This window comes from Triturus cristatus, chromosome 6 (assembly GCF_964204655.1).
Source record: "Triturus cristatus chromosome 6, aTriCri1.1, whole genome shotgun sequence".
In the NCBI taxonomy this organism is placed as follows: Eukaryota; Metazoa; Chordata; class Amphibia; order Caudata; family Salamandridae; genus Triturus; species Triturus cristatus.
The window spans coordinates 529,737,204-529,809,292 of NC_140589.1; the positions used below are offsets into that span (position 1 = coordinate 529,737,204).

General features: G+C 44.7%; 1 protein-coding gene across 1 annotated transcript; it reads right to left on the reverse strand.

Moving 5' to 3' along the window:
* Nucleotides 1-7,282: 7,282 nt before the first annotated feature.
* Nucleotides 7,283-54,133, reverse strand: COX7A2 (cytochrome c oxidase subunit 7A2). Its single transcript, XM_085610960.1, has 4 exons — nt 53,982-54,133; nt 50,305-50,394; nt 8,177-8,261; nt 7,283-7,503 (listed from the first exon to the last, which is right to left on the reverse strand). Exons 1-4 carry the CDS (start codon nt 53,997-53,999, stop codon nt 7,445-7,447), a joined length of 252 nt encoding a protein of 83 aa, XP_085467086.1. The 5' UTR covers nt 54,000-54,133; the 3' UTR covers nt 7,283-7,444.
* Between the last annotated feature and the right edge of the window lie 17,956 nt (nt 54,134-72,089).

Below are 72,089 nucleotides of genomic sequence, written 5' to 3' on the forward strand. Positions count from 1 at the left end.
TTGCAGGGCCTGGTTTGCGCTGCTGTGGGCTACTCATGTTGCTAACATTACTGACTTTGGTGTAGGAAGACTTAATGCCCAACTAAACAGAGCATGTTACCCTGATGGAGAGCCACAAGCTAAAGGAACTGTATGGGAAATGGAGTATCGCCAAGGAAATTCCTCCACACACTGTTTTCCCTAACACTCAAACTGCCAAGGGTAATGGACCTCCTGTTATAGCTGTTACTAGAGCTCAAGCAGACAACTGTGGGGAAAAAGTGATTGTACTCTGGTGTTGAATATTACTGGAGTGAACAATACCAGTTTTGTCATCACACTTCAATTTTTTTTTTGTGGGAATGAGGGTTAGTATCATTTACCCATTGGTTGGTCAGTAACACGCTTTGTGTCCTTTTTGCTACTACCTTTGTTCTTAGCACCTGCATCCTACCATAAAGACTATAAACTGTGTAATGACATTTCTAAAAACCAATTCAAATGGGCAATAAATCATGTGGTGGCTCAAACTGATACTGCACTGCAGCAATACGTTGACTTGAATTTGGGACTGTGGTTTGTTGGTGCGGCCTTAAACAGCAGAAAGATAAGGTGCTTGACACGTGTTGTAGTGGCTGTAACCAATCAGACCGCTATGGCCCTTGGAAATCTCACGGAAGAACTGCAAATTGCAAGGACAGTGGCGCTCCAAAACAGGATGGTCCTCGACATGGTCCTGGCCGACCGTGGTGGAGCATGCCGCATCATCGGAAGCAGTTTCTGCGTCTATATCCCGGACCATGCCCCTTCAGTTGGAGGCAATTTCCAAGCTGGATAAAATAGCCACTGAAATCCATCACGATTCAGGGACATGAACTTTGACTGGATGGTTGTGGACTTTGTTAATATTTTCCAGCCCCAGGTAGTGAACAGTCCTATGTATATTTTTTGCGATCCATTTTACCTATTGCTTATGTATACAATGTGGCCCGATGCGCTGTTCCCTCTGTATTTCTACCTGCACCTCATGTATACCAGCTAAACAAAATGCCAAGAATGTAAATGCCAGACTAGTAACAGACCAAGAAATTATTGAGTTAATGATGATTGACATCCACGATATCTTCCATGCTCCTTCTAAATCATAGAGATTTCTTCCGCTAATGCTAAAAGGGCCGTCTGTGGAAATCGAAAATAATTGCTGTTAGCATGAGCTGAAGTCATCTTGGTTGTGGCATCCATTTTGTTAGCCATGTGATTCTTCCATGTTCACTGTTGCTTGCCTTTCTATTCTGCTTGAGTGGTCAGCTTTAGTTAACTCCTTGCATTCTAAGCTCAAGCAATGTATGAGCTCAGAAAGGCCTGTAGCTGCTAGAATGCACCTGTCTGAAAATGAAACTGTCCATCATGTCTTACTGATGTAAGCAGTTCTGTTTCCCCTCCCACTTTGCTGACGAAGTGATTTCCTATTTTCCCACGTTTGTCAGTATTTATTCTTGTGTAGGCATGTACGTTCGATTTGTAACTACATGCTTACCAGTGCAGAAAACTCAGTATAAAGGCCCATGGTCTGTGTATTCAAGGCACTGCCTACTGGAACACTTGAGGGTGTTGTATGGACGTAGTCTTACTCATGAGTGAATAAACTTGTTCTTTGAATTCCAGCTTCAGTGCCAATCTTTGTTGGTTTAAGGACCCGTGGACAAATAAGGGTGAACCCCTGCACCGGTGGGCCCCTATAAAAGGCTCATTTGCACAAAACTACATTCCACGTGGTCTGATATTAATATCTAGCTAGTTTGAAATTATCTGCCCATCCCTTGCCACAAAATATAATCAGCAAAGCCCCATATTGTGGTGATCCATTATTGAATAGGTTTCAGTGGCCATGGCTGCACGGCTCATAGAAACTGAAACCAGAGTACAACATGCCATGGTTTGCTTTCGTCAAATTCCTATTTTAGGGAGCTTGGATGCTATTTTACTAATCCAAAATCTGCACCAATTCATAAGGCTCGGCACATGCTAATATTGTATTCTTTGTATTGATTGTGTGTATTCAGTGTTCAATGTGTGGACTGCAGAGGACTAGCATAGCAGTGAGGGCTGGACTATTCTTATAGGACCATGAACAAGACTGATTTGCATATGGCCGGCCTCGGTTTAGTGCGACACAAAGGGTGAAAAACCTATGACCTGGGATGCATTCCGACAGATTGCCAGAAGCTGAGATTCAGTTAGGGTGATCATAGGGCAGCGGTTCTGATTAGACATCGGTCCCATGCTCACTCTGCCACAGCACTCGTACTAGATGGATGAGGCCTAGCAAGGTCGAAACCATTCTCAGGCTGTTTATATCCTCGCATGGACCAGGCCTGGCAGCTGACACTGTATGGTTCTTATTGAGGGGACACTGATTTGCATATGCCTGCTCTCTGAAGTAGCATACTGGGTGTTAGAACTGGGGGGGGGGGGGGGGTCTCTAGTTGGCAGAGGTAGGTACCTTTGACCAAATAGGGAACCTTGCTTCTAGTCAGGGTAAGGGGTAAACACACTGTAGATAACCCCTGCTCACCCCCTTGGAAGCTTGGCAAGAGCAGACAGGCTTATCCCCAAGGTAATGTGTAAAGTATTTGTACCAACACTCACAGTAACCACGAAACACCACAAATGGGTGAAACACCACAAATGGACACCACACAGGTTGTTATAAAAATATAGATATCTTATCTAATTTAGGCAAGACTAAAATGACAAATCCAACATACATAATTAGCTCTTCTTTAGAAAGGTCTTTGATAGGGTTTCTTTTGGTAGGTAAAAGAAAATAAGCTTGTAGATTCGGTATTCAGACTTATAGTTAGTTCAATTGTCACAACACAGTACACGTTCCCGCTGACACTAGGTGCGCTCATCACGCTCGTAACTGACCTACGCGTCAGTTACAAGCGTGATGGAAAAAGGAATCAAAAGGCACCAAGGCGGCCCCAGTACTGCAGTCATGTTCCTCGGCAAGTACAGGCCGTCCGAAGGACTCAGAATAGAGGCGCAATGAAGCGGGGAGGACCGGAGCAGATTCTCCGATTACCAGCTCGCCCCCAGGTGACACACACAGCGGCTCGGGACTGGAGTCCAAGCCTTACCTGGGGGGTGCTCCACACTCCTCTTACTGCACGTCGGCCGTCCTGCTGGCCAGCTCCGATATTAGCAGCGGCTCTGCGGCTGAAGCACTGTAGCCAGACTGGTTACGCGCTTCCTCTTCTTCTTTCACAATCTCAGGCAAGATTCGAGGCAGCGGAGGTGACGTTCACTCTCAGCTCTTCAAGTCCTCGGCTCGCAGAAATCCTTTTGCGCGTTGCGGGTCAGGTCGTTGACGGGCACTTGCAGTTCCGTTACAGATGACTGGCTGGGGCAGTGAATCAGAAGCGATACAACGATTTACGTTGCAGGGGCAATGCAGTTACACTGCGCTTCAAGTGCAGGCACCAGAGACCCCCCTAGAGTCTCAGGCTGCAATAGCACACGCACACAGCACCGCAGAGACAGGGATGGAAACTTTGATGTTCCTGAGGTTCCACAACAGGAGGCCAGCTCTGGTCAGGCCCTTGGAGACTTGTTCCTTCAGGACACAGCACACCGTAAAGTCCTTCAAGCAGGGGGGACACAGCAAAATCCCTTGCCCTCTTCAGTTAAATCAGAAAACTGCAGGCCAGTCCCAGAACACTCAGCAAGGGCAGTACTTCTCCTCAGTCTCTTCAGCTGTTTTTTGGCAGAGGTTCCTCTTGATCACAAAGTAGTCAAAGTTTCAAGGGTTTCAGCTCTCATATTTATACCCCAAAAGTCTTTGTTCTCTATGTGTTAGGCACCCTGGACCCAGTCCAAACCAGTTCTGGGTGCCCTCTGCAAGTGCACAACTTCTTCCTTTGTCAGTGTAGGCCAGGGTCTTCAGACGCACCGCAGGAGGTGGAGCCAGCATTGTGGAAGGCAGGCACAGCCCTATTCAGGCCCAAGTGCTACTCCTCCCACCACTAAATGCAGATCCGCCTATTCAGCCTAGTGCTGACTCACCCAGACTCCTGAAGCCACCCCAGCCCCTGTCACTCTCAAACCAGACAGTCAATCCACAAACAGGCAGAGGCACACAGAAAGGTCAAACAAGAAAACAGCCTTTTTCTAAAAGTGCTATTTTCAAACACAGAATTTAAAAACCATCCTTCCTAAAAGATGTGTTATTAAATTCTGAGTTCAGGGATACCAGACTCCTATTTTCCATCTCACTCCTATGGGAAGATATGCAGGTAAACATGTTACTCTGAGCACTCTTTTCAGGGCTACTTATGTGGGTGGCAAAATCAGTGCTGCAAGCCCACTAGTAGCATTTGAATTACCAGCCCTGGCACAATTAGTGCACTTTACTAGGGACCTACTGGTAAAACATATCACATATCACAATAACATATCACAATAACAATTTACATGGAGAGCATATGCACTTTAGCATTGATCAGCAGTGGTAAAGGGCCCAGAGTCCTATAGTCAACAGCCACAGGTCAGGAAAAACAAAGGAGGAAGAGGCAAAACGTTTTGGGTAAACCTTGCAAAAAAGGGCCATTTCCAACACTGGGTGAAAATGATTGACAGGAATCCGGCTCCATGTGATTGCTAGTGGCCAGGATTAATACAAGCATTTTTCTCATCACTTTGAAGGTTGTTGAATCTTGTAAACAGCCATCATCTACTCTCGCTTAGGCAAAAGGCAGGGAAACAACCATCTCCCCATGGAGGATCTCACAAGAGCAAATCCGTGTCCTGCTCATTAGAGCAGGAAGAACGACATTCGTAAATAATAGCAATTATTTACATATGTGCTACTTAAAAATAGTGTAAGTTTACATAACACACCTGTCAGGGATTTCTAAGGGTAACTAGTGAATCATATGGGATCGCACACTTCCAACTAAGGAATAGCTCAGCTGCAGACCTACTTAGTCAACAATCAAGAAAATGCTAAAGGCATCAGAAGGCTTATGGGAAAATCGTTTTAAAGACCACTACAATGCAACAAAGTTTGAGAGACAGCTATGCTACCCCCAGATGGAGAAGCCATTCGTGTACTCTACAGTGCTCTGCTGCCTAGTATTAGAGATATATAAACAGGCACATAATGCTAACCAACAGCCAGCGGAGTACCACACATAAAAGGTGAAACATTAATAAATTAGGAACATGTTAAGATGAGTAGGTTTATTTGGGTCTCCTCAGCTGCCCTTAACTCCTCTGCAGGGAAAGCTGGCCCCCACCCGGAACACGGCAAAACGGGTCACCTACATACACTGTGTGCTGGGGCAGGGTCCCTGGAGGAGTCAGTGTTACTGTTAGTCAACAGAGGTGCACCTTGGTGGTTCAAAGGTCACGCGTTGCAGGTACCCCCCCAAAAGTAACAAACACGAGAAAGCCTGGGCAGTAAAGTGTGAGGGGTACCGCGGATCTTCCCTCAGTGCATGGGCGCACTTTTTAAAACAGTGGATAGCTTTTGACCTGTTCTGCAAGTCCATTAGCTTTTTTTTTCCCCCTCTCTCCGCAGAATTCGTCGCTGTGTATCTGTAGTTTTGAAGCGTAGAACTTAACTGCTTAGTGGTTCAAGAAGTCTGTACCTACGGGCTGGGGTGGGATTGAGGAGTGGGGGCTCAGGGGGGCACGGTTTACAGCCTGTGTGCTTAGTTTGGCTGTTACACCATCAGCCTGTAACAGAACGAATTTCAAAAAGACAAACTTAACGTTCCCCTTTCTTTCTAGAAACGGCCCTATATGTGCTCCCTTAAGGTCGAAAAGTTGCATGGTAGAGTGTCGTGTCGGAACTGTCAAATATCTCGGAATATTGTCTTCATTTTGCAATTGGAAAAAAAAATATTATATTATCTAATTTCTTTACATTCTGGCATTTCCAATTTTCCAAAACATTATACCGTAGAAGTGTTCTGGGGAGGGAAGCTTGCGCTTCAGAAGCGATTGCCTTATATTAATTTGCGTGGTGTTTTTTTTTTTGTTAAACATTCCTTGTATTTGCAATTCAGAAATACAAACAGCAATTAACAAGTCGCAGCTCACAACAATAAATCAAAGCTCCCTGTGCGGGGGGGGTGGTGTGGAGGGGGGGGGGGGGGGGTGGACAGCACCGAGCCCTGTTCATGAAGGGCGGGCTTATAGTATTAAAAATGTAGCATTAACACATTTGTAGATTACACTGTACTTGCAAACAAAAATAGAAACTGGCACATGTCTACGAGATTGGTTTGTTGTAAAATAAATATAACCAGTGCCCATGTTGTGTAGAGGCTAGAATTTTCACTTGTTTTGGCGTTATGTGCTTTTTGAAGATTGATCACAGAGGACAAGAGGAAAAGTCGGAATACAACTGGAAACGAGCAGGAAAAGCAAATAGAAAAATATCAAACACTTTAGCCGCTCTAAACTATTTGCTTTGAAAACTACTTATGTGGAACCTGAGAGAGCCCCATGACTGACTGGAAGGGAGGGGGAGGGACAGCAGAGAGTGGGGTGGAGGAGTGCGGGAAGACACATGAGAGGGAAAGCCAAACCAGGGATGTGCTTGTGAAAGGGCACTGCACTGATAGGAGCCTGCCTGCCAGAAGATAAATACAATACAAAGTACCTACCTAGAGCAGTGCCCCCAGCTCTGAAGCGTACGTCTGGCTCCACTGCTCTGCTATGAGGCAGGTCTGACCGAAGCCTGCTGACTGATTGAGAGGGGTACATTGCTGATGGATAATGTCCACAATTATTAACAAGCAACCCAGGAGAGGCAGGGCAGCAGTAACACAACTGTGGTGTTAAGAGGCAGGAAGAATGCTACATTTAAATGTAAACAGCTAGGGCACTGAACCTAGAAACAATAACAGAGCAGGAAACCAAGAGAGGGGGGGGGGGGGGGGGGCAAATAAATAAATTAAAAAATAGGAGTCCCCCAGAGAACAGATAAAGAGACATAGCGGAATGAGACAGTGCTAAGTCCCTGCTCTGAGGGAGGTACAGAGGAGCTAAAGGAGGTACAAAGAGACAGGGCTGACCTCTAGCAAGCAAGGGTTTTTAAAGGACAATGACAGACAAATGAAAAGCAATGGCAAAAAAGGGGATGACTTGATGCACAGACAGCACAGCTGTCTCTCCGAGACCTGCAGTAATCTGTCTTGCTCGACCTAAAAAGGACTCTGTTGAAGGTCAACAATATTTACGCTGCACCCAGACAAATAGGCAAAATAGGAAAGACATAACAAATAAGAAGCAATGTCGGACTGTTTTATTTGTCAGTCTGTGTAATACATTTTAATAAATATTGATCCCTAAAGAGAATCCAGCTTTTAGGAGGAGTCGGTCCCTGAAGAATTGCACTCAGATGGGCAAACAGGTACTGGCAAACGTTAAGTTGACAAACTGTAGACTGGAATCAATTCCGTTTTTTGGGCATAGCAGCGCTGAAGAGTTCAAATAAAGCATACCCTGTTCCTGTAATAAGAACAACAGTGTTAGTAAGAGAATGTTGATTGCATTCCCAACATTCCAATTAAATACATGAATATCTGTGGCTTGAAAAACACAAGCAAGGCTAAACAGGAATAAAATGGTAATAGCTGTCATGCCCACTTATACATATGAATCACTACCATAGGGCATTGACAGCCCAATCCTTAGGTCCATGCTTTTTGCCTGGAAACTGACACAAATCTGAAGATGCAAAAATGGCACTAGGCAGGTATAAAGGCGGTCAGTCGTAAACGCAAATACCATATGGGAATTTTTGTATATAAGAGGAAGGGAAAAAGTCATCCCTGGGTCATGGAGATTGGGATTAAATCCAAAACATATATAAAACATTTTACTTAATTACATACGACAAATACATTGGCTACAGTCACTTAACCAATAGGCGGCGACAAATATTGGGAAAGCTGTGCAACTAAGACATGCTAAATATACGAGTAGCAATGCAGAAGAATTTGAATGTTTCGAAATGTACAAATCAGTCAGAACCTGTATGGCTCTACAGAACATGTGGCAATTACATGTTAATTTCAAAAGTCTTGGCAGGTAGTACACTTGCAAGGTATAGCATGCTATACATGGACTATTAGTAAACTACTAAATAGGAATTAGAAATAAAAAAGTCTGGCAAACGTACCTGCAAGTGAGAGAACCATTGTGAGTCTGTAGAGTAATGCATCACTTAATCCTCCCTTTAGATACACTGGCCTGCCATTATCCTCCTGAACAAAGGTTTTGGAAATAATGGAAAAAATAAAAGCATATTATTTATATCCATGCAATTTTAATTTCTATGCCAAAACATTTCTTAAAACCAGTAAAGAAAGGAAAAGTTACTTCCCCGAAACAGACAGTTTCTAGTTCCCTTGCACAGTTTTATTCTGTTGATGAGGAACTTTAAAAGTAAAGTCCTAGTTTAGTTTACTTCATCTTCTACAAAGAGAGCACCGTCCACCCTGCAGTAAATGACTACTTGGTGCAAAACATTGCGGCAATGGTATTCTGACAGCCCCCAAGGCATGAACAGATGCTTTCTAGTCCATCATATACCTCTTGCATGAAGACCAACTCTTGCCCTGTAAGCTACAGCTGGCACTTTCCTACTGCCAAAGTGCTCAGGTTATCCTTCCATCTCCTAACGGATACCTCACCCCACATTGAATAGAGGCTACTGGCTACCTAGGACTGGCATTGAAACTGCGGCCTGGTAGGCTAGTGTGACCCTTGCTGTACAGAGTCTCGCACTGGATCCACAATGGACTGTGCATCCACTACGTGCTACAACCCTGCAAGATAACGCCGCCACTCTGCTGTATCCAATCTACTCTGCCTAGAATGCCCCACTGAAGGCATTGTTAGTACAGGAAGGCCAGAGGACCACTAGCTGTGCATCTGCAGGGCTCGAAAAAAATCCACTCATCCACTGGCATCTGCGAGTCAGATTCCAAAAAGGAGGAGCTATTTTTAAGGTCCTACTCGCCCCTACACTTCCGGGGGGTTAAGACATTCAACTGGGACGTGGCAAATGCATAAGGGGGGCTTATGGCTCGCTTGTAACCTCACAGCTTTCCAAGGACAGGCAACAGAAGGACGTTATTGGCGCCGGGGCTCGTCTCTACCATCACCACTTTTTAGAAGAGACTTACTACAGAAGGACGGTACAGGCGTCCTTTTTTCAGGGAACATACATGGCAATTACATGAAACTACGCCTATAAGCCACTTCCCTTTACTAAGATTACTACTACAAAAGGGCTTCACACATATTACAAAGGTCTCTTCGGAAACCTAGATCGTATCAGCCATTACTTAGTCTAGACTACTCAACCTGAGTGCCATACAGGATCAGTGGCTTTGTACCACTGCTTTAGCCTTATAAATGTCACTGGCCTGACGAAACGTGTCGGCTGTACTTACCTGACTGGCTGTTTTCCACCAATTGAAAATACAAGCTTCTGTGACAAAAACACTTGGCCGCGGTTCTCAAATTATTGAATGTACGGAACACAGGGAGCCCCATCCGCTCTGCCATTTTCAGCAAAGGAAAGCTTTCCCGAGGAGCCGGAGTCGAGTGAGAGTGCCGGACCCTCCTCTTGCTCCAGACAACAGGCTGGGCGGGAGGGGAGCAGGCGGTGCTTGACTGCACCGCGGCGTCGGCTGGAGGAGGCGCGGTGGCCCCGGGACTTTGACTGGCCGCCCAGGGAGTGTGGGGGCCGCTGGAGAGAGACGACCTCCGTCTGTGTGAGGCGCTGTGGAACCGGAGATCGCCGATCCGGGTCTGCGACTTCTTGGGGGCGCCGAGATCCGTGCGGTGGCAGGAGGACGGGACTTTGTGCGCCTCCCGCCTGGCGTTCCCGGCCCTGTCTGGTCGTTGTTCACCCGCAGAGCTGCCCCCCACCACCAGGGAGAAGGGACTGTAAAGCGGAGGGAGGTGAGTGATCGAGGCTCAGCCCCCTCCTGAAGACCAGGGGGTAGAGATCCAAGTGTTGGGGCGGGGAAGGATGCAGCATTGTAGGGACTTTGGATGCTTTCATCATAAGAGCAGAATCCCTGGTGCCACATCACATCCAGCTGACGGAAAGCAGGGTGTCGACTGAACTGGCGCAGGCACAGACGCTCATCGCTCGGGCATATTGCCCTGTCAAAATCACCAATCGCGAGTAGGCGGAGCCAGTCTGTGATCCCAGAGGGGGATCCGTGTTGTACTATAGAATCACAGTCACGCCCTTCAAGTCCATCACAGTGTCCGCCACAGTGTCCAGGGAGGGTCAAGGATGGTACTGGTATTAGTCACAATCAAGGGTCAAAGGGGGAGGAGGGTAAAGAGGCCCATAATTCAGTTAAGGCGGGCAAGAGTGCGATTGTTAAGATCCATGAGGAAATGGATGACAGTATGATTGAGGGTGTTAATGAAAATGCTGCGGTCCCGATTTTAGCCAGGGGAAATAGGTCAGTTACGACACGGTCTCAGAAAAAAGCAAGTCCAGCAGTTTGTGAGCCGGTGGCGAAAGGGGGTGGGAATAAAAATCGAAATTAACCAAACAGCCCAGGCAAAAAAACAAAGGGGGCACCCCCAAGAAACATAAGTAAGCACTCGACTGGTGCAGCTGGGGCGAGGGAGGAGGGGGCAGATGATTTAAACAAAGTAGCTCAATGTCCCAATGTGGTGCACGAGGAGATTGGTTTAGAACTTGGTTTAGAACTTGTCAGGAACAGCGCACTTGGGGCAAAATCGAGCATCTCCTTATCCTTGCCTTAAAACCCTTATTATCTAAATTAGACCAGATTGAGTCTCACTTGATGGAGATGGGAAATTGGAGAAAGGGTCCCGAGTTGCACCAGGAGAGTTTGACAAGTGGGAAAAGTGTGGATATTACAGGGAGGACCGTTAGTGATCATGTGGAGGCAGAGATAAGGCCTTCTGATGGGAAGAATGGACTAGGAGCACAGAGGGTCAAACAAGTGCACGGTACTGGAAAAAACCAGGACCAAGGAAATGCAATTAATGAGGGTGAGACAGAGGCAAGAACCTACTCCGGATCAGGCTACTAGGGGGATCACGAGTAAGGAATATAACAGGGACTCAGAGGGCGAAGGCTGTGTGCAGGGATCGAAGGGATTGATACACCTAGATCTCCCTCCTGCATGCAGCCCATACACATTGGTTCTCGTGGGCGTGCCGGCACCCAAAGGGAACACCCGGGAAACGACAAACATTAATAAACAAGACGGCACACTGGCTAAGTCAGAATGCAAGGTTTAATGGTATAGACCTTAGGCATATTTTAATGGCGAGGCGAGTAGCATGGGTAGGGAAGTCAAAAAATATACCCAGGGGACTGTGTTGTAGTAACCCTCAGGCACCCTAACCTGGTGGACAAAGCACTTCGCTGCTTCAGAGATCGAGCGTGGGAGGAACGATTAGCGATCGGCTTGTTGCCCCTGGAATTTTTTTTATAGAAAGCCGGCAAGATTAGCATTGGAGGCTAGCATTGAGCAGGGAGAGTGAGATATCCCCTTACGCAACAGGTTCGAGCCACTGCTTAGAGGGAGAGTTTTAAGTGAGGTGGATTGACGGTGGGCGAAAAATGGAAGGGCACAGCAGCTAGACCAAACAAAAGAATAAGGTAGGGTCCCACAGGGTGTTGACGCGGGGTATGGGAAGAACATGGACCTGTTAATGGAAAATGTAGGGATGGCAGGGAGGATTGCCACTACGGTAGCACTGGAAGAGGGAATCACACTAGAAAGAGTAGCACAGGACCCCATAAACTTGTCACAGTTGGAATTACACAAGGTTAAAAATTCCAATATAATAAAAATAACATCTTGGAATATTGCAGGGCTTGCGTCCAAAATAGAGGACCCCGATTGGCTGCAATATATTCAGGGTTTCCAGATATGTTTACAGGAAACCTGGATAATAGATTGTAGTAATATTCACTTAGTAGGTTACAAGCGCTTTGCTGTCCCGGCACGAAAGTCCAGCTCAGGGAGAGCCATGGGGGATGGTGTATTTTTGTGGACCTACAATTGGGAAGCACTTGGACCGATCTAAAATGGTCCTCTGCTTGTATGCAGGCCCTTAGGTTCTCCAATTATGGGGACTGTATTCTCTTGGTTAATTTTTATAACCCAACATCACAAAAAAAGACAGGGTCTGGTGTGGAAGAGTTAGATGCTAGGCTCACTGCAGGGATTTGGGTCTACAAGGGGGCGGTGGCCCCGTTGGTAGCCGTTGTGGGTGATTTTAACTGTCATCTTTGCCCTGTCTTGAGACTGGCTCAAGGAAATTGGTCTTCGTGCCCGGTTAGGATCGGACCACACTTTGAGCACTCAATTGAGGGCAATGAGCTGGGAAGGGTGTTAAGCAAACACGCCCTTGAGCACACTGTGGATTTGATAACCAAAGAGAGATTAATCCCACTTTTAAGGGGAGGGGGTGCTCCTCTTTCATTGATTTTATAGTAGTCTCTAAATTTTTTAAAAGACCGGGTTAGTGGGGCTGATATTGACCCAAGTGCTTTTAGTGACCACAACCCTCCAACATTGGTGGTTGAGGGTGTGGTCACTAAAAAAAAAAAAAAAAAAAAAAAAAAAAATAATCTAAAAAGAAGGGAAGAGGTGGCAGCTTAGAGAAAATAACAGACCAGGGGAGAAGGTTAAAATGGGCCAAAGTGGATGGATGTACCTTTTATAAAAAAACTCATAAGAGAAGGCAAGAGAGAGCTAGAAAGGTGCCTGGACCCCGTGGTTGAGGGTCCAGAAGTAGGTAAATGCTTTGAGGCAGTTGCCCATCTAGTGGACAAGTTGTTGTGCTCCACCCACCATGGTCCAGTTATGGATAATCCAAGATGGTTCGACAAATCCTGCACTTTAGCCCTTAAAAATTTTAAAAGTTGTTTACAAATCTCACCAAGGGATAAGTTGAAAGTAAAAGAGTCGAGGCTGATTTATAATCAGGCCGTTAAATGCAGGAAAGAGCCATTCAAACACAGGCCTGGGAAGACCTAAGGGAGGCTGCCTTAAGGAGGGACACATCCGCTTTCTGGAAAATAATTAATAATCCATGCTTCCAGGATGCTAGTGTTCCCGCACTCGGCACCAATATCTTGCCGGAAGATTGGGTAGCTCATTGCAAAGGCCTTTATAATTATGTAGCGGATAGCACAATCCCCTCTGAGGTGGAGGCAGGGGAGGTACCTGCAATTATGTTTACGTTGGAGGAGATCATTGGGGGAAGACAGGGTCTATCCCCTAATAAAGCGCCAGGACCGGATGGCATTCCCCCGGATCTTTTTCTAAGTAATATTGAGTTGTGGGCGCCCATAATGACAAGAGTGATTAATGCTGCAGTAATGTTTGGCTGTCCCAGTTCGTGGTCCACAGCGATAAATTGTCCCTATTGTCAAAAAAGGGCGTAGGGACAATCCTCAATGTTATCACCCAATCTCTCTGATCTACGTCACAGCGAAAGTTATGAGACGTGTGATTTTTAGCACGATTGATGGATTGGTCGGAGGAGAATCGGATCTCATTACTGATGTTCAATATGGTTTTAGACCGGGGAAATCTACATCCGACCAGTGTATAAATCTATATTTACTAGTGGCTAAATATACTCTAGCAAGTGAGGGGGTCGGTCTATTTAGGCTTTATGGACCCAACGGCCGCATTTGACCATGTAAACAGGGAAAAAATATGGGCCCTTTTAAGTAGGTTGGGGCTGGATGGGGGACTTATAAATATACTTGGGGACCTACATTGTAATACATCTGCTAGAGTCCGATATAACGCGAGGGGAACCTATCAGCATTGTTCTCATGCACCAGTGGGGTTAGACAAGGGTGCATTTTGGCCCCCTTTCTGTTCTACCTATATATTAATGGATTGGAGCAAGCATTACTTGATCTAAAGGTGGATTCCCCCAGGGTAGGATCTAGGCCAATCCCGGTTCTGCTCTACGCAGACGACGCGGTACTTCTAGCACGCACACCCAGGGGCTTGCAGCGTCTAATAGACGGTTTTGTTAATTTCATGGACACGCTGGATTTGTCGGGCAATCTTTCTAAATCTTTGTTATGGAGGTTGGACGCAAACCCATTAAGAAATTTGCTTATAAAATGGGTGACAATAGTATAGGGAAAGTACAATATTTCTCATATCTAGGCATTTTATTTGATGGGCGTTTAAATTTTAAAATTTTACTGGAGGAACGATGCATAAAGTTAGTCTCGGCCACAGGATCCATTATGAATTATGGACGCAGGCTGGGACGGTGGTCCCCGGAGCAGATAGCAAGATTGTACACCTCAATTTGCTGTGCTAAGGTGTTATATGGAGCTGAACTTTGGGGCTGTAAAGAAGTCCATCAGCTTCAGACAGAGGAGAATAAATACCAGAGATCCCTACTAAACATTCCCCAAAGTTACTCGTCTTAGGTCACCCATGAGGAATTAGGATTGGCTTATATAGAGGATGTGGTTCATTTGAAGCAGATTATGGCCTGGATTAGGATATGGGTAAACCCAGAGGCTGAACTAAACCGGCAAATAATTATGGACAGCATCAGTAGGGATAAAGGGTTGTCCATTCCTTGGTTGAGACATGTAAAGTCCTCTCTTGAGTCCATTGGATGTAAAAACCTCTTTAGTACCCCCATGGTAATTACCCGTTTGGACAGGAAATTGGTGATGAAAATATATTTTATATATGTCCAATTGCAGAGAGAAACGAAAGAAGGGGGAAAGAACTCTGTGATAGCTTACAATATGTTGAAAACGGTGGTGGGGATGGAACCGTATTTGATCCATGTGTAATGCTCAGGATAGGTTTTTAATCACCCGTTTTAGGCTCAATCTTTTACATCACTTGTTATCTGTACCTCACGGTTTTACTGTTTCGGTTGAGCAGAAGGGTCCCTGTGGCTGCGATCTACGATCTCCTCAGGATACCCTTCATTTTGTATTGTTATGCCCATTTTATTCAGTGCCGAGACGTCGATTTTTAGTTGGTATTTTAAAACAGGCTAAATTCTAGCAGGCCAGGGTCACCTTGTTACACCTACAAATGGTAAATGACTCTCAGACTCAGTTTTGTGTGGTGAATTTCCTGAAGATGGCCTTAAGAATAAGGAAAACAAGACGGGTTTGCAGAAGCAAAAATTAGTACTGTATTTGATGTATAACAGCATGGATTTTAATTGCTATGTGCTTTTATGGTGTTTTCTAGATGCCGAATAAAGATTTGATTGATTGAATGTACTAATTACTAAAGAACAGTGGAAACACTTTGTGGATTGTTTTTTAAAAATGTATTTTGAGTTTAAGAACATTCAACTGCGAGACAGCAATACAGTATTACGTGCACTTAATACACTTTGTGAGCAGGCGGTTAATAATTCCAATTTCAAACGGAACAGATAACCAATACAGACCCCCATATGTACAGCTCTACATCAGAACACACTTAGTACTTGTAGAATCTGTTTAAATTGTGGAAGAGTAGGTCGCACACTGCTCGTCACACCAGCAAGTTGCCCCAAAGGACTGTGGGAAGTGTAGTGGCGACGGCGGGTACGCCTACGCCTATGCCACGAAATGTAAATAGAACAGTATGTGTAGCGTTAGCCATCCCTAGACACGTGTTTCGAGGCAGTTGCCTCTCGTCAGCAGGGAGCAGGTCAATGTAAGGGGTGCCGTGTGGACTGCCAAAATGTAATTAAAAGCAGGTCAAGTACCTCTACAGTCCTTTGGGGCAACTTGCTGGTGTGACGAGCAGTGCGCGACCAACCTTTGCACAATTTATTATGGCTCCCTTGAGCCAACGGGCTGACGAGCCTTGGATCTGCACCTGCGCGCCATGAGAGGTACTTGACCTGTTTTAATTACATTTTGGCAGTCCACACGGCACCCCTTTACACTGACCTGCTCCCTGCTGACGAGAGGCAACTACCTCGAAACACGTGTCCAGGGATGGCTAACGCAACACATACTGTTCTTTATACATCGTGGCATAGGCGTACCCGCCGTCGCCACTACATTTACCACAGTCCTTTGGGGCAACTTGCTGGTGTGACGAGCAGTGTGCGACCAACCTTTGCACAATTTATTATGGCTCCCTTGAGCCAACGGGCTGACGAGCCTTGGATCTGCACCTGCGCGCCATGAGAGGTACTTGACCTGTTTTAATTACATTTTGGCAGTCCACACGGCACCCCTTTACACGGACCTGCTCCCTGCTGACGAGAGGCAACTACCTCGAAACACGTGTCCAGGGATGGCTAACGCAACACATACTGTTCTTTATACATCGTGGCATAGGCGTACCCGCCGTCGCCACTACATTTACCACAGTCCTTTGGGGCAACTTGCTGGTGTGACGAGCAGTGTGCGACCAACCTTTGCACAATTTATTATGGCTCACTTGTAGAATCTATTGGCAGGCATACCTTCTAGGGCATTACTTCATGCTGAATTAAACCTATACATTCTAAGTGCATGAACTGCAGACCTCATCTCGATCCCACGTACTGCATGATATCAACTGGTGAATCGTCACTGTTGTCAGAGTATGTCGGTAAATATTATACAATTTCCTAAAGTTTGTTGGCCTATTGCATGGGGGGGGGGGGGGGGGGGGGGGGGGAGATGAGGATGCTGAAGAGTTCTGTCTGCGTGCTGCAATATGTCATGTCTTTTTTCCACTGCTGGATCGTGGGTAGTGGGCCACAAGACCAATTAATCGCCACCCTGTGCTTGGCCAGCAGCATTCCCATTTCAATCACGTGTCGAACCCCTTTTGGTATTGATTTAGAATAGCCCAATAATGCCAGGGTTGGGTCAGGGTCCAGCGTTATCTTAGTGATGTGACTTAATTCTTAAAATAGAGATACCCAGTATGCCGCAATGCCAGGACACACCCAGGAGAGGTGGAGGAAGTCGGCCGACTGTCCATGACGACGGTCGCAGGCGTCTATATCTCTTAACCCGCATCTATGCAGCTTCTCAGGGTTGTAATATACCCGATTTAAATATTTAAAGTGAACCAGCCGGTGTGTACCATTAAGAGACACACTGGGTACTAGTGCAGCAGTAGGTCCACATAGCATCGTCTATTTCTATGGTTAAATCGCGCTGCCATGCCAAGCGGGCCTTTGTATAATGATTGGCTCTATAGGACATGGATATGGTATAAAGTTTAGATACTATACGCTTTGGGGAAGTAGAACGTATAATGTATGTGAATGCCAGTAGCTCCGGAGGTTTAAGGTAATCATCCTCAAGTAAGTCTCTCAGCGCAGTGCGAGTTCTATAAAATTGAAATTGCGTCAAGGTGTTAAGCGCCGGTTCGGCAGTACTAAAATCGTCCCATCTTTTGGAGACCCCATCCTCAAACAGATCCCCAACTGTGTGTACGCCCATAGTGTTTAGTGCGCATATGACTCCTTTTTATTTACAAGGTGCAAGCCACCGCACCATTCTAGTCGGGGCTTATGGCCAAGAAAGAATCACTCCAGCCTGCTGCTGCAATAGGTAGTCCCAGGCATGCGTTGTGGAATTTATAGAATCTAAAATACATGTTCTCCAGTCAGCTGACTGATACAGCATAGATGGGAGTGGTGTTGCCACCTATGTTTCAATTCTAAGATGCAGTATGGCAGGGGAACCATGTATCCAATAATGAGCGTGTGTGCATTGTGCCATTCTGTAATATAAATCAAAATCTGGTGCACTCAGAGCTCCCAAAGAATATGGTAAAACCAGTATTTTCCACATGACATGCGGTTGCTTACCTGCCCATGCCAATCTAACCAACGTTGTGAGGCAGTCAAAGAAAGCCCGGGCTATCACCATGGGAATATTGGTGAATAAAAATAATAGACGTGGCAAAACCACCATTTTCCTAATGGATATTCTACCCAGCAGGGATAGAGGAAGTTTAATCCATATTTCAATATAGTCTTCAAGTTTGCTAAAGGTCACCCCATAATTTTCCCTGAACACTGTCCGAGTCGGTGTGTATTTTGATGCCCAAATAACGTACCGCTTCAGTTGTCCATAAGAGAGGGTAATCTAGGTCAAATTAAGGAATGCATGGTGTAAGTGGGAAGATAATGGATTTCGGCCAGTTAACGTGAAGGCCAGACAATGCTCCGAAGCGCACTACCTTACGGAGTACTGCCGAGAGATTGGATTCAGGGTGTCTGACGTAAAGGAGTGTTTCATCCACGTACGTAGAAACTAATTTTATAGTGCGGAAAGCATATACCCCGGTTTTGATAGTATTCCCGTAGCGCACATGCCAATGGCTCTGCCACCAAGGCATAAAGCAATGGAGACAACGGGCAGCCTTGCCGCGTGTCCCTGGAGATATGTATTGGGTCTGTGACAATGTTGCCTATTTTGATCCTGTCGTGGGTTTACTATAAAGAATGCCTAATAGCTGTAGGAATACAGGTCCCACTCCCATCCTAGTCAGCACCTGTGACATGAACGGCCATTCAACCACAGTACCAGTGACGCACATATCATCAAAAAGCGTAGCCAGGTGTGGGAGCAATAAATCAATGAATGTCTTATAGAACGTAACAGTAAGGCCAGCAGAACCAGGAGCACTAACTGTTCGCATGCTGGCTTAGGCTAGCAATATTTTGTCTCTATGGGTCTCATAAGGAATTCCCTGTGCGTGTTAGTCAGCCGCGGTAACTTGATATGTGCCAAGTAATCAATAATATCTTCTTCTGAGGCTGTGTCCCTTGCGGTATATAGCTCAGTATAATATTGCCGGAATCTGGCCGCTATCTTTTTCATCCGATAAGCACGTGCCCTCAGCCGACCTAATACCCACCATTTGCGTAGCCTCCCTTCTTTTTTTGAGTAACTGTGCTAATATCGCTCCGGGTCTCTCATTCACCATATGCTGTAGCTGTGGCATATTTGCCCAGATGTTTAATTTCGTCATCCGCCACAGTATTGTATTCTTCCAGTAATTCTGCCAGTTCCCTATCTGCCGTATCATCCATCACCCAACAAGAGGCGACGCTCAGTAACCTTAATCTTCCCCTCTAAATCAGTTAGACGGTTGCGTATGGATCTAAGGATCCCCGAATGCTTTGATATGGTGATCCCCCTAATATAGACTTTAAAGGATTCCCAAACAATTTGATAGTCGTTGACTTAGCCTACATTCTTGTCAAAAAATCTCTGTAGCCTCGGCCAGTTCTTCTTTAAAAACAGTGTCCAGTAGGGAGGAAACCTCCAGGTGAATGGGGGAATGCTCCTGCGGGGCATGTCCAACACCAGAGGATCGGGGAGTGATCAGAGAGTGTACGAGGCAACACTTGGCAAGTATGGACCCTATCGCAGAGTGAACTAGCTGCGAGCAAATAATCTATACGTGTGTATATTATGATAAGCAGAATAATGTGTATAGCCCCCCTGTTGTGGGTGCGTCCTTCGCCATACATCGTGTAAATCAAACCTAACTAACAGACATTCAATGTCCCTGGCAGCAGCAGAGGTGCGTCTCATGGGGCCTCTCGATCTGTCTAATCTGGGGTCCCGGATCAAATTAAGGTTCCCCCCCATAGTTGTGGATCCCACAGTGACAGCTCACTCTTCCGGCCAACTCAGTAAAAAAATTATAATAATTCCGGGTTGTCAAAGTTCGGGCCACAAATATTGACCAGAAGTATATCCATGCCCTTCCCACCACACTTAGTGAGCACATACCTGCCTTCAGTGTCAGTCGCCAGCAGAGTGAAAGTTAGGGCTGACTTGGTATTAACCCATGTAAGGACCCCTCGCGCGTGCGTGGTGAAGCCTGCAGCATGGACGTTGCCAAGTAGGCCTCCATAACTTAACATAGGGGAATTGAGTAGTAGATGCGTTTCTTGCAATAATGCCACATCAATGGAGTGCCTCTTCAAATGCCAGGACTTTGCGGATTTTCCTGTGATCATTCAGGCCTCTGACGTTCCATGTGAGTATTCTAAGTGTGCCTACATCGGAGTCATGCCCGCTCTCCGTCGTTAGTGTCATCCAGTGTAACCATAGCTCAGTTTTATGCAGTACAATAGTCTTGCAGTGAACAGAAAAGCTTATTGTTTGCTTATAACATTGGCTGAGTCCCAACTCCCTCCCGCCCCCCACCTCGAGGCCCCCCAAACCAGGACCCGACGAAAAAAAGACCCAACATGCCCCACAAATCCAAACAGTCATACTTTTGATCCAAACCAATTTGAACCCACCTCCTGCTGTCCCTCCCAACAAGAGATGTCAAAAACAATCTCCCCAGTGTGTGATTCACACACAGGCAGAGGTTGCCAACAGTATGATATTGATCCGACCGTTCGAAATGAATGGTCCCCTCCGCACTTCAACTAAACAATATTATGCATCAACGTGTAGCATACATATCCTACAGACCGCAGTGATATTATCAATCAGGTGGCCGTGCCTGCCCAACTATCGTACCTTAGCACCACCAACACCCTGAGGGAATAGGTATATACAGAGAAGCTGTGTTACTTCAAAATCATATATGGACCTCAAGGAGCCCCCAGAATACACCAATATACAGTGTAAGTCGGTCAATAACAATCGTCAGACCCAACAAGCACACATGGCTTATCTGAATCATGGTCGATCTTGTTTTCAGTCCTGCCCTTCCAAAGAGCCTCCCACCGCTCCAGACCAATCGCCCTTATCCGGGCTTTTTGTAGAAGTTTCGGGTCCGTGAAAATTAGCGATCTTACTTGACGTTTGACACTGAGACGAGGCGGAAAAAGCAGCGCATAGTCAATATTCTGGTCCTTTAACTGTTTCTTCAGGGGGGCAAATTGACGACGTGCCAACCTTAATGGTGAAATCAGGAAACAAGGCAAGTGTAGATCCCTCGTAGTGCAAAGTCTGTTTTTCTCTAGTGACTCCACGCCGCATCCCTGTCGCGATAGTGGAGTAATTTTGATATTATTGGTCGTGGAGGGGCACCTGAAGCCGGCCTCAGGCCCAAGGATCGATGCGCCTTCCTGACCACAAACATGGACGAGAAGGGGTCTGTGCCCAGCAGTATGATCAGCAATTTCTCCACAAACTGTTCCATATTGCCAGTGATCCGCAGGTTACTTATCCGGGACCTCGCCTCCAAATCTTCAGTCTTGTCCTGCAGCCTCTGAAGCGACTTTTCCATACTTTTGCGGCCTTCTTCCATGTCCGTCTGCACCTCCTCCACCTCCGTGACACGACGTTCAGACATGTCGATGCGTTCCACGTGTTTGTCTATTCTTTCAGACATCCTATCCATGCGGTAAGAGAGGGAGTCTATGTTCGTGCCCAAGACTGTTAGCGAGTTTTGAAGGCCCTTCTCCATCGAGGCTAGCATGGTCTTGATGTCGCCATCTTGCTGACCCAGCTCCCTCTCCCCACCTGTGTCTCTATCGTCCCGAGTGCGCATGGTCCCTTGGCTTGCGCTGTTCGAAGGACAATTTTTGTTGTGTTTTTTCCATTCTGCCCATATCGATTGTTCGTTATCACACTCACCAGGAAGCTGGAGGTCATACGCGGAACCCACCAGTAGCAATACAGAGCGTGGTAGGTATGGGCACCGCAAGGAGGAGGAGGGGGGGGGGGGGGGGGGGGTAAGGGGGAGAAGGGAGTATCAATACAGATCGTCTCGCTTCCCTCAGATGTACTGTTCAGCTTAGGCAGCCACCCTCAGAGGACCAGCTCCACCAGCGGAGGCAACGTTGTGACAGTGAGCACCTCAGTTCGTGCCACGCAAGTTTCCGCGCCGGCCAGTACACAGCAACGGTGGTTGAGCGGTCTCCCAGCAGGGAAGATAGCAGAAGCTGCGCAGTAAGGGCAACAAAACACTGTGTGCGCGAGCCACTGAGAGTGCACAAGTGGCAGCCGGTACCAACGGCGAGAATGACCTCGCCCTGCCAGTTCACACAAGGATGTCTGGGCACTCAGGGCTCCTGGGTAGATGCAGATCAAGCCAGGCTAAACTGTATTGGGGAAAAAGGAATCTCAGCCAGTGTTAATCCCAAGGGGGTGGGGGGTAGGAGGAGGATTATACCACACTCCTCCACAGCCCCACAAGCTCCGTCATGACTCCATAAGGGAGAGGCCACACAGCAGGGATCTCCGCTCACAGGGCACAGGCCAGACTGTAGTGTCCGCCCCATGCTTGTACAGATCCCCAGATGCCAACCCCGGCGGGCCACCGCAGCAATCTTCATGTCACTCCCGTATACCTGAGAGTCTACTATGCGTCCCGAATGCACCGCCAAACCATACAATGGGGCGCTATGTGCTTATCCTCCTCCGCCACCGACAGCTGTAAGCAGAGCGTGTCTGCGACGCTCCAACATCTGGGCCGACTCGTGTGGGCTCGCACACCCAGCAGAGTCCCACTTCCGGTCAGCTATGGACGTACCCGGGCATGTGCGGCCTAGTCGGCACGACGCTGCCAGCTGATGTGCACCGCACTCATGCACCTCCCAGGAGGGAGCTGAAGGGCTTTGCTGAAAGAAGACCGGTTCCACACTGCAGGGTTGTGATCAGCGGGGTTTATGTCCCACACTAATGCCGGATTATTTCAGGATATTATGTTGTAAGTGCGGAGCCCTTCCCTCAAGCGGCCATCTTCGGTGCTGACAAGCTCCGCCCCCCACCCCCACTTTGTGGATTGTTATAAGGAGTGCTATGGTACTGGTCTTTCATGTTGGTACGGAGGCCCAAGGCTAAAGTATGTTATGCATTTGGGGTAGTCTGATGCATACGTCAACGGCGGCCTACCTCTTTCCGGGTAGCAGCATCACTATTTGACCCTGAAGCGCCCAGGGCCCCCCTACCACTGGGATCCTGCTCAAATGCCCAACACTCACTACTGTTGCTGAAAATGGGGAAGATCTGCGGACTCGGGAATGGTTCCTTCCACCTCTCCTCTCACCACTCTTGACCTGGGGGCGAGCTGGAGGATGAGGCGGATGGTGTTTGCCAGCAGCACTGTAAGCGATGCTCTTGATGAAACTTTGACGATGCCCCATGGGCGGAAACCATAAGGGTCTGTACCTACCGCGGTGCCCAAGCAACCTTGGCTGATACTCGGTGGAGCTGTCCTATGCAGCTATAGAGGAATTTGTCTCTGGTTCACCCCTCAGCCGGCACCTACCCAGCCGGACATCGGACTTTGTTTCTCACCTTCCCGTTGTGTTTCCTACCTGCATTCCTCACCCCTTTACCATTCCCCCTCTACCGTTTCACTCCCCATAAGACGTGTGAACGCGCTAAATCAATCACATTATTGTGTAATCTCATGTTTTTTTTCTCCTATGTCTATACTTGGCTAAGTAATTATGTAACCTGCAACTCGCTGATCCTCATGTAAAGCGCTCCGATACCTCCGGGTCTAGCTAGCGCTATAAAAAACATTGCAAATAAATAAATATGTACCACACAGCACTATATTGAAAGAAATTTTGTGTGACAATATTGTTTAACGGCACAACTGCACATTACGAGAGGTGCAATCTGATTTCGATCACTACTCGTTTCAAGTTATTGTAAAATGTGACAAGATAACAAAATTTAAAGGCATCTTTATTGCTCACAAAAAGTGAATGAGCAACAAAACCGCTTTTAAATCTTGTTAACTTGTCACATTTGCTCAGCTTTCAGAGACCGAGGTCAAGTGCATTTTAGTTAGGTCAAGTAGATGTTTCACCATACTAGACCTGCAGGTCTAGTGAAATGTTCATGATTTTTCGAGCCCGGATCTCAGCCAGAATAATCAGACACAGACCGAAGCCTTTCGATTCACTGGAAATCACTTGTTCATACATTCCTTAGATACAAACAAGACCACCTCCCTCTTCTTATGAGGCTCTATATTGCTCAAAATTAATGAAACTGCACAATAATAAGAGTCATTTCTCTGACCACAGTGGGGCCCCACTTTGTCACTGGAACGTATGGACTTGCTTGAAGGCAAAATGTCTAAAGAAGAAATTGTCAAAGTCATCCCTTCACGCAAATACCCTTGGGAGACTGGCTTACATAAGGAATTCTATCATACTAGTAGCCATCTAGTGACACCCCGGCTGTATGATGCATGGAAGGAGGCAGAATGGGCTGCTCCCTTGCCCCCACCTCGGATTCCGCTACATCTCTCCCAAATATGGCAAGGATCTCCTCAGCTGTTCCAGCTACCACACCATATCCTTAAAAGCGGACACAAAAATATTGACAATTTCTTACCATCCAGCTGTGCAAGGTTATCTGATCCCCTCACAAGTGGGAGATTGGATCATTTAATCCAGTCACTGAAGAATAACTGAATGAGTCTCTTGTGACTTCAAAAACAAAGTTTTGTTGGAAAAAATAAATAAACACACACAATTGGCATAGGACTCCACTGGAGTTAGAGAGCTACTCAATTATCCACTAACTTTTGCTGATGGTCAGGGAGACTGGCTTGATCCATGTACTTTTAGGGATGGCTTACTGGTTACAGGTGTGGAAAAGACTGTCACAGGATATCAAGATTATCTTACCCATCTCAGGACACATGGATCTACTGCAAGATGTCACTTAGGTAGAGGAAAGGTCAGTTCATAGACTGCAATGGATAAACATTTCACTATCACCTGCAAAATTATGCATCCTATGGCACTGACGTAAAGGCACTTTACCTACAGTGGATGAACAGTAATTAGAGCTTTGTAGCACATCTTGTAAGTACATGGTTTATAAATTCAGAGAATAACTAGGAGTATTCGACAAATGTATACAACCACCCCATGATGCATCTGGGGTATTTCTGATAATACTACTGGGTTGATCAACTGATCCATTAACAACCGGATGTTTAGAGACAAAAAAAAAAACAAACGGACCAGAAATCAGAAGTACTAGATTTTACCTATGAGGTAGCTACACCACATACACTGCAGACGCCACATAAACCCCCACCACCTGCAAAGCTTGCACCACAAGCAGTGGGATGGATCAGATCGGAGGCAAAGCCTCCCTGCGAAGCCATCCCATGGCATGCAACATGGTTGGCCCACGTGGCATGCCTAAACGGTTTAAACCAAGGGACGTAATTGGAATTACATAACTGGGCGACATCTGGGAGGGTAAATAAATGAAATCCTTCAATCTAGTGGCATTAGAATTCTCCCTTCGCTAGTCCATAATATTCTGAAACTAACAGCTACATCACGCATTGAAGGTACGCATGACAAACCCAACAGCTGTTCCCAACTTCAATGCACCAGAGCCAAAAGGGACAATGGAACAGATAGGCAAAAAAGGAGTCTCTAGAATTTACAAGAGCCTGGCATTAAACATGCCTGACCCACTGGAAGAGATAGGAGCTAGATGAGATATCTACTTTGGTGGCACCGAATACAAAGAATGGACAAAGGCTTCATTCACTCATCATTCCACCTTGGCCTCACAGTTTAAATGCTTCTATGGTGTTTACTACAGAAAAGCTATGCATAATGAACAGAAGCCATGATCCTCACTCCTAGAGATGTAGAATGGTCAAAGGATAATACAGACAATATGGTGAATATTGGTCACAAATAAATAATAGGTCTCGAGAAATCTAGTCGCCCGCTCGCTATGGGGAGTCAGATTTTATTTGGTCAAGCATTTTTAGGACCTACTGTCCCCATCTGGCGAGCTGGTAAAGAACTTGTGTTCTGTTAATTCCGAAAGTGAATTAGCACACTACATTTTATTAGCTTGTAAATGAACAGTACAAATGTTTCAAAATACATAGGAGTAGTTTGGAAAGCACTTTGTTATTCTGACCCGAGTTGGAAACAAAGATTAGAATTTGATAAAACTAATAAGAATACTTTGCTTGATAATGTGCAAAATATAAAATACTTGCTGAAACACGATTTCAACACATTGTATCATTATAGCTTTTATCAGTAAAACTGCATGTCAGTGGGAAAGTTTGTGGTAATTTCAATTAAAAAATTTTTTGTCTGTAAATGACAGTGTGCTACCAAATCATGCTTTAGTGATCTATTTATTAAAATAGAGAGTTTTTAAATATGACCTGAGAAACATTTCTGCCCCTGCCCCGATGACAATGCTATTAGTAAACTAAGAGGGAGGTCAGGCCTCATATGTACTGTATATGTTGAATACTTTGATTTAATAAGCTAACCTTTTGTTCCATGTTTAATATTTTTCCATACATGTTAAACTCGCATATTTGAAAGTGGTCTTGAATGTGGTAATAAAGTGAAATGTGATTTGGTGAAACAATATTTGCCCAGGAACAGATGAGTTTATGGGTCAAGAACATTACAGTTAGGTCAAGTAGATTATTCAAGTCACTAGACCTAGAGGTCTGATATTGTTTTTCTGATTTTGAGGGTCCCGAATTCCCTTGGGAGATTGGAGAGGAATGCCTGCAGCACTTTACCCATGTTAAAGCGTTTAAAAAAATGCTAATATCGTGTGAAAATTATTTTTGGGATTTTAGATTTGACGCATAGGTTTGTAACCGATGAGACTGCACCTGAAACAAGTTAAATAGATCATGTAGAGGCTATGAACTTATACCACACTCATGTAAAACGCCATTATTATAAAATGGATGCATATTTTAGTGTTCATTTCAACTTCTCCTGCTCATTTCCCCTCCCAATCAGTGTTGCACTGCAAAGCCATCTCTCCCACAGAGCATCAACCAAATGACGTCAATATAATAGCGATGAACAACATTTGTTAGGAAGTGAATATTGTGAATGAAGTTTCCATGAGTAACCCAAAGTATATCCAAGGACTTCTGTTGGAGACTTGCAGGGGTTAGTGGTTTGCATTATTGTTTAAAGAAATGTTCGGAGTGCAGTTGCTGAGGAAGCAAATGGAAGATCTTTTACCTTTGGAAATGGGTTAGGGCTAAATAATTCCCTGGTTTGAATTGTGTTGCTTCTGATTTGCCAAATGTGACCCAAACTATTATCATACCATGCTGATTTTGTATAATCTATTACTAGCTGGTGTGATTTTTCCATAAAATCTCTGGAATTTATGCAGAATTACTTTGCTTTTTTCATTGTAGGTGACCTGCTATGCTGTCTGTACTCTTTATGAGACAACATTTAGAATATGCTTAACTAGGGTGTTACATTCTCACATTTACCTTTTGCCATACTGGTTCTTTTGTTCTACATTCTAAGTCCATTTAGAACCAACCTTTAGAACTTCAGCTTAGTCTGAGCCAGTTGCACTGGGTCTGCCTGAGCATCTGAATGTTGCTGTGCTGCATTTATCTACAATAAACCTTTTTAATCACTTTTGGATATCAGTTTCTTTCAATGGCGACGAGAGGAGGAACACTATTCTCATCATCAAGAAGTAGCACAGAAGATTAGTGTTCCAGAACCCTATTGGATTATTTAAGAAAATAACAAAAGAAGAAAAAAAAAATTTAACTAAAAAGAAGACGAAACTTTAAAGGAAAAGAGGCTCGGTAATTATTCATTTTGTAGTAAGAGACTGGCCTTCACCTAGATTACAAGGAAAAAGAATAAAGAAGAAAAAAGAATTAAAAAGATATATGTCTAGAGAGATCGGAAACCATCTTGACAGACGAACCGAATCAAAAATAAAAAGAAAGAAGAGGATGAAAATAATTAAGAGTTCCGATTGACGGAAGTTACACGGAATTGAAACAACAGCGTGTAACTGGGATCGTTAAGTACCTGCGGAATTTAAAGCCATCAACGGATCGGGCATCTTTTGAAATTTCTCCATGGTTTTTGCGAGCTGCCTCGGGAGTTAACATCGTCATTGTTGCCTAGCGTTCAACATGCGCAATGCATTCTGGGAGCCGCAATGAATGCTGGGAACGTGCACGGATGACGTAAACGACGTGGGGGGGCATTTTGTTATCCCTAGTTACACCCTTAGCTACAAATACGATCGAAAAACCGGAATCTCACCAGTAAGCTGGGTTTAATTTGGATCTGGTTTTTTTTGGTTGGTGCATCATAGTTTTCCTAGTATACTTATCAGAATTAACACCAACATATGGAAAAGACTGGACCTTCAGTAAGCGGAAAACTTTGAATACTTTAAAAATGAAGAAATACCGTTAGCTCTTTTTTTTCCACGGTATTTACATTACACGTAACACGGAGAATAATTCATTTTCCATCAGTTTAAAAAAAAAAAAGTATTTCTTTTTGCCTGCTGAATAATATATATCCAGGTTTATCATTAAAAAAAAAAAAAATTATAAGAAGAGAAGGTTGACTATCCAAAGTTAGTGGACAAATTGTTTTTAGGGTGTGTTTGGCACATTTACAAGAAAGAATATAGTAGTTGTACAGTAAACTGACAATATGCAGTTTGAACCGCCAGCCAAGTTTTTGCAATCGAAAAGGTGATCCACCACTTCCATGGGCTAGGTGGAAGGAAGAATTCATTAATTACATGAAAGCTATCGATGGGGAAAGAATGGGAGTTACACTGTTTAGGTTCAGAAGGACAAACGGTGTTTAGAGCTTTACCATAAATAACTATTACAGAAAATGGAGAAGCAACTAATGTTTACACTGAAGCCTTGCTTAGGATGGAAAAGAGGTTTAAACCCAGAACTAATATAGCCTTGAATAGGTTTAAATTTTATACTAGGGTACAAGAAGAAGGGGAGTCGTTTGATAATTTTTTTAACAGGTTTACGCACTTCAAGTTTACATTGCAATTTTGGTAACATCTCAGATGAAATGATAAGAGACCAAATCATAGTTCATGTAAGATGTAAAGTAACACAAAAAACAACTATGGGTGATCCCAAATTATCAGAAGCCATTTCTACAGCAAAAGCTTTTGAGCAAACGGAAAAATGGATCCATGTGGTAAAGAATATTAGAACATTGGAATGTTGGAAGCTTCATTGAAAACAATGGAGTGCTCCGGGCTTATAATGGCTGGTATAAGCCCGGAGTGCCAACATTCCAATGTGTCTTTGTTCACAGCTCTGGCTGTGAACAAAGACTTCAGGGAGCCGGAGGGGATTTGAATCCCCTCGCGCTCCCTGAAGGCTTCGTTTTGTTAGAACATTCTGCCCTCTAGTGGCAGAATGTTCCAATAGCCTTATAGCCTTTCGTAGCAGGGCTATACTGGCTTTTAAAGTCCCGCTGCTTTGTTAAAGTGCCTCGCCTTCGGCTCGGGCCTTTAACGCTGCAGCGGGCCTTTAATAGCCGGTATAGCCCGCTATGGCGGGCTATAAGGCTATAATAGTAACAAGTCTGATAAACAGGAAGCGATTGCTGCTGTCAAACGTCAGGATGAAGTTAAAAATGAACCTCATAATTTGAATTCACTTTGGACCCAAAACACTAATTTCAATATCCCTAAAAGGTTTGATAGAATGGGGAAGAACATGGCTTGCTACAGATGTGGAAACAGAAACCATATGGCTTCATTTGCAGGTTGTCCAGCCATAAAAAAAAAAAAATTGTAAGAACTGTGGAAGGATTGGTCACTTTGCAAAACATGTGCAGGGATCAGAGGAAATATTCTACTCAATATCGCCCCAGAATTTCATGCACATTACAAGGACCTGCACAAGGCATAAATGATGGAGGAAATGGTACTAGGTCACAAAGTTCGGGTTTTGTGGTGTCTGTTCTAGATAGCATTGCAAACCTTGAAGGTGAGGACATTCCCATTAAAAAAAAATAATAAAAAAAACACTGTGTGTGGTTCAGATATACAATGTGAATTTAGATCTCATGGCTGATTCTGGATCACCGTGGACCGTCATATTCAAACAATATTTTGAAGAAAAACTTACTAGTGTTCGATGTAAATAAGATCTATTCGCCGGACATTAATCCTGTAAGCTATGATGGTTCACGTATGGACTTGATGGGTTATTTTAAAACATCATTAGTTTTCAACAGCAGAAGGGCCGATATAAACCTATATGTTGCGGTCAAAGGTATAAATGTACTAGGTTGGAGGGAATCAATGGAAGCTTGTAATAATGTTGAATCCAAGACTTAAAGGACCTGTGGTATTGGACGAATCTGTTAATAATAATTATATCTCAGCTACAGGGTCTGAGGACATGGAAAGATTCATAAAAAGATTCCTACAAGGAAGGTTTCACTGACTCTTTGGGGAAACAAAGAGTATTCTCATCAGATAAAGCTCAAAAGTAATGCTACACCAGTGAGACAAAGAATTAGACCTGTACCGATAAATGTAAGAGATGAGTTAAAAGAGATGTTAACAGACCTTGTCTCAGAGGGCATCATTGAACCAATTAACTCATCTGAATGGGTTTCACCCATCGTTTTGGTCCGCAAACCCGATAAAAAAAATTTAAAAAAATAATTGAGGTTGTGTGTGGACTTAAGAGCATTGAATTCAGAAATTGTGGATTGTCACCCATTACCAAATATAAACGAAGTGGTGTCATTGTTAGAGGGTTCAAAAGTATTTTCTACTTTTGACTTGGTCAGCGTACCATCAAGTTTCTCTAACAAAAGATTCAAAAATGTTAACAGCATTTATTACGCCACAAGGTTTATATCAATACAACAGAATGCCCTTTGGTTTGGCCTCTGCGGCATCGGTATTTCAAAGAATCATGTTTAAAATCTTCAAGGACATTGATGACTTCGTGAAATGCTTTCAAGATATTTTAATTTTTTCTCCCAATGATGAAGAGCATCTGAAACATCGGTCTGAAGTGTGCGATTATATATATATATATATATATAAATAAATCTATCTACTGGCGGTCGCCAGTAGATGGTTATAGTTAGGACCCTGTTTCCATAGGAAATCCGCAACATTCTATTTGGAATAACTTTGGCGCCGGTCGACGAATCCTCACGAAATTTTCAAAATAGGTGGGGCGTTGAGCTCCGCTCCTACCCTGAAAGTCTCGGGGGGATTCGTCAAGCGGGGGCTGAGAAAAAAGGGGGGTCCCAAAATGCGTTTTCCCCATGCATTTTTCCATAGGACCTTTAGACACAGCTACAGCCCGAACGGCTGAACAGAATTACTTGTAATTTGGCAGAGAGGTAGTCTGCAGGTCAAGGAAGTGCCTTTTGTAGGTCTGGTGCAAATCTGTTCAGTAGTTTCTGAGAAAATAGCATTTAAATCAATATATATATATATATCTGTAAGCGCGCTCCATGCGCTTACGGTAAGCTTACTGTACGCGTACGGTGACGTGCGCGATTCTGATTGGTTGTTAGATCAAAGTAAACATTCGAAATCGGCCGAAACCAGGAAGTATCGGCCGCCATTTTCTGTCTCTCGCACTGAAAAACAAAGGTTGATAACATGAAAAGGGGGCAACGAAGAGAGGTGCAGACCCCCTAGCGTTCGTCAGGGGTTTCACAAAGGACCAAAAAGTATGAAAAATAAAATTTAATATTTTTTTTTTAAAAAACGCGGAGTTCGCGTACGGTAAGCTTACCGTACGCGTACGGTAAAAAAAAATTTAAAAAAAATAAAATTAACAATCACATTTAATATATAAATCTAAGGACCCTCAAGGGAGAAAAAAACAATTGATATTTTGTAAAAAAATGGCGTGGCGTGCACGGTACGAAATGCGCAAGGTGGGCGCTCGGTGCACGAAGCGCACCGTGCGCACAAAAATTAACAATAAATAGATAACTTAGCATTTTAAAAAACGTACAAATTCACTGAAAAAACCATAGGTTTCACACACGTTATAGTTAGCTGTACATTTCACTCGTAAAAAACCAATGAAATTCCACGTTATAGTTAGATCAGGTAACTATAACTTGCGCGACCGCAATCCACTGCTGATGACGTCACATATTACATCACTCATGACATGGTCAGTGACATCACTCATCACATCAATGATGACATCTCAAATGACACATTGTGGATTGCGGTCGCGCAAGTTATAGTTACCTGATCTAACTATAACGTGGAATTTCATTGGTTTTTTACGAGTGAAATGTACAGCTAACTATAACTTGTGTGAAACCTATGGTTTTTTAAGTGAAATATATATATATATATATATATATATATATATATATATATATATATATATAGTTTGACACTTAACCCCTTCGATGCTCATGACGGAGCGGTTCCGTCATGAGCAACGGTTGGGCTGTGCTTATGACGGAACCGCTCCGTCATGAGCATAGCCCCTGGGGGAAGCGCTGGCGCTCCCCCCCTGGGGCATCGATCGTGCCCCCACAGAGGGGGGATGGCAGCGGAAGAGTTTCCGCTGCCACCCCCGAGCCGCCCCACGCTTCCCCATGACGTCAGCACGCACAAAACGTAGTGAGGCAAAATCAACATTGCCTATCAAAAAAATGTTGGGCCCTTGCCTGCCGCGGGTACTTGGGCCTCCCACACAAGTGAGGCACCATTTTTACCGGGAGACCTGGGGGAACGCTGGGTGGTGGTAAATTTGTGTGAGGCCGGTGATGCCACAACTTTCCCACACCAAAATGTGTGAAAAAAGTGATTTTTTTCAGCTAAAATTGAGGTTTGCAGGGGATTCTGGGTAAGGAAACGTTGGGGGATCAACGCAAGCCATACCTCCATGGAGGCCGCCGGGTGTCTAGTTTTCAGAAATGCGTGGGTTTGGTAGGTTTCCCTATGTGCCGGCAGAACTAGGGTTCAAAAACTACAGCTAGTCACTTTGCCAAAAAAGGGTCATTTTTCACTGCAAAATTGAAGTGTGACCACGTTGCGTTTTACGCCGTATCCTGTCGCGGGCACCAAGTTGACCTGCACAAGTGAGATACCATTTTTCTCGTAGGACTTTGGGGAACGCGGGGTGGGTGGAAATTTGTGGATCCACGCAGATTCCAGAATTTTCCATCACAGAAATGTGGGGAAAATGTGTTTTTTTTGTCACTTTTTTACCTTTGCAAGGGATTCTGGGTAACAGACCATGGTGGGAGGCAGTCAAGTCACCCCATCCTGGATTCCCCTGGGTGTCTAGTTTTAAAAAATGTATAGGTTTGCTAGGTTTCCCTAGGTGCCGGCAGGGCTTGGGTTCAAAAACTACAACTAGACTTAGCAAAAAATGTGTAAATTCAGTGTGAAAATGTGGTGTGTTCACCTTAGGTTTTGAGCCACTTCCTGTCATGGGCACTATGCCTACCCACACAAGTGAGATACCATTTTTATCGGGAGACTTAGGGTAGTTCAGATTTGTAAAGCAACTGTTTTTACCTATTGATTTTTGATGCATTTCTCCCTTCCAAATGAAAGACATTGTGTAAAAAAAAAATCATTTTGAAAAATGACCAATAATTGTCATGCAAGTATGAGTATTCCCAATTTCGAAAATGTGCAAATATGCACTGTTTCTAAACTCTGTAATTTGTTCCCATTTCAGAAATACATAGGTGTCTTTCATACCTATTTTTCCATGTAAACATTTTCCCACAATAATTGCTATATACCCGGAACAAAAAAAAAAAAAAAAAAAAAAAATTACAAAATGCTGCTCAGTGTTTTACTCTGGGTTCGTTGGGCTCTTGGTGAACCTACAAGTCCTATATATCCCCACAACCAGGAAGGTCCACCGGATGTAACGGTACATTGCTTTCATAGAGAGGTCATAATTAGAAGAAGGTACAGGTGAAAATGTTGACTCAAAAGGCTGTTTCTCAACAAATTTTTAATTTTTCCAATATTTACCTGTTAGTTTCTATAAAGAAACCTTGATGGATCTACACAAATGACCCCTTGCTGAATTCAGAATTTTGTCTACTTTTCAAAAATGTATAGCTTTCCAGGATCCATTATCGCTTTTCTACCCATTTCTACCATTATCTGGAAGGAGGTTGAAAGCACAAAAAAAAGCAAAAATAGGGTATGTCCCAGAAAAACGTCAAAACTGTAAAAATTTTTGGGTCTGACAAAAATCTGTCATTCCCTAAAAGCTGGAGAAATGGTGATTTCAGCCCCACAAACCATTTTTTGATATCATTTGCAGAGAAAAACCCAGGCGCTTTCATTTGCAGCCACTTTTCCCCATTTTTCACAAAAAAAACTGAATGTTCCTGTATTTTGACTAATTTCTGGGAACCCTCTAGGAGAATCCACAAACCCAGGGTACCTTTAGAATACCCATGATGTTGGAAGAAAAGGACGCAAATTTGGCGTGGATACCTACTGTGGTCAAAACGTTAGAGGGGCCTAAGCGCGCACTACCCCAAATAGCCCAAAAAAGGCTTAGCACAGGAGGGGAAAAGGCCTAGCAGCGAAGGGGTTAAAGCTCATAAATGTAAAATGTTTAAAAATACTGTGGAATATTTGGGTCATACCCTTACTGTGGATGGAATTTTAAATGCTCCCTCTCCAAAGAACAGTTACTATGTTTTGCAGGAATGTGCAAGTATTATTATAAGTTTGTCAAATTTTGCTACTAAAATGGAGCCTTTGAGGAAGTTGTTACGACAAAAAGCCATTTTTGAATGGTCAGAAGAGCAACAAGATGCTTTCAATATGATTAAGCAGGATATCATAAATGCTCCTATTTTAAGACCTTTTTGCATGAACAAACATTGTATTACTGCTGATGCAAGTTTATATGGAATTGGGGGTGTCCTCTCGCAGAAAATCTGGAAATGAAGAATGCAATGTGTGTTTTGCATCTAGAACTCTAAATGAGACTGAAAGGAGTTATGATGTTATAGAAAAAGAGTTACTGGCATGTGTCTGGGCAATTGAACATTATAGGAACTACATTTGGGGCGGAAAGTTTACATTGAGGACAGATCACAAACCTTTAGTGAACATACTTTCACCAGGTGGAGGGTGGAATTCCACGGCTAGGATTGCAAGGTTAATATCAAGATTGCAAGAATATTGTTTTAAAACGGAATTTGTCCCAGGAAAAAAAAAAAATGTTACTGCTGACTTTATTTCGCGTCATCCCTGTCACTCATGCTTGGAAAAAAAAAAAAAAAAAAAAAAAAAAAAAAAAAAAAAAAATAGATGAATTAGATATTGTTACCACTATTCAGGATGTTGTATTAGGCGCATTTTCAGATATATCAGAAGAGTCATGTAAATCCAGTGAGGAAATTGATTCTCTGTGGAAATTAGTGACGAAATATATTGTGGAAGGCTGGCCTAAGAGAAAGGACATTAGTGAAGAATTCATGCCCATGTTTAATGTAGCAGATCAGTTAGAATTGGAAAGGGATTTTGTTTACAAAAGTGGAAAAAGTGTTCCACCTTTTGGCGTGCGTGAGATAATCCTTAAATATTCTCATAAATCACATCCAGGAATGGCTGCTATGAAACGCTTAATTAGATCCTATTTTTGGTGGCCAGAAATGGATCACATGGCAGATCGTGTGGTTAGAGAATGTGATTTTTGTATTTCAAAATGAGAAAATGCTTATAATCAATGTCCCGCCTCTTAAAAGTACTGACTGGCCAGAAGAACCCTGGAAGAAATTGGCCTTTGATATTTCTGGCCCTTTCTTAAATCTTCCATTGGGTTCATGGTATGCTTTGGTATTAGTAGATTACCACTTAATATGGCCAGAGGTAAAGTGCGTCCCAATGGCTACTACTAATAGAGGGTTAGATTTCTTTAAGGAAATTTTTGCAAGTGAAGGATGTCCATCAATCATTGTCACTGATAATGGTGTTCAGTTGACTTTAAGAGATATGGAGGTATATCTTAAATGTCACAATATTATACATGTCACCACATCTTTGTATGCAGCACATGAAAATGGTCAGGTTGAACGCTTCAATCGTGTATTAAAGGGTTACATTTCTGAGGTTGTTAAGCAGACACAGGATTGGAAAAATGCTTTAAGGGAAAGATTATGGATGTATAGAATTACTCCACATTCTGTTACTGAAGTCAGCCCATTTCGTCTTTTGAAAGGGAGAGATCCTGTTTCTCATATTTGTCCATGGTAGCTTAAAGAGAAATGTAACAACAACATTAGGAATGATATTAATATAATGGATACTAGCATTAGGGTTAAGGAAAAACAAAAAAGAAGTACAAAGAACGGTATGACAAGAAATGAAATACAAAGCAACACAATTTTAAAGTAGGGGAATGTAGCTGGCAAGTTGAAGCCAATGTAATGAATGTTGCGGCTGTCCAAGGTAAAGAGAAATCCAGTAACCAATTTAGGATAGGATGACTGCTTGAACCACTGAATAGTGCTGTGGAGGAAGCAAGAGACGGAACTTCTTTAACATCCAAAAGTAATTTTTTTTAAAAGTTACATTTTTGAGCTGTCAAGGAAACAGAAGCATCCAAACACCACTACGTTGGAGATGGGGCTTCTCCCACATTACAGGGGCATCTGGAAGACGACAAATTGGTGGAGTTTCCTCCAGAAAGGGGAGCAAATCCTTCTTGCCATTCAATTTTAGTGAATGTTTGCTCATCTAAGATGCCACAGTTGTCAAACAGTGATGCAGCAACAAATGATGGACGGAATGCTGAATGAATCAAACATTCAACCCCAGCCAAGAGATCTGGGTTAAATCTATTGTACTTTTGCTCATTACGCCACCTCAGTTTAGACCCAGTCATATGCAAGTCAGTCTTGACCCTGTTCCTCATGGGAACAGTCCAGCCCCCCCCCCCCCGACTGAGCATAGACATTGAGGTAATACAGATGTTAAACAGATTAGGGCTAAATGAGAATCACCGCGGCACCCCACGTACCAGAGATATAAACTGGGACTGGTAGGATGGCAAAGTTACAGATTCACAAAAATCTTTTAAGAAGGATAGCAAATAGAGAGCCTTTTCTAGAATACCTTCTTTGTCCAGCATCATGGGGACGTCGTCTGGTAAAGCTAGTATGGCCATCTGCTATGTAGAGACTGAAAACCAGCCTGCGAAACATCAAAGATGCGGTTAGTTTCAATAAATGTAGGGAGCTGGACATTTACTCCCATTTCCAAAATCTCAGAAAGTAATCAATCAACATTTGTATAGCGCAACACTGTCACCCCTAGGGGTATCTGGGCGCTGTGGGAGCAACATCTCCATCGAAGAGGCATGTCTTGAGTTTCTTCCTGAAGTCCACCAGGGAGGGTGCTGTTTAAAGATGATGGGGTAGGTCGTTCCAGGTCTTGGTGGTGATGTAGAAGAAGGCACAGCCCGATGAGACTAATGCAAGGGGTGTGGGCACAGGCTAGTAAGGAGGAGCGCAGGTGTCTTGCAGGTAGGTGGACATTCAGACGATGGCAGATGTAGACAGTCCTTGATCATGCAGAGCTTGGTAGGCGTGTGTAAGGACCTTGAACTGGCATCTCTTCTGGATGGCGAGTCAGTGAAGCTTTCGGAGCTGAGGGGCGATATGGCTCTGCTTGGGGAGGTCCTGGATGACTGGCTGCAGCATTCTGTATGGTCTGGACTCTTGAGGAGCACAGAAGAAAGGCTGGCATAGAGAGCACATTGCCATAGTCAAGGTGGCTGGTGACAAGGGCCTCAGTGACGGTCTTTCTGGTGTCGAGTGGGATACATCTGAAGATTCTGCAGAGCATACGAAGGGAGGGGAAGCAGGAGGCGGCGACTGCTTGGACTGGTTTAATGGTTAGTTCACTGTAGAGGATGATACCTAGGTTGCGTACATGGTCTGCAAGTGTCGGTGATTGTCAGAGTTCTGCAGGCCACTAGCTGTGGTCCCATACGATGTGTTCTTCCCGAAAAGCAGTACTTCAGCCTTTTTAGGAGTGGAGTTCAATGCAACTGTCTCTCATCCAGTTGCCTACATTGGGCATGGCAGCGCAGAAGTTGATGTTGCTGTTGGAGGGATCTTTGAGGAGCGAGAGGATGAGTAGAGTGTCGTCTGCGAAGAAAATTATGTTCAGGTCGGGGGATCCGACTAGGTCTGCGAGGGGGGGGGGGGGTTATGTAGGTGATGTACAAGGTGGGGCTGAGGGATGATCCTAGGGGTCCGCTGCATAAGATGTCCTTGGGTTCAGATTTGAAGGGAGGCAGCCAGATCTCTATGCATCCTCCGAGGAAGGACTCGATCCATATGAGGGAGATTTTGCTGAAGCCTGATGCTGTAGAGTCCGTTGTGGAGGGTGTGCTGGGAAACTGTCGAAAGCAGCAGAGGTGGAGGAGGAGGAGGGCCACAGTCCCTCTGCAGTCGAGGAGGGTTTGTATGCAGTCTGTGGTAGCGATCAAGGCGGTCTCATTGCTCTGGCTGGCACAGAATCCAGATTGTGCAGGAACAAGTAGGTGGTTTCGATCCAGGCATTAAGTAAGCTGTTTGTTAATGCCCTTAGAGTACTTTGGCCAGGTAAGGGAGCAGGTTGATGGGTTGTTAGTTTTGGAGTTTGCTGGGGTGGGCGGAAGGTTTCTTTAAGAGGTGTCTGGCCTCTGCGCGTTTCCATCTGCCCGGAAAGGCTCCTGTGGTGATGGAGGTGTCTATGATGCTGGTGAGTTCTGTACTGATTGGGTCGATTCTGAAGTTGAAAAGACAGTGGGGGCAGGGTTCGGTGGGTGCCCCAGAGTAAACGGATTACATGATGGCAGTAGTGGTCTGAGTGGTGAGAGGAGACCAAGTGGTGTTCTTTCGGCTGGTTGACCGAGGGTGTTGAGGTTGACAGCAGTGGGTTAGGCTGCAAAGTTTGAGGATGGTGGCAATCTTGCTGTGGAAGTCGTCTCAGAAGGTGTCACAGAGTTCTTGGTGGGGGTGTGTGGGGGGGGGGGGGGGGTTGGGGTGTTGTCTGTTGCTGCTGGGTTGGAGAATTCCTTTACAATTTTGAAGAGTTCTTTCGTGTGGTTGGCCGATGTATCGGTGATGGCTGGATGGAAATAAGGCAATGGGGCAATAACTGGCAAGCACCGATATACCTGCCACAGTTACAAATTAGTCGTAATGCAGTTTCAAAAACACCAATAAAAACCTTTTTTTTCATTTTTAAGCTCTAAACAGGAAGGGGCAGTGCTTCTATCTCAAGGGGACAACTTTGGTAGGAGAAATGCACCAACTTTATCTCCGTCTTCTTTACCCATAATTAAGTTTCCTTAATGCAAGTTAAGCCATATATTGCATTAAACCGTAACAAGGCAATCTCAAGCTCAACATCGTAGGCAGTTTCACAGGATTACAGTGGGGGTGGGGTGTTTGGAATGGAAAGCATACTCTGTTGATGGTCTATGATACTGGTCTTGAATGCCGATTTGTTCCAACCAAAACATTTGTGGCCGGAATATCCGTGCCTCACTACTTAGGGGGCAGGGGTGTACGAATCCTCTTACAGTAAGCTGTTGGGCAGGTCCCCAGAAAGTATTCAACAGCCTGCCTAGCAACAATACGTTTAAACTAGCGTGTGGTAAAAGGTCAGCAGCTTTCTCTTGTATGGGCGTTCTTCACTCTTCCTGGTTCTCGTCAGATCAGGCACGCCAATGTCCCAAGTAGGGCTAAATCCAAATGTCCCTTTGAACAAAGTCAGTTAACTGGATTGGGACCGAGAGGGATACATTTAAGGATACTTTTTATCATCTCGTCCAATGTTCTCCTGGTAGAGATCAAGGTTTCTTTTCAGCGTGCATTGGTATTAGTGAAGTGGAGCAATGCCTAAAAACATCCCAAGCTCTACACGCCCACTTTTACAAGTGTAATGTTTGCCACTTCTAAGTATTTCCTTATGGTACTAGAAACTTCAAAGGAACTGGTGCAACAGAAATCCAACAGGTCTGCTTTCAAAAAGAGTGCATTCACCCTTTTGAATCCAAGTCAGCCAAGTTCACTTCAAGGGCACTTCCATGTCTTCTCGCTGTTCTCTCAAAGAATACCCTTGCCATCACATGAATAAGATTCGGCAACAGAAGGGCTAGTCTTTAGTAAATGTCTAAATTTACAGCTGGCTTAAAATGGGCTGATTAAGCTTTCTCCACTGTTAAGATGCGACCACAATACAAAGTCAAGCAAGTCTCACTGTACTAAGAGGGCAACTTATAAGAAACACATGTATAGTAGCATATATCTGTGTCCCAATTAGCAGATGCATGAAATATCCAGAGATAAACAAGCATTTGCAATGCAATAGGTCTCGCATTTACGCAAGTGTAAACTATTGCCATTGTAAATGACAATGCCTTTTATTTAGGTTTTAAAAAGCCAAAATATAAATAAAAGGCATTGCCATTTACAATGCCAATAACTCTAACTTGCATAAAATGTGAGACCTATTGCATTGCAAATGCTTGTTTTTGTGAAGGCAAGGGTACACAATCTGCAACTTCACTGGACCCGGAGCACAAATAAATTGCGAACATTCTTGTTTGAGTTGGATGATGGTCGCGGGGTTTTATACTCTTCTAGAATAAACTGTTTTCTGTTTTTATTCCAGAATTATTGTTCACGCACCCAAACAGATCAGAGAGGGTACAAAGAGAAACTGGAGCAGAGGACAGGGGTGGGGGAATCATATCGCCCGACGCCCGAGCCATGTTGATTTTTACCATGGGCAAGAAGATTTAATGTCTATTTTGTCCGATGGACAAGAAGACATTAAATCGCGTACATAATACAGGCTTTAGGCAATCTGGGACTCACAACCAATCAGAAAGGCCGGAGACTGTTTTGAGGCCTCTGATTCGCTAGCAGCCCATGACTGGCTCTAGCCAGTGATTGGCTGGGGGATTGGAACGTCAGTCTCAACAAGCAGCAGTCTCAGCGATCTGTTGTCTCGCTTTCTCAATATCAATGGTTTGGACTGCAAAACCACGAGGAAGCTGTCTCCGTTTTAACACAAGAGGGTAGCACAAATAGCTCGTTGCTGGGGCACGACCTGTAGACCGAGGTGAGGAGAAAGTGTGGCATTAATGTTACCAGGCTAATGCAGAGGGAACTTGTGGCATTCAGGGACGTAGGAATACAATTAACTTTATCGTTTCAGCTCGCAAAGGGAAAAAGAAATGCAAACTTCCTGCTGAGAGCTCAACTGATTGCAGTCAAAATAACGCATTACGCTAGTGCCCAGTTCAGATTCCACTAGAGAAAACAGAGCGCGCTAACTTGGTGTTTGGGGCGGACTATTCTTTAAGTGGAGCTCAGCTATGCAACTACGCATATTATATTAAATTTGCCATTAAAGAATGGTACCGGGCCGAAAACACTTAAAAAATCCCGCGCTCAGTATCTCCGCATCACCACACGGTAGCATTAGACCAAATGAGCGATATGTTTGTTTTTACCTCGTATTGTCTGTGACAGCTGGTGGATTTTAAAACTGGTGGGGGTGGGGGGGGGTTAGGTGATTTGAATTAATTTCCTTTAGGGACAGGAGTTGCAATCCGTTACCTGCACAGTGCCTGATCGAAGTCATCTACTTTTTGCCGGGATGAGAATTGAGGTGGTGAACAGTGAGCCTCTGTATGCTGCTATATATGTATAGACGAAGAGATGTTGAAATTCCAGTGTCCTGAATCAGTCACATAGCGCAGACGCTCATTCATTGGTGGGCTAATAGAGTGTGCGCCTTACATTGCACACAATGTGATATGAGTTAACACTATCTGTCTCATTCTCTCTTCCTCGCCTTATCTTTCTCTCACGCGCCAACGTTTCATGCTCTCTTTCCTGCTATTTTTCAGGACCATGTACCAATGTAACCATATTTTGAAATAACTGCTTAGCTCGTGAGGATTGTGAGTGCTGCGTGCAGCCACGTACTACAAGCGCCTCAGCCCTGTCTCTTCCTCCTCGAAGACCCCTCCTAAGACGATTCTCCTATCTCATTACTTGCAGTTTAACTGGGTGACTTGTATAGATCAAACCACACCAGTCCAGTCAGAGGACGCCTGGCACCCTCTCCCATGTGCACATTACATGTTGCATGTTCGGAGGACCACATTGTCTGCTTTCTTCCAGGATATCAGAAAGAAGAGTATTTCCAACTAGTGCTCTTACGTCATTAGTGATAATTGGGTGTATTCACGAGCTACTACGGAACTGGTGAAATTAATTTTATAGCACTGAAAATTGGGCAATTTCCCCTAACACTCACCTGGCACAGAATATCCTGCGTGTGGGCTGCACAGGAGGCATGCAGAGTTTGCAAGAGACATCCCAGCACTCTGTAGTAGCAGTCCATGAACTCCCAGTCACGAGACCGCTCGCAGCAGCCGAACTCCCTTACTTGATCATAATGAAATGTACTCCTTTCAGTCTTGGAACCCGCACACCTTGGTTATTTTCTGGTTTTAGCAGGTGTAATACTGCTCTAAAATGATTCTCTCTCTCTCCTTGTTGCTCAGACAGTGCGTCATAGAAAAATTGAAAAATATCAAAACGAACTGCACATGAGTGCACAACCCAGTAATTCCCCACTACTAGTCCTCGCACCCTATTCAGACTCCATGCACACAAATCGGTTCTTGCTAAAGCACCTCAAGTAAGGCTGTTCCTGCTGTTATAAAAATGTTCCTGGAATCCCCCCGTTGCTCCAGGGAGTTAGACTATATCAACTACTAAACATGCAGTAAAGATACCAACGACTCCACAATTCCTTGCACTAATACACGCTCTCTTGCAGGCTACTGCTCACATTCTCCCCCTTGCCCTCTCCCCCCTCCCCTACTCCCTTTCCCCCTCTCCAGCAGGTGCATTAACCCTTCAAACTAGCATACTGGCTTTGGAGCCTGAGACAGGCAGATTGTAAACAGATCACAGAAGAAAAGACTCAGCCTGCTGATCTAACCCACTGGGATAGGAGCAGGGGAACAGCAGGTGTCTCTTTACATTGTATGTGGTAGCAGGTTCAATAGCCCACCAAACTACTGTGCTTGTATCTATCTATGACACGTAGGTTACAAACCGATCACTGCAGCAGACTTTCGACCTCATTGGCTGTCCTATCGGGATTGGAGGATGTAATCAGAAAGTGTCACAGTAGCCTGTGATGTGATCAGATTTTCTCAAGCTCTATTTAGGCAAAGAGCCCTCAATACTTGGGTACGTTAGAGATACATGGAGAATTTTTAGACTGTTGTCCTCCCCCCCCCCCCCTATTGCCACCCCTGAACCTCATGCCCAGCCTAAAACCCCACTCAATGCCTGCACTCGCCCATCCATATTATTTGTTATTCTGACTACAGAAATGATTTTCAGTGGCTCTCAGTGTCGTAACCCCTCATGGTCACTGGTTCAGTGTCACCACTAGGCGGCATCAAAGCCTCCAGGACAGGCCCCTGCGGATACAGAGCCGTTTCATTTCCCCTTCCATCTCTGGTGACCAGAACCTCCTTCTGCAGAGACCCAGTGGCATCTCACAGACTCCACCTCAACCCCAGCCACTCAAAGGTTTGTCCGGCTCTTTTGACAGTTTGATGTGGTCTCTGGTGGAGTTCAGTGGCCTGCAGGATGGCTGCCTGTTGCTAGCATCAGAAGTCTGCAGTGAAACTTGCACAGCTACCTGTGCACAGGGCTGCATGTGCAGTCTGCACATGTGGGTGCATGTGCCTAGGACGGTCTGTCAGAGAGATTCCTGCCTGCTGTGCTAAATGTTCATCGATGGGTCGGTGCATGAACTAATAGAGGTTTCATAATGTCTCACTTATTAACATAACTTTTATTTCAATAAAGATGTCCATTATTATACACGAGACTCCAGAGTGGGTAAAGGGAGCAAAGAGTCACCTTATTACGAAGAGCGAGTGGGGCTGCCCCACCATTTTACCAAGCACCATCCCTATGCCCTTCACACACACCCACCCCGCTCCTGACTCCCCTGTTACAGCAAGAGCTGCCAACTTTGAACCTTGGGGACCAGGTTTGAGTCTCAGCATTGCTAAACATCCTGTGATTCTGGGCAGCTCACTTAATCTGCTCTGGCATAAAAAAAAAAATGAACATGATCTTGTGTAATGTACCTGGTGCTCATGAGAAGCGCTGCAATACCTTTGGGTCGTGATAGTGCTATATAAACAAACTGCAAAAAATAAATGCCCTCACCAGGCTCACACGACAAGCACGGTGCTTTCCTTTCACAGATGAAACAGACTCTGAAGCTTTCCCATTTTTAAAGGTAAAAGGAAATAATCCTGCATCTTGAATTCAGACATTACCACCATCAGTGCAAGAGGTGCAGGGAAAGTGCCTCAGTGTTTAGGCCTGTGTCCTGGCTTGATAACATAACATGCATTTATAAAGCACACATTCACCCAGAAGGGTATTTTTGCGCTTAATATTATATGTTTATTGTTATCCACCTCACTGGTACTAATTTTATCGACCTCAGAAGGATGAAAGGCTAAGTGGGCCCGGCAGGATGTGAACGTGTGATCATAAGGTCAAACACAGGGCCCTGCAATGGACGCATTAGTCCACTAAGCCACCAGACCCGATATGTCACTAGAGAAAATAAAATTAGTGGCACTTTTGGGTGTTTGTTCAACTATTATTGGATTTCTAAATCCACTGAAGAATAAACAAACTTAACCCGCCAGATAGCATTTGACTATCCAAGAGGCCAGGACAGTGTTTCCAACTCTATTGTGACTGAGCCTAGGCGTCCTTGCTAGGTGTGACATGAAATGCTGGGTGGTTGCAGTAACTCGCTAGCCCCCATCTCAATGATGTGCAGCTCTCCACTTCTAGATTTACTGTCTTTTCAACTTTACACTCCTTCCCTTCGCCGTGAGGCTAGCTCTTGCTTTCCAGCTGTGTGAGTGTGAAGATTTCACAGGTGCTACATGTCCTACATATCTGAGGGAGACAAACTTGAACATAAGTTGCTGAGCTGCACCTCTTCATGTTAGGGTAGCTTACTCTGCTGCTGCCATTACTATATGCATGAGGGAACCCTGTACTGCTACTGCCAGTGCTGCATATGCTCTTTGTGTGGGAGAAGAATGTGGCGATGTAGCAGTGAGTGCACAATAATATAAACACACCAGACAGAAGTGTAAAAGGAGATATTGATTTAACTGCCCATTACTGCCTCTTGTGTATTTGTACTTGCGGATACTGCCTTAGTGAACCACAGCACACCTGCTACGTGATTTTGCTGCCCCACGAACTGTTCATAAGCTCTGCCAAGAAGGGCAGTTATTCCCATCCACAAGTTTATCAGAGCATCACATCTGAGTATTTTTGAAGCTGGACAGCTATGAGTTGGCCCTATGATGAAGAACACCCTTCTATCCTACAGATTTAAATTTCAACACAGTCTGGTCTGTGCCAAAAACACTTCAAGAAATGTAGTCAATTACCAGTCTGCACTCTGCCTTTAGACACTATTTCTCAACATAGGAAAATGTGTTACATGCACACTAGTTGATAATTGGGTGCAGTGCACACTGACATCTGCACGCATGCTGTACAACCACCCAGTACAACAGTTGCATTTGAGAGTGCATGACCATGCACAGCATAATTAGACTTGCACTTGAAATATATATTGCTCAGTATGTTGCACTGATTGCAGTGCAGGTTCTGTCCGTGCAGACCAACCTTAGTGATTTATGGAGTAGGCTGTCCTCCATTGGTAACGTTGCAGCTTGGATGAGGCTACGGAATTTGGGGAACAAGTATAGCAGACTGTCGACTGCAAAAACTCGCAGTTGTTCATTAAGTAGCCCCTAGTCGGCCTAACTGTTAGGGAGGGGAGGGGGGGGGGGGGGGGGGGGAGAAACAGGAGAATGAAAGCGAAACCAGCGCAGTGCTCGTGAAAGGGAACCGTGTGGATAAAAAGAGCTTGCCGATAAATATAATAGAAAGAACCTGCCATTCTCTGTGGAGACCAGACCCAGTCCTGGGCCCAAGCAGCTGTAAGGAGCAGGAAAGGCACAGACAGCAGTGCCCCCTGCTCGGAGGCAGCCTGCAGAAGAACCCTAACTCTCCATCCGCCGGGCTCTGCTGCTAAGAGGCAGGCTGGATCCCCGTGACTGATTGAGAAGGGGGAGGGAGAGAAGAGAAAGTGGACAGAGGAGCCAGGAAATACACAAAAAATGAAACCAGCACAGCACTTATGAAACGGTAGCAGCACTGATGTCAATTATTATTAACAAGCAACCCGGCAGGGGAGGCAGCAGTAACACAACTGGGGTGTTAAGAAGGGTGGGAGAAAGAATGCTATATTTAAATTCAAGAAGCTAGAGTGATAAAGCTGAGCACAGACAAACAGTAAAAGAGCAGGAAACCAAGAAAGAAAAGAGTCTCCCGGAGAACTGATAAAGAACCACAGAGGAATGAGACAGTGCTAAGCCCCTGCTCCGTGAGAGGAACAGAAGAGAGAAAGGAGGTACAAAGAGGCTGCACTTACCACGAGCAAGCAAGGATTTTTAAAGGACATTGACAGACAAATTAGAAGAAATAGCAAAAAAGGGGATTGACTTTATGCACACAGACTGATTACTGCAGGTCTTTTAGAGACAGCTGCGCTGTCTAGCTCGACCTAAAAACAAATTAAATTGGGTAGGGGAGATGGGTCTTTGAGAGAGTTACAATGCTATTCAAACAAAATTCTTTACAACTACGGTATAGCTAACCACTCCTTGTGTAGCATTAGATGTACAGAATAGTTTAACTTACTGATGTAAAACGTTTAAGACTTTAAGACTGACATATGCCAGAGTCCTAAACAAGTCTACGCCGGAAATCCTTCAATGCAAAGCCTGCTCCCACATTTTGGACATAACCGCAATTCTTCAGCTAACTACCAATGACCATGTTAATACAGCTATTCAATACCTATAAACTTCATTCAGTCTGCCACTTGCAATTGGAAAACGGGGTTATTTAAAGCCCCGTATGAATCGCTAACAATCTTAGGTATCTGATTTGGAGAACGGGAGGACTATTGCGGAGGGGATCAAACCTTTGATGAGAAAGTGAGTATGCTGGTGGACTACGGGTTATAGACAATGAAACATACTGGCTCTCTAACGGATATGTATGGTTTAGCAGTCGAAGATGCATTGGATTTTTTTTTTTGTGGTATTGTTTTTTTCAGTTGTCTCCCTTTCTCCTGTCGGTCGTTTGTTCATCTGACGACGTTGTTAAACATTGTATATAGGGAGATATTCATAAACGATTCTCGACATTTGCAATTTGAAAACGGAGTTATTTCAAGCTTGGTAGCACTTAATAAAAAGTGAATGTACTATATTTACGATTCATGCGCGCTAGAAACTGAAACTTGGATTGAAATTTGAACTAAAAAGCAAAAGGGTCAGCTACATAGTTGCTTAAACTTCATCTTTAGGTGCTGCAGTAAGAGACAATAGGGACATAACCATATTTTATCCAGAGAAAACAGGGATATCAGTATTGCATTATTTACAACGGCAAAAAATTGTATGGCAAAAAGCAGTCTACATAATGTTTTTTTTTTTTCATTTTAAGTTGCGAAGAAAGACATGAAAACTATGTTTAGATCATTCTCTAAAGGTGAATGATATTGATGAACTACTATCATTGACCTGGCCAGATTTAAGTTTTGGGGGTTACTCATGTTTCTGCGCTGTTTGCTATTTGTAGGCACCGATGGAATTATATGAAGTGTTTCTGCGCTGTCTGCTACTTGTAGGCACCGATGGAACTATATGTAGTAGGGCAAAATTGGATACTTAGGCCGGCTAATAGATGGATCTACATTAGGTACTAAGATAGGTATGATGATTGATTACCATTGGTTTTTTCTTTAAAGGAAATAGAACTATCGTCTAAGCCAAGATATGGCATGGAAGCAGAACATGGTTTGACGATCAAGAATTTTAAAAAGGAATTGGAAGTGCATCTCCTTCTAACTTGGTTGGGTTAGTATTTGGGGCCCTTTCTTCTTGTTAAATAGAAACGTGGTAATTTGTACAAATTAATAATATGCATGACAATTCTATGTGTGGTTATTATCATATTTTTTCAGGACCAATGTGGACCCCCCTCGTTTAGTACCTTGGATTAAAGAAGAGAGAGAATAAATCGGCACAACTTTGGTAAAGGAATTTTCTTTCGGTAAGGATACATAGGAACTAAGGATATGCGCACTATATACGTGAGTGTCTAGTGAATAATATCATTCTCTAATGATTGACTATTATCTGGACAGATTTAGAGGATCTCTATGCTGAATATAGTGAAAGAAGCCACCATATAGCATATGACTACTTGAAAAACTACAGACGGATAGATTCTGGAAATATTTCTTATCTTGTGAACGTGTGAGTAATGTTGTGAACCTCCTAGAAATAGGGCTAGAAAGTTGGAAATACTACAAAGATATAGGACAAGGACCCCTATTCCTCTTTGAGTTCTCTTTTCTGCTTATCTTTCCTTTTTCTTTTTTTGTGTTTTTTCTCGTTTCCTCTATTGCTTTTTTCTTTTCCTGCTTTTTTCTCTTTTTTCTTGATAATTCTTCTTTTTCTGCTTTCTTGTTTTCTTTCCCTTTTGGTTTTTCCCTTATGTTCCTGGTCTTTTAAATGGCTTTATTGTAGTTTGGTGGCAACGAATGGCACACGCATTAAACCTTTGGCGAGGGTTGGGGCCCTTTGTTGGGTAAGATAAAAGAAAGAAGTATAAAAGAATCAAGTAGAATACTCTCCCAAAGAAACGGAAAAAAAACGAAAAATATATGCTTTTTGCCCATATTAGTTCTTTGGATAGTGGGAACTCCATAGGTATTGGGAGGGGTCTTGACTGACACAATGACGACTATTTTGTATGTATTTTTTAGGTCCCTTGATTGCTATGGTACGGATGAATTTGACTACTGTATAGGTCCTGATGAAGGTGGTTTAATCATCGTTCCTACACCACCGAAACGCGCGTCGACCGTTTATTGAACCTTTGCTCTTCAAATACAAAATCTTATTGGTCACAGAGGTGTTATTTATTACAACATAACCTTATCCTATGCACAGTTGTCTTTTTGTATGAATCCTTGGGAGAGTATGGATGTGTTGGAATGAATGTGGTAGGATTGTATTTATTCAAATCAAATGTAGGGACATTTTTCTATTTTGAAAGGAATTATTGATATGAATTTGTATATTAATTGTGTCTTTGTATATACATTGTTATTATTAGTCTAATTGAAAAAGAAGGATATATACAATAAGGAAAATGAATATGTTATGGTGTATATTCAAAGAAATTGAAATAATAAAATGATAAAACTCATGTTTTGTTGTCACTATTGTGAGTGTATTGATAATTTAAATTGGTAAGAACCAAGTCTCAATGGTAGTTATAAACAGGCTATGAGGGAACATATCTAATTGTCTGCCACCTTAACACAGCTAAAAATGATACACCTATAATATAAATAAAAAATTGACACCTTAAAAAAAAAAAAAAGATACAAAAATTAATAGCACTCCAGGTACTCTCAGCTTAACTAGGAGAAAGAATGGGAAATCTCACTTCGAGAAAAAGGTGCAGAACCACAATACACTAAAAATCCTAGGACAGGCTCTTGCAAATTATTGTTAAGGCTTGAACTAGCATAAAATATCGGAGGCAAGACAACAACCATCAAAACAAAGCATACACTATTACAGTAAGACAGTCTTCTTCCCCACGATTTTTATCAATAGCCCTTACACGTCCCCTAAGAGAGCAAGTGGCCACCATCAAGTAGTTGCCACTGACTAGTAACCAAGTTTCCAGCATAGTGCCAACGTTGACTGACTACATCACAAGATCATCCCTATTACCTGCTCATTCTTAACTACCACTTTAGGACAGTTTCACGTCATACGAGTATGCCCCAAGATGTGCTTACAACACCATATATTCCTGCAGCATTTGCGCACACAACACTCCCGTCACAAGCACTGCAACATGCTGCCCCAAAATCAATGCGCAACCTTACCCTGGAAAATTAATAAAGACTTTCTCCCAGATAACTTACCATTCCTCCCATTCCACCCGCAGAAAGGGCCTGGCCTAAAGTCTTCCCATTTCGGAGTTCTTGAATCCTCTCCGAGATAACACCTGGCCACTATCAAGATCTTATTTATGTTAGTCATCTCCAGGCGCATGTAAAAATGTAAAATGGTTATTCATCCAGAGTTTACATCTTTTTTTCTGACATAAAATCACAAAGACGTGTGCATGTCTTCTCTACTGCAGCTTCCAACATGTCAGTGCCATTCTCCCTTGCCATCTTCCACCCCAAATGACCCTTTGTCTCTACAAATGACCCCATCTACATTATTTTCGTACACACTTTTTGTCGAGACTGAAAAACATAGTTCGCAGTGTAAAATGGTATCACTAATCATAAACTAGCAAAAGTACCTGAAAAAGCTTCTGTTTCTCTAGAACTTTGTTTTCAAGCCGTTTCCTTGAAGTTGTGGTAATCATTCTCCGAGAAATCTGACGCAGCGCCTGAAAGAGGGTACCTTATTAAAAAACAGTATGCAATCGCAATCTCTATGTTTTTCCATACTAGCTCTCCACTGGCAGGAGCGCTAGCATATAAACACAATAACTACCATAATACCTCTACTGCTGGGATATCTCTAAATTTGGTAACCGTTTTCTTAACTTTCTTTTTAATGTTCCCAAACAGCTAAAGTAAAATAATTCAACAGAAATAAAGACTATGTATATGAACTTACTACTCACAATGTATGCAGCCTTTAGACAAGTAACTATGGGGGATGTAGGTGGAGAACATTTATTAATTCGGAAGCTGAGTGAATTGTATCAATTATTGAGTTAAATGTGATGCACTGCATTGAAAATAGACAGATTCACAAACTCAGGACAACTACTTAACCGACTACCAGTTGACAAAAAGCCCTACAACATTTGGCAATGTAATCGGCTGAGTTACTATAATAGCCTAAAACCAAAACATGTATATTAAGGTGTCTGTGCGAAGGTAATGAGGTTCTGTCCAGACTATATCATACGTAGGCGAGTCAGCTCTGCAGTGAGCAATTCAAGCTCTAGTTAACATTTATTGATTTCTGACAAAAGAAATACAAAGGCTATCTCCAACACACGTGATTTTGGTTTAAATATTTACCATATCACAAATCGAAGTTACTGTTCTTTGTTACCCAAATGCAAAGATGAGACTTGTGTTTGGCTATAAATCTATGATCGCAAGGCACAACCTTTTCTTTACTCAAATTTTTGTATTTAATAGAACACATGATAGTGCTTTGCATTTGTAATTCTTGGTATTTGCTATACTAAAGCACGAGGTGCTCAACTACTGACTTAGGATATATTTCATTTTTTGTACGAAAATTCATGCAAGTAAATTCAGTCCTTTAAACACCAAAACACTGCTTGGTACCTTTTCTCTCGGTGCATAACCTGTATAGACACATTAACTGTAAAGTACTTGAGCAATCGTTCACACATACTCTTACAATTTAGCATTCCAACTTATTTGTGAACTCATACAGACTTCCATGTGTACTCACCCTCTAATAAACTTACTCCTGTGGACAATCCGTTGAGTGGCTCAGGGTTTCAAGAAAAATGTTCCATGCAGAGAATACCCTTTGTGTACAATCATATATTTGGCAATAGTAATGTTTCCCTTTGGGCCCCGTAAACACAACTACTTCTGCGGCAAAAGTTCCTTAGCAGAAAAATGTCTGTAAACTTCAGCAAACTTATGCACTTGCGGGTGGCGATTAATTTTGAATTAACACGTGTCTCCTTGCGTACCTCTTTCCAGATCTTATATGTATACAGTACAGTACTAAAACCCATCTAAATTACATATCTCAAGTTTACCAGGATTTCAAAATGTATGTCCGCAGATTGTTTTTATATTTTCATCAAGCAAATATAAGCTTACTTAGATAACATATTAAAGTGTGCCCCAAAATCTAAACTGAATCTGCATATTCAAAAACTGCCTATAAACTGAAAAGGTTTTGAGGTAAACTACCCATTTAAAGGCCATCAGACAAGAGGACATCCTACTAAAAATCTTTCATTTTAAAATGTGCAGCTTCTGCAAAGTTTGATCATCACAATGGATATTTAGACATCTGGAGACTGCTGGATAAACAACCAGGAAACACTTCTGTGCCAGTTTTATCATAGGGATTCTGAGAACAGCTATGAACATGTGTTCTTGCTGAGCTAAATATGCCCAGTTTATGTCTCTAATTAGGACTGATACCAACGTAGAAGTTCAGGGCTCTTTTCTGTTGCAACAACAAGACAGGGAGGATTTGTTTTTCAAAATGTCTTTTTTAACATGAAGAGTTTGAAAATATTACTAGATGCCATGGAAACCGCACTCCGAAAGAAGCTAAATGTTTCACTCTGGTTATGCCTTTTAATTTGAAGGTAATACTGTTTACCTTCAACTGATACAATCTTCACCTAGAACATTCTAGAGGACCTCATGTTTGTACACGGTTTCGAAATCTAGTTATGGATCAGCCCATATGAAGGTACAATCTCGCTCACAAACTGTTTTTTTTTTTTAAATATATTTACAAGAAAACCTCTTGTGCACCCTAGTTTAAGGTTATTAATTCTACAAAGATTTGGAATAAGTTATAGGACCTTTTCCAAAACTTTTCATATTCAAGCTGCACTGCAGATGTTTTGAGAAGAAATGCCACAACACTCATTGGAGAAGTTAAACAAATATCAGAGTACTGTGGAAAAAAAAAAAGTCTTGTGTCAAAACTTGAGCGTGGGGTCTGTAGACTCACTCACAGGTTTTCCACCTGTCTTGGGCTGGACTTAAAAAAAAAGCTCTATCAAAGCTTACAGGGAATTACAACATGTAGCTCCATTTTTCCCCCATGCCAATGTACACAAAATTGTGCAAGATCTAACTTTAGTTACCTGCAGCAAGTGCAGAGCAGAGTGATCTTGAGATCCTACAAGCCATGTCTCCACAGAACTTAGCTTTACATTATGAGAGCAAACAAAAAACTCCAAACCACTGGTAGACACTTTAGATATTCTTCAGATAAAACAAAGAAGCAATTTAGAAAAGGCATGAGCAGATTATTATACCCGCTGACAAAGTGAAGCTCATAGTAACACAAAAAAGAAACATTATGAGCTTCCAAAACCTGGAGCGGGGTATCAAGACTGCAGCATTCACGTATTTAAGTGTTCTGTAACGTCAGGTTACAAAATTATGAGGAAAAGACCCGACTTGCATAATACGCTGACCAAATCTGCAGAATACAGATTAAACAGTTGTGCAGTCCTTTCAATTAACGCACATACACAAAGTACCCTTCAAGTTAAAGGTGCCAACAAGAACCCCAACGTTTTCATTTTCCCCTCCAAAATTGAATGTAACCACTTAAAATAAAACATTTATAAAATGTACAAATAGGCATAGAGCAGGGGGCTGGGCAGTTAAAATCCATCACACCCGAATGCTTACCCAAAATAAAGAGAGAAAAAAAAAAAAGAACAATTTGACTGTATAATTTTGTTCTTATGTTTACTCCTACTGATAAATCTGTAACGGTAGTGCCCTTGATTTTTAGGACTATGCAAAGACGCTCTTCCCATCGTGGTTGCATAATACACAGCCATCGAGGACGAAATTGAGAGCAACACATTTCATTTACCCACATCGTGCTTACTGTTGTGAGGTGGGTGGGTCTCTCAAGAGACCTTCATTTAGACTTTTCGATCCTAACGTGCTCAGTTATTACTATAAAAGTAAACGTCGATAAATCATTAAGGCTAATGACAATGAATGGGCAGTAGTCGCTATAGTGTCGTGATACTGTAAAGCAAACTTTAAAGTAATACTGTAGACCAGCCTTAATGTGAAGAGCTAGTTTCTCTCTTTCAACCCCACAGCCCTGGAGACACTGCTGAAAGTTGAGCCACATCGAAAGAAATAGCACTGGCTTCAAGGACAGAGTGAACTATCCCAGCTTCCAAACGCTCGCCCAATTCCCAACACCCATACGAAACAAAATATTCGCTCTGTGCCTCGGAGTGCGCCATTAGCTTACCATAAGGTTCCGCAACATCTTAGCTCACACTTGACCGGACTTCAATGAAGGAAAACCTTCTCGCACAGTCCTAGCAAGGGCACCTACAAAAAGGAAGCGGAAGTAGACAAGGTACTAAATCCGCTCCTGCGCAACTACAGCAGTCACGCACAATTTATTAGATTCGGGACTTGCGTCCCGAAAAGCGGCCTTCTTAAGGTCAGGCAACTTTGGATTTGTTTCTATTGCTATAGTTGACGTTACTCGATGGTTAAGTTAAGTACTTTGTGCCTGAATACAAAATGAATGCCGAGCAGGTTAAACGTAGCCTCTGTCAATTTGTGTGACGCCCTCGTCTTCATCATATAGATACGTTGTCATTAATGCTGAAACAATCGCTACGGAATCGTGGTAGTCGTCCCCTGCAACGCTAACCGTGGCACAAAAGAGAATAATTGACGTTTTTATAATTTGAGTGTAATTATGAGTGACATTTCAACGACTATGAGTGACTTTTCAAAATAAAAAAAGAAGACGAGGGAAACATTGATACATGCACATTTGTCACTATTGCCTTATGTAACGTAACGTTTGCTTTTGTAACATGCTCACTTGTAATTTTTCTCCACATGTATCATCACTGTTCCTATTGTGAAGCGCTCTGACACCTTCGGGAAAGTCCGCCCTATATAAAAACGCATTAAATAAATAAATATCGGACATTGTGCCCGTTTGCGCATCGAGATTGTCTGAATCATGTTCAAACACATGTAAAACCCAAACATGTTTAAAATTATCCCCGGTGAAATTGAGATACAAACCGCAAAAGTAAGCGGAGGCCTGAAAGTTGGCTGCACTCTCCAAGCGCTTGAAAATAATATCCCGATTTGAGTTGGTAAAATAGGAATATTCGCAATTAATTCCTACTGTTACGACATGCACCGAATAATCCGGCACACTAAAAACATGGTTACTTTAGAAGTACACACTCAGAATGTTAAATTAATCGGCCTTTGGAGCCCACTCTTTGGACCAAGACACTTAGTGCAGTTGCGTGAGATGTATGTTGACTAGCTAGTAATTCTATGTCAGGACAGGAGGCTCCGATTATGCTTTCTCATTTCTTTATTAGAAATGCCCAGCAGCCAATCAGAACCGTTTATGAAACGAAAAAACTACAGTACCCATGAGCACCAGGGTACCACGTGACCAACCATAGAGTCTCTCATATAAAAGGTACAATAGGAGAAAGTACGTCCTCTTTCTTTGCTGCTCCGCAGCCAGTTAAGTGCCTTTTTTCTATTATTCTTGATACATTGTTGCATTATTCTCTGTGCGATACCGCTTTGACGCGCTCGCTTGCTAATCATTGTTTATTGCTTATACATTGTTGCGCGCTGTCTCACGCGGTTTATTTACTTATCTCCGCTTGTCGTGCGGTGCACATGCAGGGAGCGTGGTCTCACCTCCCCAGGGCGTGACGCTCGCTCGAGCGTCGGTGTCCGTGTTTTGGTGGAGTGGGAGTAAAGGGGCTGAGAAGCTCGCGCTAGCGCGCGTGCTTTTCTGGTTTTCAACTGAATCTGAGGCGGCCGTTACCGCGCATGCGCGGCGGCCATTTTGTTTGTTTACAAAGCGTGTTTTCACACGGACCTTCACAGAATCGGTTGTTCCTCACACCGCTGCCCACTGCCTCAGTTTATCTTCCGCCCCATCGACGCCCTTTGCTGTTTAAAGGCCTGGGGCTGTACAATAACGCATAGGCTCTGCCTAGAGTGACTGTCAGCAAGCCCTCCCTCCACAATTAATTAATTTATTTATTTTTTGGTCAGGTTTTTTCTGTCCTTCTAAGTGGCTTGCTGTGGGGTTTTTCACTCCCCCTGAATTGTGCCTTTGGCATTGTGATATTTATTGACATTGAAGTGTCATTTTGTGGGCATTACTTTCACTTTCCTGTGAAGCAAGGTAAAATGGAGGAGTATTTTGATGAAGATGATTACTCCTTTGAGGATGAGGGCTCTAGTTTCCTCGAGCAGGATTTAGTAGAAGCTTTGGACCAAGGAGTTCAGCACTCCGTTAATAAAGCCCTGGTCCACGCCATTAATCCTCTGAAGCGTCATTTGACGCAATATGCCAAGCAACAGGGTTGGTTGCCTTCTTCTCGTTCTTCCAAGTCCCCAGTAAATCCGCATAGGTCGGATTTCAAACGTTTGGCTAAATCTCTAGCCTCAGAAAAGGCTTCCTCCATTCCATTGGTAGGCGCTTCTACCTCTGCAGGCTGCCAGACTGACACTGAAGGTCCTCCTTCTTCCTCTTCTGACCAGGATGTCCCTCCACCACGCAAGAAGGCTCGCAAGGAGCATTACGTGGACGCTCCTACTCACCCTCAGGTCCTAACCTTTGAACCATCGGAGCTCTATCACCCCCATTCGTCTTCATGGCTTCCTTCTCCTGCAGTAGCGGAATATGTCCAGGCTCACATCCGTCAACCCTTTGAAAAGGATGTTAGGGCTCGCCTCCGCTCCGAGTGCCCTCGCCCGGATCTTGCAGATCACCTGGCAGACACTCCTGAAATTGACCCCACAATGCTTTCCTATTTGAAAAAATTTGCAAAGGATCCAAAAAAGGGTCTAGACAGATCCTGGCGTTCCTGTCAGGATAAAATGCTGGATTTAATGGGACCCCTTACCAAGATTCTTGATCTTGGCTTTCAGGCCAAGGAAGCTGACTCCCTTGTGGATCCGGATGAACTCATAGAATGGGCTCAGAGGGCTATTTGCCAGTTAGGCAACGCAAATTGTGCAATTTCAAGTGAGCGCCGCCGCTCTATTCTTCTAAAAATTGATCCCAAATTGGCGGAACTCTCTACTTCCGAATCTGGTCCGGTGGCACAAGGTCTTTTATTCGGCCAACCGTTTCTTAAGGAACTCACTAAGTTTGTTGCAACCTTCAGCGGTTTGGATAAGGCTCAAGCTTCCATCAAGCGTGCACTTCGTCCGGTTTTTGCCAGGGCCGGACGACATAGGGGACGCTCGTTCGGCCGTGGCTCCAATAACCCCTCCCAGAGGGGTTATCAGTCCCAGAGAGGCGGTGGTCAGGACTCCGGCTACAACTCCCGCTCAAACTTCTATCCTTCCCGAAAAGGGAGAGGCCAATTCCGGAAAGGCCGCTCCGGTGGCAACCAAGGTGCTTATCAAGACTCTAACACCTCAGGTGAGTTTGATTCCTTTTTCCGAAGTGGTTCTGGGGGGCAGAATACGTTTTTTTCTCCAGAACTGGCGTCAAATCTCCAACGATGCTTGGGTTCTGCAAACTGTTCAAGGTTTCAAAATAGAATTCTATCAGACCCAACATCAATCCCTCCCCCCAACTCCTCTCCATTTTTCTCTACAGGACCAAAAGTTTATTTCGGCAGAGATAGAATCCCTTCTCGCCAAAGGTGCAATAATTTCAACTGTCCCCCACCCACACGGGTTCATCAGCAATGTTTTCTTGGTTCAGAAAAAAGGGGGTGGCAATCGTCTGGTCCTCAACTTGAAGGATTTCAACGGAAGTGTCGTTTACAGACACTTCAAAATGGAAGGGATCCATCTTTTGCGCGATCTTCTTCGCGAGGGGGACTGGATGGTTCGGCTCGACCTCAAGGATGCGTATCTTTCCATTCCCATTTACGAGCCTCATCGTCGTTTTCTTCAATTCAGTTGGCAGGGGATTTGGTACGAATACACGGTTCTCCCTTTCGGCCTCTCGTCAGCACCCTGGTGCTTCACGAAACTTCTGAGGCCCGTAGTGGAATGTCTGCGTGCTCGGGGTGTCCGCCTGATAATCTATCTCGACGACATTCTTCTCATGGCGGACAAACCCCTCACAGTATTAACACACCTGGAATGGTCTATTGACCTTTTACAAACCCTGGGTTTTCTAGTCAATCCGCAGAAGTCTATCTTGAACCCTACTCAAGTAATCGAGTTTCTGGGTTTCCAAGTGAATTCCCTATCCTGTCAACTTTTATTACCACACCAAAAGATTCGGTACATCAAGAGGGAATTGAGGTCTGTTCTTTCCAGACAGACTGTGTCGTTGAGATCGTTAGCACGTGTAGTCGGTCTATTGGCGTCCTCCATTCAGGCGATATTCCCAGGTCCTCTGCACTACAGAGCACTTCAGAGATTGAAGATTCGTCATCTCCAAAAAGGTCTTCGTTATTCAGATCTGATTCCTCTTTCAGAGGATGCGAAGAGCGAGATGCAATGGTGGTTAGACCACATGGAGGCCTGGAATGGACGAGCCCTGTTCGGCTCCGCTCCGGATCTGGTGATAGAATCCGATGCCAGTCTTTGGGGTTGGGGAGCCCGGTGCGGTCCCATCTCCACCGGGGGTCGCTGGTCCCCCCAGGAACTGTCTCTTCACATCAATTGCCTAGAACTTCTAGCGGGTTCCTTTGCGATTCGGTGCTTCTCCCCTCATCAGACCAATTGCTGTATCCTTCTCCGCATGGACAACGTTTCAGCGGTCCGGTATGACAACAAGTTGGGGGGAACACGATCCAAGATTTTGGCGGAGATCGCCAAGGATTTTTGGCACTTCTGTCTTCAACAGAAGATCACAGTTATTGCCGAATATCTTTCCGGTTGCCGCAATCAGATTGCGGACTGGAACTCTCGCCATCTTCGCGACTTCAGCGATTGGCGCCTTCACCTGCGCATTTTTCGCATTCTCCGTCGGACTTGGGGTCAATGTCACCTGGATCTGTTTGCGTCTCGCCTAAATACTCAACTCCCTCTATTCTTCAGCTGGAGGCCGGATACGAAAGCCCTGGCCACAGATGCATTTCTTCAGACTTGGCCGTCCACTCTGTGTTACGCCTTTCCCCCGTTCATGTTGATTCCCAGGGTTCTGGCCTACTCGAAACGTTTTCAAACAGAGCTAATTCTCATTGCTCCGCTGTGGAGAGCTCAAGCATGGTTCCCAGATCTTCTGGAGATGTGTTGTGCGGTTCCGTTCCTTCTTCCCCAGAAGTGGAATCTGTTGTTGGATCCCCTAGGCGATCCGCATCCCCTGGTTCTATCCGGCAATCTCCTTCTGTTGGCGTGCCGAGTTTCGGGGATCGCTGGTCGCTCCCAGGCCTTTCATGCGACGCTTCCAAATTCATCAGTGACGCCTGGTCTCCCAGTACTCACAAACGATATAGAGCCTCATGGAAACGTTGGTGTGACTGGTGTGTTCAGCGGGAAGTTGATCCCGCTTCAGCAGATGTGGCTCTGATTATTAATTTTCTAGCTTCTCTCGCTTCCTCAGGTTTGGCTTATCGTACGGTCAACAACTTCCGTTCCGCCATCTCTGCCGCCCACGTTCCCATCAATGGCAAACCGGCGGGTGAACATCCCTTAATTTCCAAATTGCTTAAGGGCATTCGTTTGGCGAATCCTCCGTGCCCTAAATATGTCTCGCTTTGGGATGTCTCCATTGTTTTGAGATTTTTGGAGGCTTGGCCTTCTAATTCTTTACTTTCTCGCAAGCAGCTCTCTGCTAAATTGACTATGCTGTTATGTCTCGTTTCTTGCAAACGAGTTTCTGATGTGCGTGCGTTAGACTTAGCAGGTCGCAGATTTACACCTGAGGGTGTCACTTTTCTAATTTCTAAACGCACCAAGACTGCTACCTCTTCGGTTACTTACCCTTCTTTTCCTCATCACCCCAACCTTTGCGTTGTTCAATGTGTCAAGGACTACGAGGTATGTACTGCCCCTTTACGTTCTGATACACAGGGTCAACTACTTATTGCTTTGCAGAAACCTTTTCGTCCTGTTACTCCTGCTACTTTAGCTCGCTGGGTTCGATGGCTCTTGTCTGAGGCTGGAATTGATGTTTCCATTTTTGGTGCTCATTCGGCTCGCGGGGCCATGGCCTCTAAAGCGTTCTCGATGGGTGTTTCATTACTGGACATCATGAAAACCGCAGATTGGTCTTCTGATTCTATGTTCAAGACCTTTTATTACAAGCCTATCGAACATATTGCTTCTGTAGTGGTGGATCAGCTTTGAACAAGCATAATCGGAGCCTCCTGTCCTGACATAGAATTAAAAATTTGCAAACATTCGTGACAAGAATTTTCAATTCTATTAAGGACAAGGAGGCGAGGATTATCCCACCCAAAGTCATGTTTGATTCTCATGTTTCTCATTGTTACAGTTGCATTTGATTTATGACAATGCATTGATTTCTCTCTGTTTACCCTTCCCTTTTATTGCCTTCACTCTCTTTATCGGATGAGTATTACGGCTGTACTTTCTTTTCAGGTTCTGACCCGAAATAGTGATTCTGCTGTTTATCCTGCTTACTCCGCTTGGATGGTTTGCTGCTTCCTCTGTTCGGCGTTTGCTGTGTTTCTAGCGTCAGGATGCTCACCGGCTGTGGCTGATGGACTCTGTTTCCTGGCATTCTTCGTTTTCCATTGGACTTCATTTTTCCCTGTGAACTGTTCCTCACCAAAGAAAGAGGACGTACTTTCTCCTATTGTACCTTTTATATGAGAGACTCTATGGTTGGTCACGTGGTATCCTGGTGCTCATGGGTACTGTAGTTTTTTCGTTTCATAAACGGTTCTGATTGGCTGCTGGGCATTTCTAATAAAGAAATGAGAAATCATAATCCTCGCCTCCTTGTCCTTAATAGAATTGAAAATTCTTGTCACGAATGTTTGCAAATTTTTAATTGAGCTCCGACCGAGCTCATACTAATGCGTTTGTGTTGTATCCCTCTAAGTGTTTTATGTTTGCAATTTAATATCATTTAGGTTCTGTATTCTGTTACCTTGGTACTGAATGTTGCCCAGGTTGACATTTTTCCTTGGATCTCCTACTGGACAGCAGTTTCACCAAGGTGCTCTTCATGGGTTTTTATCCTCGGACTCAAATTTAAAGAAATAAACAACTTTGGAACTAAAACCTCTACGAGTTTTGTATTTATGTTGTTATCGTTACAACAGTGATTACGCCAAATTATATTCCCTGCTTTGTCTACTAAATTTGACTGATGGTCTTTTATTTGCTTGCTAAAAGTGGTGAAGGGGAGTAAAACAAGTCAAGGTTATACTTTCAATTTAGTCATACTCTAAATGACCACAGGCTTATTATAAGGCCAAAATAATTGAATATAAACACACCTCGGTATCAGAGTATATAGAACATGAAAATCAATACAGAGCCGAGTCTATGAATATAATTCATTTGGCATAAAAGGCATTAAGTGATGAACTCCAAAATCAGAATACAGCATAGAAGCGGAGTCCAATTCCCTTTTCATCTGGGAGGAAAACAAAAACAAAATCTCTTTCCTACACTGCTCTAACTGAGGGTCCTGCCAATCTCTCTTGTCTTATCCCAAAAGTGTCAGCACGTGTTGACTTCCTAAGAAGTACTCACGTCAAATGGGTCGGATAGCTATAAAGCTATGGAGCTCGTTCTAAGAAGCTCCTTCTCCAAAGTAAACAAGCAGAAGACTCTGGAATTTGTCCCTGTGCATCATACAAAAAGACAATGTTCAACCCACAATACGTCACAAGATGAACTTTTTCCATTGCAGTGTTTTCAGTAGCTTTCCACTGGAGCTTTAATTACTTTTTCTTCGTCTTCCAGTGGCCTTGGGTTTCAGATAGGCCAGGCATGAAAGGAGCCCTCCCTTCTCACCTTCCAGACTTCTTCAAAGACATTCCGGGTATCTCCTTAAATCTAAGAATAACTAGGCCGAATTCCTGCACCTGCAGTAGGATGAGAACATACTGTCTTCGAGCACAAAAAGGATTCATTTAATTAATTCTTGAGCAAGCAAGGAGAAACGAAACTCAAAACAACTTACAGTTTGGGCCTACAATTCAGGCAATTTAAACTAAATACAGTATATACTGCACAAGTATAATTTCATCCTGCATATTACACATACAGGAATTATTAGTGCCTCTAATACATGTAAAATACTACTTGAATGTGCACACTACAATTTAGTGCTACTAGAACGTGAATAAATGCATCTTAATAATTTTAAAGCACTGCAAACAACAAAATACATGTGAGTGCGTTTCAACCATGAGTATAGTGCACCCATACAATTTAGAGTGCTGTAAGCGCTCTATCAGTTCCCCCCTCTTATGACTAGTGTCATAACAGCAACATTCTATCCTCTCACAGATTTCTCCTTGTAGAAAAGACCGACCTAAGCAGAAGTTGTAGCTTGCCGTCCCTGTCTAAATCTTTCTAACCCCTTAAGGTGCAGATTATGACTGTCCTGCAGTCGTTCTAACTGCTGCTCACGCTTTTTCAGGGAATTTTCATTATGTCGGGCCCTTTGCCATTTGTAAGCCTATAGTACGATTATACAAATGACAGCTATTATGATAGGTTTCAAGATGTATCCTATTATTCCTTGTCCCATATTTCCAAACCAGCTTCCAACCTTTCCAAACCCCTTACCAATTTGTTCCCAGAGTCCCTCAGCAGCCAAATCACGTAAATCTTGATGTATCTCTGAAATGTTACTAATGTACTTCCTTACATCCCGACTATTGTCAGGAATATAAGTACAGCACTGTTGAACTTTCAATAATTTACAGACTCCTCCGGCCTTTGCTAATAACACATCTAAAGCAAGACGATTTTGAAGAACCATAGCCCTTATCAAAACCATCTCTCCATCAACAAGTAATATAATTTGGGTCGTATTTATAGAGAGCTTATCCACCAACGTTGCCAGCTTTCTAATTTTCACATCGTTCAAAATCACACCCACACTAGGTATCATGGCTCCAAATACATCCCTAACAATTTCTCCCGCACTTACACCACGTTTTCCTCTGTGAGATCTTTTCCCTTCCAAAGGCCATAAATCATCTGCATGGAATATTTTGGGAAATAACACAGCCAAATAACATTTACCATACCAATTCTTAGGCAGTTTCACATAAGCATTTTTTCCACACACAAAATACACATTTGGCACTATCGTTAATTTATCCAATGGCGCCTTTCTAATCGACTCCTCAATCAAGAAAATGTGTTCACAATCACTCCAACCCACAAATATCTTGTCATAATATGTTGACGGGTGTCTAATGCACAGTTTCCCTTTTTGCTGAAAGTCTAAAGCTATTGGACCAGAACTTACCTTTGCTTTATGATCTAATTCTTCCTGTGTCCATGGAATAACCTTATGTTTCGGATCTGGTCTAAATAAGGTCTGCCTATGCCGATCTTCTATCTGATCCACAAACTTCTTTTCGATGTCAGATAGCATGCAGGTCAAATTATGTCTTTGGGCATAGGATGCATCTAAGGTAATAGTAGGCACAAAATACTTAGACATCCTCTCGACTTAGTATTTATTTAGGTTATTAAGCACTGGAACTTCTGAGAGTACCACATCATAATTTGAGAAGTAGTACTCAAAATGTGCCTTACTATAAAACATGCTCAACAGTACACTACATTGCGAGCAGCCCGGTGGCAGTGGGCTTGCTCGTAGGAGCTGAGGGCTGCGTTTGAGCGTCTAAGTGTTTTTAGCGCGTTGTCATGCCGATCAAAGCGGCGACACGCACCCGTTTTTAAATTGTTTGCTTGTGTTGTTTAACCTGCACTGAAAATTCACAGGTACCTTTTTGCTTCTCCTGGGGCCCAGCGAGGCTGGCTGGCAGCTGATCCCACCTCAGGCGCCTAGCGGTAGTGGCCGCCATCTTGGATCGGGCTGGCTCGCCCGACCCCACCCACGCCACTCCCCCCACGCTGCTCCTCTATTTAGGAGTACTTCACAGTTTCCCCAGCGATTGCGAGCAGCCCGGTGGCAGTGGGCTTGCTCGTAGGAGCTGAGGGCTGCGTTTGAGCGTCTAAGTGTTTTTAGCGCGTTGTCATGCCGATCAAAGCGGCGACACGCACCCGTTTTTAAATTGTTTGCTTGTGTTGTTTAACCTGCACTGAAAATTCACAGGTACCTTTTTGCTTCTCCTGGGGCCCAGCGAGGCTGGCTGGCAGCTGATCCCACCTCAGGCGCCTAGCGGTAGTGGCCGCCATCTTGGATCGGGCTGGCTCGCCCGACCCCACCCACGCCACTCCCCCCACGCTGCTCCTCTATTTAAACGTCCCCTATGTGTCAGCGCAGCGGACGAGCGCAGCGGGCGCGCCGTAGGCTCGCCGGAGTCAAGCCAGAGTCCTGCCCGTCTGCGCCCGTCCGCGGCAGGCCGGGGCAGGGGGCTCTTCCTTATGCCCTCCCGCTGTCATACACATCCTCCGATCTCCTGTCTCACTGGATCCCTGGCACCATTAGTCCCATTGTGTCTAACTCATTACAACATTTAAATCTCCTTACGAGCCCCCCCGTTGCACCCCCCGCCGTTATTCAAAGTTGTCTTCTTCGGCCTCGGGCCGCCGCGCCTATCCATTCCATCTTGCCTGCTTCCCATACGTCGTCCTATAATACCACTGCCATGCTCCTCAATACCAGATCTGTCGCTAGTCATCAGCACGAGCTACACGACCTTCTTGACAGCCACAACCCGGACCTCTTGTTCTTAACAGAGACCTGGCTCAAGGCAGACTCCCTCCCCAACGTCCTAGCCGCACTCCCCCCCTCTTATTCCATCATTCGTGCGGATCGCCCGGAGGGCAGGAGAGGCGGTGGAGTAGCTTTGATAACACATACTGACTCCCCCTTTCAAATACTCCCCTCTCCTCTTATCCCTGAGGTAGACTGTCTAATAATTTGTGCTAGCTCTCACTCTACCCCCCTCACTGCTGTTCTTATCTATCGACCCCCTCACACAACCTCCAATTTTGTTTCCTCCCTTCAGGACATCCTCGCCACACTGGTTATTAACAACTCCTCAGTGTTGGTGTTGGGTGATTTTAATTTTTGGCCCAACGACCCCGGCGAAACCCCCCTTTCCAAGGAATTCACCAGCCTCATGACCAGTCTCAACTTTTGTCCCCTCGTTCACAGCCCCACCCATGTTCATGGCCACTCGCTCGACCAGGTTTGGACCCTAAATATCCCCACCACTTCTCCTGTCATCTCCCCCTGTTCTTGGTCGGACCATTTTTCAATCTCCTTCTCCCTCGCGTTAGCCCCTGTGCCTATACCTCTTCTCCCAAAGAACATCTGGGCTAGAAAATGGGGTAAGGCAGACATGCCATCGTTTTGCTCATCCTTGGCCAACTCTTGCCCTGACCTCTCGGGCCTCGCCGCCCTGGACCAGCTGACTACCATTGATGGCTGGCTAACCCAGGCAGGCGATGAGTTTGCTCCCCTGAGACGGGTCACGGTGAAGCGTGCCCATGCTGCCAATCGCTGGTTTACCCCCGATCTTAAGGAGAAGAAATTAGCCGCACGTAGAGCAGAGCGCGCATGGAGAAGAGAATATAGTCCCGCCAAAAAAATCATCTACCTCTCTGTGCTCAAAGTATACAAACAAAGCATACTTGACGCAAAGACCCTGTTCTACTCTAACAGGATACTAGCAGCTGAATCTCAATCTAAAGAGATTTTTGCTACAGTACATGAGCTTGCCTCGTCTAATAGAGCCACGGCCTCGATCCCCCCTTCTCAACCGCTTTGCGACTCCCTCAACGACTTCTTCGTTGATAAGGTCGCAACAATCAAGGCTAATATCTCCCCCCCTTCCCTCACCTTCACTAATCCCTCCCCCCCTGCTATCACTTCCAAATTCACTACCTTCCCCCCTCTGACCACAGTTACACTCCCCCCCCTGCTCCAAAAGGTAAAGTCAGGTTCCCCCCTAGACTTTGCCCCTGCTCGTATCCTGCGAGAAGTCTTCCTACACTGCCCTACCCCTTCCCTTACACTTTTAAATGACTCACTCAAATCTGGAGTGGTCCCCACTGCCCATAAATTTGCGGCAGTCATTCCCATTTTAAAAAAACCCGGTGCCGACCCTTCATCCCCTTCCAATTACCGTCCCATTTCCCTGTTACCCTACCTGGCCAAGGTTTTGGAGACCCATGTAACCAGCACCCTGAGCACCTATGTGGAAGCCAACCACTGCCTCTCCCCCCGGCAGGCGGGCTTTCGCCCCCTCCACTCGACGGAGAAGGTAGTGATCTCAGTGATGGACAGCCTACGTGAGGGCATTGATACCAACGTCCCTCAGGCCCTCATTCTCTTAGACCTATCCGCCGCATTTGACACGGTGGACCACTCCATCCTCCTCACCCGTGTCAAGGCGGCGGGTATAGAGGGCCCGGCCCTCACCTGGCTTAAGTCCTTCCTAAGTGACAGGGCTCAGGCAGTCCACCTTGTTGGCTTCACCGCTGCCCCTTGTAAGGTTGCATGTGGAGTTCCCCAAGGCTCCTCCCTCTCCCCTCTTTTGTTCAATTTATACATTTACCCCCTCATTTTTATGTTACAGCAGCTCGAGGTCACGGTGTTCAATTACGCCGATGACCTCCAGCTAATTTTTGACCTTTCCCACTCCACTTCCTCTGCCTCAAATGTCCAATCCGTCATGCTGTTCATCCAGGATTGGATGAACTGCAACCACCTCAAACTCAATCCGGACAAGACGGAATTAGTCCTGACCAGAGGTGGTAGCAGTCCCTGGTCCCCCTCTCACTGGCCCCCCTCACTTGGTGTTCCCCCGCTCCCAGTTCCTAAGGTCAAGACCCTTGGCATCCTTCTGGATCCCTCACTTTCTGTTCACTCTCAGGTCAATTCAGTTGTTTCTTCCTGTTTTTTTTCCCTCCGAATCATTAGGAAGATTTCTCGTTTTTTCTCTTTACCTGCCCTAAAAATTATAGTGATGGCCATGGTGCTCTCGCGCCTCGACTACGGGAACATCATCTATAATGGCGCTCCAGCCTACGCCACTCACCGTTTGCAGCTAGTGCAGAATCAGGCTGCCCGCCTGATCCACGGCCTGCCCAAACACCATCGAGTTACTCCCCTACTGCAGGCCTTGCACTGGCTGCCGGTGAAAGAGCGTGCTCTGTTCAAGCTTGGCTGTACTACTTTCCAGGCTAAAACAGGCACTGCCCCGGAATATATCTGTTCTGCCATCACCCCCTACATACCTGGACGAGAGCTTAGATCTACTCATCAGGCTTTGTTAACCATCCCCCGCTTCAGCAAGAAAAAGACTGGCGGTACGAAATTCGCAGTGCTCGCTCCTGCATTTTGGAACTCCCTCCCTCCGGAACTCCGCATGTCATCTTCCTACATTGAGTTCCGGAAGGGTCTTAAAACTTTTCTCTTTTCCCGCACTTACAATGTTTAAATTCCCCTTTGCTCCTGCCTGCTTCTCACAATCCAACAGCGCCAAGAAACCGCTTGGTAAAAGTGCGCTATAGAAATGTTTTTAAATTCAAATTAAATTCAAACTACATGTAATGCCATACGTCACAGGTAAATGATGATATTGAATTCCTTCTTCTACTGATGCTGGCAGTTGCATACACACGTAACAGTCTTTCGCTTCGATTGTGTCAACGTACTCATACAACCAATGAGCATATGCATACAGCGTGAAATCACCTTTTGACAAATCTACGTGTAACATCCGACTAGTTTCCCTGATCATCTCTATCTTTTGCGGATGTACCCCCTTCTAAGTCTGAGACAGGTGATGTAAGTGTCCCCTGTTCCCCCTTCCCTTCAGCATTTAGAGACTCAACCAAAGATGTAACAATCACCACAGTTATGACAATAAGTACCTTTTGGACTTGGCCCTTTTTGGCAGGTCCACCCCTGAACTTTTTGCCTTAAACTCTGACATGGTGGTAGTGATTTTAGGCCTCTGAGCACTTTTGTGGTGTGGCCCAGTGTAAAGTGCGTGTGGTGAGATTGGCCTGCCCTCCCATAGGAATGCATGGGGGATATGAGTGTCCATGGTAATTCCTGGTATGCGGGGAGTGCAAGGTCAAGTTTAGTATGTGCGAACTCGTAAGAATAAATGCTGCGCGATAGTGTGCGCAGATTTATTGTGGTTAGGTTAGAAATGCCACTTTTAGAAGTTGGCATTTTTGTGTCCTATGTGTCTGCCTGCATGATGTGAGTTGCATGTCTGGTTTGTGATTGACAGGAGCTGAGAGGGCTGGGGAATTCCAGGAGCCAGGATGAGTCTGCCCAGTGGTGAATGGAGAAATCTGCATGTAGATGGGAGGGAGGAGTTGCACCTGGGACCTGAATAGCACTGTGCCTTCCCTCCACAATGCCGGCTCCGCCCCCCTGTGGTGCGTCTAATCCCTGACCCCCACCTGACAAAGGAGAGACGAGCTGAGCAAAACAAAGTGCTCCAAAGCTCCCCTGAACCAGTTGCATCTGGTTCCCCCATACCCTGCACCTTTACACAAAGGGAGTTGCTAATATAAATATAGGGCTGTGTCCCCATAAAATGGTGTCAGTTCTTGGTTGCTGTTCCTGCGGGGGCGTGCTGCTTCTGGGGCCCAGGGGGGGCTGCCACGAGGGCTGCCTCCCTGGGCCCTGCATTGCTCCTAGATGCCTAAAAAGACTTTTGGGACCTTCTGCTCCTTTTTCATCCCCCCCCTCCCCTCCCCCCCGCCAGGACTTGGCTGCATCTTGCACTCTGGGAGCTCTTTAATTTTTCCTGTCACCAAGGAGGAACAAGAGGTCTCCGCAGCGTTGCGCTGCTTGGAGAGAGAGAGAAAGAGAGAGGGAATCCCCAGATTAGGGATTCCCCCGTGAAGCCCTGAGAGCGGGTGCCCACCCTGCAATATTACCGCTATGGCCATGTGTCTTATTTTGAGAGCGAGTGCCCACCCCGCGATATTGCCGCTATGGCCATGGGTTTTATTTTGACTGCGGGTGCCCACCCCGCTCTAGATTTAAACTTTGGAGGGAGCCTACCCTCTTATCACCGCTGCGGCCCGAGTTGTGGCAAAAGCAGAAGTCAGGCAGCAATGTGCCTGGTGGCGGGCGGGACTTCTGGTTTTGCGGAGGATGTGCCGCGAACGCCCCGGCAGCCTGAGGAGGTGTCGGGAGCCTCTCAGGCTCCATGCTGAAGTCCCGGTCCCAGGAGAGGGACCGGGCGAAGAGTGGAGTGCCCGCCCTGGGCCCCGCCAAGAGGCCCAGAGGAGGTCGGCGCAACGAATGAAGAGGCCGGACGGAGCCTCCCAGCTGAGTGAAGCCGCCCGAGTGGTGAGGAGGCCAAGAGCAGCGTCAGAGAGAGCCCGGTGAGTAAGGGCTGAATCCTACGGTGGTTGGGGGGTGGTGTCGGGGCACATTGTCGGTGCCCGCCCCCTGTGCCCATGCCAGTGCTTTGGTCCCCTGAGCGGCCCGCTTGCTAGAGGGCCGCTCCAACATGGCCACCATTTGTTTTCAAAGTCCCCGTGGGGGCTTGGGGGCATAATTCGTTTACAGAGCCCCAGGTGGCTCCAACGAAGGGGGCACATTTGCTTTAAGGGCCAGAGGGGCCTGAGTTTGCTCCAGTAGTAGTGGCCATATGTTTTTCTACAGTTGACCCACTTGACAGTGGGTAACTGCAACGTTAAAGGGGCAACATTATTTTAGAGAAGCCCCAGTGAGGCCCCTTAGGCACAAATGTGCCAGGGCCCCCTTTTTCCTGATTCTCAGCTGCACCGCACCAGCGCGGGCAGCTGCAACCCTTTTGCATTTGTTCTAAGGGCACCTTGAGAGCCCAAGCCGCATTTTAATATTTCCAGCTGCCCAGCAAGTAGTGGGCAGCTGCACCGTTTAGGTTATTCTTTCTTTGGGTGACATGTGTTTCAAGTTAGGAGTGAGACGCACGCCTTCGCCCCTATCCCCTCACAGCTGCGCAGCACTTAGTGCCAGCTGCAACGTTTAGGCCTGTGCAAAGTGCGCACCCTTGACTTTTGCTGCTTTGGCAGCGCGCCCTGACTTTTGGGACATAGGGCATTTGAGCCCCTTAGAGATGGCCAGTTGGCCAGGGGAACTTTTAGGTTTGTAGGGTGCCAGGCCATAATGTGATTTATGTAGGTGCGCAGGAAATGTCTTCATGTACTGTTTTATGCACCCTGATTTATGCTTCTAGATGTGATTTTATGATTATGAGGTTTTACCTACTGTGTTATGTTATATTTTATTCTATATTGTGGTTTAGGTATGAGTAATTCCCTACTGTGGTTCATGTTAGTAAGTTTATTTCCTAATGCGAGTTATGTTTAGGAGATTATGGTCTACTATGTTTAGGCCTATGAGGTTGGCACATAATATATTTCTCACCTGATTTGATACTGTGCATGATATGATTTATGTTACAGGATGATGCTGAGTATAGTGTTTGCCAGTAATTACTGGTTGTGGTCTATGTTTATGATATGTTTTTACTTTTACTCTTTTTACCAAGTGATGATTCTGACAGTGGCCCACGTGGCCCTGTCATGTGTAAATAATCCCCTGTAAATATTGCCCAGGGCCAGTTGGCACAGTGTATATTGTGTGATTACCATCTAATGTGTTTTATGATAATACAAAGGCAATTTTCATATATTACCTTGTGTGGAGTTCCTTTTGTGGTGTGCCTAGTATGTTGTTGCTGTATGTGTTGCGCAAATGCTTTACACATCGCCACCGGGATAAGCCTGACTGCTCATGCCAAGCTACCAAGGGGGTGAGCAGGGGTTATCTTTGGCGTGTAACTCCCTCGCCCTGACTAGAGGGGTGGTCTCTGCCTGGCTTTGGCACAAGCCTTATCCAACCAGAGATCCCATTTCTAACATTGGTTGTCAGCGGTTAGGATAGGACTTGCGTTTGCTCAATACCGCAGTGACAACTGGCTGCTCTACTGACTCTGCATTTTAGATAGTCACATGTTTAGGGATTATTGTCTTTGAGTTTGTTTTAAATGTCATTTTTGTTAAAATATGTTTTATGTTGCACTATGAGTTGGGTGTCCTGCCAAGGACAGAAACCAGAGAATCTGGAGGAGTGACTGCCCTTGTGCAGACTGCTATCTTGGGTTGGCCTAAAGCTGAAGGAGTTTTGTACTGCCCTTGTACAGATTGTTATTTATGGGGTTGGCCTGCAGCGCAAGCTAAAGAAGTTGTTACTGCCCCTGTACTGTCTGCTATTTCTTGGGTTGGCCTGAAGCTGAAGGAGTTTTGTACTGCCCCTGTGCTGTCTGCTATTTCTAGGGTTGGCCTACAGTGGTAACTTAATTGGCATGGAGTAACTAGCTCGGGAGGGTAGATTATCCCCTAAGTGCAGTATTAGTTTTCTGGAATTCCCAGTAAGGATGGGATCCAGTGGTGGCAGCAATATGTTGTCCAGTGCAGGTAGTCCCATTCCCAGTTCCCAGAGTATGGTACCTGGTTCCCAGTTAAGAGGGGTGCAGGTTGTGTTTCAGGGGCAGTAAAGTTGCTGTCTCACCAGTCTTGTGGGGATGAATGTTGTGGTGCACTGGACGTTTGGGTGATTGGTATTAAAGGGCGCTTCAATCTGTTCTGTCAGAGAGATCCTACCCCGTAATTGTTTTCCGGAGTCGCGCCAATATCCATTGGAGTGTGTAAGTTCATTGATTCTAGGGAGGCTAGCCTGTCTTGTTGGACTGTTCTTGGTGGGGAATCTCCCTTGTTAGGTGAGCTGTGAGTGTCTGTAATCAGGCCTCCATCAGTTCTGGTGTCTGGCGGTTCCACTCCTAAGTGGAGGGTGCAGAGGTCCAGATTGAGGGGTGAGAGGGGGAAGAGTCCCCAGTGGAAGAACCAGTGGGTCAGGGGCCAGCCATAAGGGCTGAGTTCCCATTGATTGGCCATGGTGATGCCACTTCTGTCCTGGGGCATCTTCACACACTGTCAGATGGACAGGGGGTCGTGAGCTCTGCACCAGGCAGACTGTCACACGACACATTAGTTATGTGTCACCGTCAGGAAGTCCTGGTTCACCGGGCATTTGTCTGACCAAAGAGTACCATCCCAAGGTTGGGGAGCTAGGAGCAGGTGTTTCCTGACCTGGACGTAAGGACAACTGTAATCAGTGTCCTGACCGGTCTTGCCTTCTAGGGGTACCACTCCAGTTGAGGGGGGTAATAGTGCTCTGGAAGGGGGTGCAGAGGGAGGGAGTCGTCGCCTCTGACCCAAATGCAGCCGGTGATTTTACATCCCAGGTGGTAGACCAGTTTGTGGAGAGAGGTCCTGAACT

What these genes read in the sequence shown, in the direction of transcription:
- COX7A2 (XM_085610960.1), bottom strand. An exon ending in AGAAACAGAAGCTTTTTCAG is followed by an intron (nt 8,262 to 50,304) that starts GTACTTTTGCTA and finishes ACCTTTGTTCAG; the next exon opens with GAGGATAATGGCAGGCCAGT. An exon ending in AATGGTTCTCTCACTTGCAG is followed by an intron (nt 7,504 to 8,176) that starts GTACGTTTGCCA and finishes TTCTTATTACAG; the next exon opens with GAACAGGGTATGCTTTATTT.